Here is a 72089-nt window from a genome sequence, read left to right as displayed (position 1 = left end):
AAGCAGAAATAAGCTGGTCTACTTGCCCTGTTACTCCATTGCTGGAGCAGGTAGACATAAGTAATAAGTGGAATCTTAGCATCACCAATCCCCTGCCAGTTGCAAGTAAGTTAGCCAACATGTGGGGATTGAGGGTAATTTACAGCTGGCATGGACCTGCAACAAAGACTATAACCAGTGGTGAGCTGGAGCCGGTTCGCGTGAACCGGTTGTTAAATTTTGAAGCCAGTTTAGAACCGGTTGTTCAAGGGGTGGGCAAACTCTGGCTTGCGGGCCACATCCGGCCCAGAGGACTGTCATGTCCAGCCTGCCTGAGCTCCCGGCTGGGGATGCTCCTCTGGCTGAGAATCCCTTTTGAATTTTCACTCACGCGGTGGCACTCCGGGTCTTCGGCGGCAGTTCAGCGGCAGGTACTTCAGTACCAGAGCGAGTGAAGGAACCGGTTCTTCAGGTTTTGGCAGCTCATCACTGACTATAAGCCAGGAGCAAAGACAAAGTAAGAGAATCATTGTGTCTCAGAAACACACTTCTGAGTCGTCCTGCCTCTTGGGACAACTCCTAAATGCTGCAGCTACACATCATGTCTTATTCAGGTCTTGTTTCTAAAGTCACAATGTAGCCCAATATATTTTGTCTATTTCATTCTTCCTCCCCTGGCCCCATTCTTTGTTATTTGTATAATGGCAAAGGCTTTGTACCTTTGCATAATACATTCTGAAGAATGTTTCTCTCTTCCACATATAATTTATTAACTCTCTCTTTTAAAAAAAAATTGTGTTTTATTCTTTAGTGGGGATTTTTTTTATTGTGTTTTATTACTGCTTTACTTGTTGCATATAGGTACACGCTACTTTGTTGTGGCTAATGGGTAATTCTTATGTATTCTATCCCAAGTTTGACCTTAATAAATATTAAAAGGCCCACTCAGGGTCATAAATCTGAATGAAGCTGAAAAAGACCTGATTTCTGCAAGCACATTTGTAGGCGCTCTGTTTTCTTTGGCTTAGGGCCAAATTATACACCAAGTTTCACCTGGAGTGAGTTCATTGTCTTCAGGATGGAATTTGCAGTCCTCCTTTTCTTTTTGCGAATACAGACTAACACGGCTGTTACTCTGAAACCTTAATTGGATAGTTTTCCTGAAAGGGAGGATTAAATGAATTAAAGAAATGCCCAAAATAGCAACCCAAGGACTCCCTTAAACCTCACGTTTTTTGGCTGTATCTAGCTACGCTTAATATCACAGAAACCAGAGCAGCAGAGCCGTGACTGCTAAGCATTGTCTGTAGCTTCTCTGTGTAATAGGCGGAGAAGGATTTTTCATTTCATGCATCATTTGCAACTACCCTCTGTAATTCAGCAAAGTCAATACATACCCTTGATGCAAAGTTAAGAAGAAATAAACTGAAACAAACAGACAACAGTCGGTATTTCTTTTTAAATCTGTGCTTTGGGTCCAGGCACAATGAAGAGTGATTTTTTTTTCTTTTCACTAGAAATTTCATCTGACAATATTTTTGATGATATACTTTTTTGTACAGAATTTACCACATTGATGGAAGCTCCATGGAACCAAAATTAGGCAAATTTCAAGTGTTTTAAATTCTGTTGTGCATGTTCTCACACACCTCTAATTATAACAGCTTTCACTCAGGGATCAATCCGATTCCCACTTAACTCAGTGGGAATGTTGCAGCATAACCAATAATCTCCCCAAAAATCATGAGATTGCTCTAAAAATCACGAGACTTTGAAATAATACATTTACACCCTTGTTATTTGCGTTCTGGTTTCTGAGCATGTAGGGTGCACTTGGTTCACATTTTCAAACTGTTTTGTGCAATGAGTGCTAGAGACTTGCTTTTTTTAAAAAAAGTAAAAGCTGAGATTCTCTTGTACTCACAAGACACCAGCACCAAATATCACGAGACTCACAATGAACTTGTGAGAGTTGGCAACACTGGTGTCGATGTTAACTTTAAAGGCAACAAGATTCGGCCTCCCTTATGGAAGCTACAGTTAAGATTTTGTTGAGAGATACTTATAACCTCCTGTGTTTTCATGTAATTTTCTTGAAAATTCTTCTTTTAAATGAAAAAATTTCCTACTTGTTTCAACCTAAAATTGAATGTTTGTATCCCCTCTCCCCCGTGGAATTTGGAATAATTCCTTCAACTCCTTTTTCAGTGGGGCAAGTGTGAAAAAATAAAACCTTTTTTACAGCACAAAAAAGTGTAAGACTTTCTTTAAAGCATACATAACTCTAAAAGGGTTTAGCAGTAAACACTAGAATTTTCCAGGTATCTCCTCCTTGTTTAAAATTAATATACAGGCCAGTCTGAATAAAACACAAACGTCTTATGCAGGTTAATAAAAGCACAAACATATATTTATATATGCACATATATATACATATACATAAAATATTCCCAGACAAAAAATTGTGGTAAAATGAAGTTAAGATTGGAAGTACAAATTAGTAAACTGGGTAAAATGCATTACAGAGATATTGTAAATCCCCAAACTAAGCATTACAAACTCAAGAGTTAAAGTTAAACTCAAAAGAAAGCCAAACACATTTAGATGTGGAAATATACAGTTAGGGCACACAAACAAACTTAACTCTCTCCTGCAGGGATAGCATCCAATAACCATAAGTTTAAGACATTTTATTGTTTGTGGTCCCAAATTATATTAAATGGATTTTTAAAGCCACAGTAGATTTTCTCTCTCTTCCATTTCCTCTCTCCTCTCCCCTCCCCCTGCTTTCTGGTGTCACTGCAGGTTGGAGTTAAGATTGTTTGAGTGCCTTAGCTTCCATTCCTTACTACATATGTTGTGGAGCTTATGCCAGTGGCAGAAATTGGAGGAGGTTCTCTGCACTTGTAGGGGCTGAGGCTCGGTGGCGGGAGATCAGAGGGTGGCAACTGGATCTCTGTGGCTATCCCTCTCCAATACATATGAGCATTGTTTGGGAGATAGTGGAGAATTGGGGGCATAATGAATGACTAGGAAAGCAGCTCCTGTGTACTTTTGTGGACAAACAATGAGCATCCTAGTAATCTGGCCAAGTGCTTTAGGCCTCAGCTGAGCACTGACAAATTCATTGCTGTGTTAGTGTGGTTAAGAGGGGTATTGGATTGATAATTTATTTAGTGTTTAGATTTTATGAAATGCTTAGAAGTTTCTGCATACATAAATCTCACTTACAATTTCTTTCTCATATGCTAGAAGGTAATATTTAAGCTTTTGCTTTGTAACTGTACAAAATATATGTGTTTGCCAGCCTTAACCTTGCAATAATGCTCTCATTTCTTTTTTTTAGTTCATAAATCCTTAGATAGTTTGCCATAGGATTGGTGGAAAGCATTGTCTTTGGGGCAAGATCTAAGGTATACATTGATGTGGGGTAAGTGACGGTCCCTGGGGACTGGAAGCAACCAAATCTTTTGTCATCTTTGGTGTATAGCAACCAACTATCACTAGGTCCAGCTTGTCTAGGTGGTAAGATAGACTGGAATGCCCAAGAGGACTGTTTGTGACTTCACAGTAAGACTGTTATAATGCTTTAGGAGTTCACGCTTGTTACTGGGTTGGTGAAATCTAACTGTAGAACATACAGCCAGTTCGGGGTCTCTGCCCTGCTTTTTGACAGTCTGCCCTGAAGTTGGCACTCATGGTTGTGAGCCACTCCAGGGAGCGTGAGAATCCTCGCCAAAAATAATAGTTCTCAGTGATAATAGTTTTCATTTCCAATGAGCTTTCCAAACACTAATTATAACATATACTCACAATGCCCCTGTGAAATAGATAGCAAGTCCATTTTATACCTGGGGAAATGGAAGCAAAGAGCCTTAAATGGCTCTCCCAAAGCAGGTGGGAGTGTTGGTGATTAGATCTCTCTTTCTCAAGAAATTGGTCCCTGAAAGTAAACTTTACATAACGGTCAAGGAGTTAATTTTTTTTAAAAAATTGTTTTAAGAGAAGTTCTGCTAATGACTTAAAAATATCTCTGTTCATGCTCCAGCCTATTGCTTCATAAGAGCATAACACACATTTCATTTCCCGTTCTGCCCACTGGGATTCTGAGAAGATATGATCTCTGGATTGGTACACTTTTCAGCTGCTCCACATTCTCAGTAAAATTTATGACACATGCCAGTGCTTCTGCTTGCTGATTGGATGAGAGCAGGGAAATGTAGAAAGCCTCAACTCACTGAGCTTCAGAAAATGAACTAATGTATTGTTTTGCAGCAAAAAGGAACACCTGGCATGTGAAGAAAAAAAGAACAAAACGTAACATTCATAAAAAAAATGATTGAAAAGGGATTGGAGAAAATCGGTACTTTTGCCCTTATATGAGGGAAAAGTCCACCACAAAGTACACTTAGCAATTATAAGCTGGCATATCTGCTACTTTGTTCAGAGGGATTACGTTGCTATATCCACTAACTCAGCCTCCATCTTAATTAGCAATTTTGTGCTTTTTGGAATGGATTCAGCTTGCCTGATGCTTCCCATGTTACTTTGGAAACATTAGAAAATAATCATTATTGCTTTGCTCATGACACTAGATAATTACTTCTTAAGACATGAGATGGTAATTTCTATTATATGGGTGAGATCCTGCTTTTGCTTATACCACCGTGTGTCTTCAGTGGAGTTACCTTGGATTTATTCTGGTATACAACCGAGAGCAAAATTTGACTTCACAGCTAGATTTTTAGATGCAGCTCATTACATAAACAGTTTGCAAATATCTTAAGGCAGCTTAGACTCTGGAATGCTGGTGGATAGAACCAATTCAGATAAAATAAGAACTGACTGAAATACTAACCCTTTATTTAGGCCTCAATTAATTCTCACTCACAGTGGTGGGTGGCTGCTCATCGTATTAAGTCTTTTGCCATTTACAGAAGCCAGGACAAGTGAAATGGTGGTATTTTGAACATAATTTTATTTTGTGATATTAGTGGGAAAGTGGCTATTTGTAACTAGACCCCTTCTGTATACTGAAGCCAGAGGAGACCACACTTAGCTGCATTCCTCTTGACTGTAGTATCAAAACATATTTCGAAAAAGTTACAGGCTTCTTGGGAAAGCTTTGCTGAACTACAGTGATGCATGTGTGTGTCTGTATATTTGGTGTCATGATGTGGTAGGGAAGAGCAGAGAGGTACTTATAGCTACAGCACAAATGAGTGCCTCATTAGTGATTACCCAGAAACAACAACAATATTTTATATATATGTACAGTACAGGATATACATACACACACACAGGTGAATTTCAGTTCTGTAATGTATACCTAAAGATAACAATAATAACATAGATAATCCCTTTATATCAATTTCTCTAATATTACAGAAGAATAAATCTTGCAGTCACTATTCACGTTGGCACCATACTTGACTTACTAATACAAATCCACAGAAAGAGATACATTCAATGTAATTTGTTAAACCCGTATCAATCAAAACTCTCATTGACTTCAATTCGGCCAGAATTTCGCTGTTGTTGTTCCTCTCACCTATTGGATACAAGCAAGAGAGCTTATAAGTGATTCTCCCTCAATGTAAAATCCCCTTTGGGAGCAAATAAAATACTGCACTTAGAATCCACTTACAGAATAAGATAATGCACATTGATAAACATGTAAGATTGCATGTGGATAGTTAATAAGGCTAGTCGGAGGAGGAAAATATCTCAGATGAAACCATCCTTGGGTTCTTATTTATAAAAAGTGTATCAATCAGGCATCTATGGAAGCCATTTTCTTTGTTACCTTTAAGTAAACTGTGAATTTCTCTTATATCATTTATTGATGAATTAGATATATATTTGCTTTGGGAAACAGTAGAGGATGTCTGCTACGATCATTAAAACATGTTGAATTGTAGTTTAGCTTCCAAAGAAAGCCTCAGCTTTCAACAGCCTTTACTTTGATTCTGCTTATGTATATCCCTCTCCCATGCATGCTGGGCCAATTTCCTCTGTCAGCTCGTAACGGAGTTGTACAAAATTTTCTCTGTGTTCTGAAGAGAAACATTATTTGTGAAAAATATTAGTGAAGTAAGTGTAGAATGGTAATTTACAAACTCAACAGATCAAAATGACCAGAAAAGGGTCTCCACAATCTTTAAAATAATCTATGCTCTTTCTCCCCACATCCCCATTGCAAACCAATCAAGTGAACTGTTACTTTTAGTTTGCTTGAAAACATACACAAATCAGAAAGCCAAATAAAATATTGTTTGATGATGCAGTAACAAGTGACAGACCCAAACCATATCAGTTGGTGCTTGTCCTCTCTATTTGGATCCAGTAGGTAGCATGCCATCACTGGAGTTACAAACAGCAGCCTCCCAAGGAACAAGTTCAAGTCCTATCATGAAAATTTGGACACAGTTTACCAATTAAAAGCAGGATGTGATGTCAAAATATTAATACTGTCAGATTTAGGGCCAAATTGTTGTCTGCCATGTGTGCATGTGCACAGGAGTTCAGGGGTCTAAGATGTCCCCTTACTCACAATGTGCTGGCTGCCCGCATTGTAGGAAACACATGGAGGAGATGAAGTCTCTTCAGAGCCACTAGTCCTTCTCTAATACAGGTGGAAAGGGAGTGGGCAGGTGGGGGAGAGAAATGGTCAGAGACTTAGCTCCATGCCCCACAATGTGCTGGACAGCTCATCTGTGGTAGACCACCAAGGATGTACGCTGCACTAGGTATAAAGCTGGCCCAGAAGATATGTCCCTAGAGAAGGGGGCGGACCAGGAGACTGGTTCTGAATCACAATCTGCTTTCCAGGCTGTTCCTGAGGAAGCATACCATCTTGTTATTCTGCATATAGGGCTTATGACAAAGTCACAATTTAGCTCTTAAAAAGGTTGTGTAGGGTATTGACTGTTGGGGTGGTTGTATTTTGGCCATAAAAAAATCTTGACTCTCTCTTAGCAATGCCAAAGAAGTGATAGGTGAACTGTGGAATGAGAGAGCACTAAGCATCAAAGGATCCTGACCAGAAACAGAATATTGGTCAGCCTGCAGCTGACTCATGTCTGTATGCCACTCAATACAAAATTAATGACATAAGCAAACAGCAAGTGTCACATTAGAACAGTTATTCTCACTAGGCTTTTCCTAAGACTTTGCTAATGATTTGCTCTCAGCAAGAACAACACACTTTCAACTGAAAAGGAGTACTAGTGGCACCTTAGAGACTAACCAATTTATTTGAGCATAAGCTTTCGTGAGCTGCAGCTCACGAAAGCTTATGCTCAAATAAATTGGTTAGTCTCTAAGGTGCCACTAGTACTCCTTTACTTTTTGCGAATACAGACTAACATGGCTGCTACTCTGAAACACTTTCAACTGGTTGTTTAGATTCTCAGCAAAGTGATTCCAAAGGAAAGAATGTCAAAATTAATAGAATCATAGATCAGGATTGGAAAGGACCTCAGGAGGTCATCTAGTCCAACCCCTGCTCAAAGTAGGACCAATCCCCAATTTTTTTTTTGCCCCAGATCCCTAAATGGTCCCCATCCCTAAATGGTCCCCTCAAGGATTGAACTCACAACCCTAGGTTTAGCAGGCCAATGCTCAAAACACTGAGCTATCCCTTCCCCCTGCTGAGCTATCCCTCCCCTGTGGGAGGTTCGTCATGTAATTATAATTGGTTTTATTAAAAGTATGGTCGTGTTAATAATAATAAATGGGAAAAAACTTCACAAGAGAGAAAATACTCTTTATCCATTGGGGACTGGGCTGAGACTAGGAAACTTATTGCACATGGGCCATCAAACAACCTTTAGAGGGCAGCAATGTCCTATCCCCAGAGCAGACCTAGAGGTGAAAAATCCTGAAATTCTGTATCTTTCACCTTATGCTCCTTAAATTTAGTTCTGATCCTTGGGGGAGGGAGGGATAAGAGAAGGTAGGGGCTGTTGGCACTTCTCATGATTTGGGGAGGGCAGGGATTGGATATATGGGCCCCATTCCGTGTCCCCAGGGACCTTGCCAGGTGCTGTCTCTTCCCATAGATGGGTGAAGGAGAGCAGCCAGGAGCCTCCTGCAACCGGGAAAAAAATGGGGAGAAAGGAGGAATGAAATGCATTGTTTATGCAAACCCTTTGCCCCCTCCTGTGGCATTACTGTAATATAGATATTAAATAACAACAAATACGCACAACAATCTAGTCTTCAACTCAGGAAAATCTGCTCTAGACAGGTACAGTGTGTGCGGTTACAGTGAAACGGCCTGATTCTCAGTTACACTAAGTTACTTACCCTTTTATGCTTTTCTGGCAGTGAAAGAGGAGCATAAAGGTGGGAGAAATGGCTCATTTCGCATACCCCCTGTGTAAGGCCCTTCCTCAGCCCATAAGGATGGCATAAGGATTCTTTGCCAGACCTGGTCCCAATCTGTGGCATGGGGGAATGGCTGGAGTTCTTTACAGGACCCACAGGTCGAAAGTAGAGAGTCAGTTAGATCTGCTTTGGGTTGACAGATTATTCACAGACAGAAACAGCCGTTTTTTCTAATCTTTATTCATAATGACCTACCCTAAGAAGAGGATTGCTAGATGCAGCTCCTTTTGGAGCCCGTCCTTTAGCTAGCCATAGTGGGTCACATCATCACCTCCTTCCCCTGGGACCTAACTTTACAAACTTCACAGTGTTTGTTCACCAAACTCTTGGTTGTCTACTATAGCCCTGCTCCTGTAATGAACTTTGTGAGGGCAGACACCTTCACCCGCACTGCAGGAGTCCACCTATATAGAGCTCAGCACAGCGTCAGGAACCTAAGTCACATTAGCACTCTCTGGGTGCAGTGTCTAGTGACCCCAACTGAGATTGGGACCCCATTGTGCTAGGTTCTGTGCAACCCCCCCCCCCAAACAAAAAACAGTAAAAGAGAGATTCCTTGGGACGGCTAATGCTTTTCCAGAAAGGTCAATCTAGGTAACTTTTTCCACAAATAGGCTTTTTTCTATTTGGCATTCAGCCTCATAGTCTTATTAATTAACTTTTGTACAGCACTTTGAAGATATGAAATGCAATTGAAGTGCTAAGTATTATTTTTAATATGAGCAGCGGCCCCAGTACGCTCCAGGGAATGCATTTTCCCTCAGAGTTGGGTAATAGAAAGAGTCATGCCAACTGAAGTGACACGCTATAAACTTGAAACAATTTCAGAGCTTCTTCAGTATACTTGAGAGTAACCTAAATGGCTGACGAAGCTGTGCAGCTGGGCACATGTTTTAGTCTGTGCTGCATACGGTTCAATTTTCATTTTTTAAATTCATTTATTTTTAAACAATTTGTTCTGACTCTCTTTCTAAGGTAGACAGACAATGCTGCTGTCTCAGGACAGTTCTGAGGTGGTTTATGGAAGGCCTTTTAGCACCCTGTAGCACCAGAGGCCAGATCTCATTTGCATATAGCAACATATATAATAAAAAATCAAGGTGTATCATAGTTCTCATCATTGTATCTTCCTTGTTAGAGAAAGAGAATCATTCGTTGCTGGAAGTCACCAGCAGCATCCAATGTGCAGTTGATCAGCTTTGTGTATATTAGGATTTCACAGGCCATATATGGCTCTTGGCTGCACTTTTGGCAACCCTGCTTTATGGGACTGATAATGGGATGCTAGGTTTATACACTATTGATTCAGTCCAAGCTGACAGTGACTGAAAGATGTTAATGTTCCGGCTGTTTACTGGCATGTGAAATGAGTTGGTAGCTTCATTCAAGGTGCTCATCTTGCTTAGGAGTGAGGAACAGAATTTCTTCTAAACAAGCCTGAATATTTTTTGCAGGTTCTCTGTTACCTGCGGCTAGATTCCTTCTGAGGCCCTGAGTATTTCAGTGAAGGTCCTGTGCTTGCAGCAGTACAACTATCAGTCCAAGGTACCAGTATAGCCTCTATTACCATAGTATCTGAGCACTTCACACGCTACGATTTCTTATTTTTTCATATTTCTCCTCACAACACCCCTCTGCTAGTATCCCTATTTTAGTGATGGAGAACTGCGGTCTATGCCAGACACTTGCCCCCGGTCACAAAGGACGTTTGTGGCAGAGCAGGGAAATGAACCCAAGTTCCAGGCTAATCATTGGACTGTAGGTCGTAAGAGTAGGAGGGACCTCCTGGGTCATCGAGGCCAATCCCTTGCTATAGCAGGCAATCCTGTCGTACAACCCCATTCCTAAATTTTTCAAGCTCCATCTTAAAACTAATTAGGTTGTTTGCATCCACTGTTCCTATTGGAAGGCTTTTCCAGAACCTTACCCCTCAGATGGTTAGAAACTTGCTAATTTCCAGCATAAATTTATTTATGACCAGTTTACACCCATTTGTTCTTGTGCTGACATTGTCCTTTATCTTAATTAGCTCTTGCTCTCCCTGGTGTTTACCCCCCAACCCACTGATGTATTTATAGATCCCCAATCAGATCCCCTCTCAGTTCCCCTTTATTTTGCTAGGCTAAACAACCCACACGAGGCCTTCCAATCCTCTGATCATCCTAGCAGCCTGTCTCTGTACCTAATCCAGTTTGAATTAATCTCTTTTGAACATGTGTGACCAGAATTATACATGGCATTCCAGATGGGGTCTTACCTTGTACAATGGCATCAGTACTTCCCTGTGTCTACTTGAAATACCTTGCCTGATACATCCTAGCATCACATTTGCCTATTTCATGGCTGCATCACATTGGTGGTTCAGAGTCACTGTGCAATTGACTAATACACCTGGGCCTTTCTCCTCCTCTGTTGTTTCTAACTAACTGAGCCCCCTAGCTTATAGGATATTTCCTCCATAGCTATAGTTATGACTTCCCTAACAGGAGGGATGCTTCCTCCTTTGATGAAAAAAGTGAGAGGTGCACCTGAGTTAGGGTCTATCCCAGTAAAAGGTAAGGTTTTAAAAAGAGAACATTTGAGGGTGGAAGTCTGATATGGGTATATCCAATGTCACAGACCTGGTCGAGCTCCCCTTTGGTGGACATTCATCAGGCTCCTGTGTTGGCCTGTTGTGAGCTAAAAAGTGATTGAAAGTTCATAAAATGTCACAATAACCTATATAAACAAATGCTGATGGAAAAAGCAACGATGGAAAAAGCAAGACAGACAGACTGAATTAGTCCAAACAAAATGGCTTACTGATAGAATTCAAGGACTGTGTTACAATCATGCCTAATCAACAAGAAAACTATGGAGCTGGAAATTAATTAACCAAAATTGGTATGTAGGATATTAGGCCCAAAATAATAAGGGGATGGGCAATTTCACTCATCACGCCATTTTGGGGTCCTTAAAGAGAGAGACTTTAGGAGACAAATTGGCTGCTGGACCGAGCTTCACCATTATGATTGTCACCTCCACAATCTCCTGGTACCCCAGTCTTTCTTCATCCTAATTCTGAGAGATGTCCTGACCAGACAGGGCCAAAGAGAGGGACCCAGAAAACACCACCACCTACATCAGCTCCAGATAAATCCTGAACATCCCCTGGGATGTGAAACTTTGTCTTTCCTTCTCTCCATGTGTCCTTTTTCTTCACCCACCTATTTCTTATTGTTCCTATTCCTCTCCTATTTCCTTCTGTCTAATCAGAGTCTGGTTTAGCTGGCTAAGACTGCATATTTTGCAACATTGCTGTAAGCCTGGTACCAGTAAGAGGCAGCTAAATGTAATGCCCTCCTATATAGCCCAATATGGATACAAGTTTGCCAGGTCTTGGAGTGGCTGATAAGACCATGTGTGGTGAGAGTCAAAACCAGCTGCAATTTCTATCTTTCCTGTTCTTTTCTTTCCCATTTTGCATGTTTTAGTCTTGCTATGTCTTCTAGGAAATAGAACTGAACTTTAACAACAGCAGCCATAAAAACATCTCCAGCCCATCTCAACCAATTTCTTCTCCCTCCTCCCAGAAAGAACAATTAACATATTTGATACTGTGTACAAGACAGTCACATAAGGGTTTTTTCCCCCCCCGTTCTAGAGACTCTCTCCAGCTATAGAGAAAAGGAACAAGGGATGATGTTAAAAAGCAAACCATACTTAATACTTTACATTTCAAAGGCTTTAACTGCTTTTTCTTTCTTTTATGTATCTTTAATTTAAAGAACTTTTAATGACGTGTTAGCCATGGAACTAAGCAAGCTGAGGTCTCTGTGTACCAAACCCCGAACCTTATGTAAAACAATTTAATGTTGAAAAGTTAACAGGGTCATGGTAACATCTTTGATTTTGGAGCCCTTTCATTCCATCTAAATTAACAACAGGCCTGTTCTGAGTATGCTTCAGGAACTGTCTCTTTCTTTGGCTACTAGGTTAACTCCTTAGACATTAAATCTTTGTCTAGTACCTCTCCTGGGACCCCATTGTCCAACTTACAAAGGCCCATGAAATTCACCCTTATGGCATTCTCATTTATAGTTTATCCATTTTGGGACAGGGAATAGATGAAGCAAACAGACAGAGACTCTGCATTGGAATTTCTAAAACTAAGCTCACTCTATTCATACAGAGCACGAGAGAGACAGATCTAGGCAAAACAATAAAACACATGCACTCTATTCCCAGCCTCAGTTTCCTCACCATTCTTGAGCATTCTTTGGGATCTGGGTCAGTATCCCTTCAAGGTTTTAGGCCCCCTTTCCTGGATCTCATTCCTCTAGTTCAGGCTTCTCCAGATTACAGAGTCTCTTCTTTGACCCCCACAGCCAATTTCCTTCAGCTTCGGCTGGTCCAGCTGTCAAAAAGTTCTCCCTAGCTCAGAATCAGGACCCTTTGGTCAGTTACCTCTCAGATTTTCAGTTTTTAAATGTCACTTCTAACCTCTGGTTTCTTTGTTTTTCGGCTATTCTAACTTCCCTCCTTGCATATCACCAGGAATAATTTGATTCTTCCAGCTCAGGAATTCTCCTGAGCATACCTACTACCTTGCCAAAGAAGTCATTAAGTGTTAGTGACTTCTTTTGTTTGTCCTGTAGGTTCTTCTAGCTAGGCTGTGTGAGATACATAACAGGGTCTTTTTCAGCCCATGGACACTACTACACATTGATGGATGGAGTTATATACAAGTTCTTAATGCCCAATAGAATTAATAAATTGTATGTAGACAAGTCTCCCAAACCATCACATTCAATGTATATTCTCAGAAGAAAGCTTGTGAGAACAGAGAGCAGAGATCCTAAGTGGTGCCAATCTAGTCCACAAAGGAATGCCCATAAGAAAATATGTGTGTTTCTAGGTGTTTTTAGCATGTTTAGTGTTTTTAATTCCTGCCTGGCTGTTCATTTTTACCAGTAAATTAATCATACATCCCTTAAGAATTGTAATTCTCCATGTCATTTCTCTCCATAACTGGGAAACTGATCATTGCAATGGTTTGCAAAATAGGTGACTAATTCACACCTGTGGTTCTGAGGGAAATGTAAAGGGACCAAACTATACCTGAGATGAAGGGTGCTGTCAAGTCACATCATGCTGAGGAGAGCACTGCAGTGAAATCCTGACAATACTGAAGTCAATGGGGTCAAGATTTCATTTCTAGAGTGAGACTAGCAATTGCTCGAAGTACAACTGATATAACTGGATTGTCAGTCAGTCAGTCAGGGGAGACACGCCAGCAAAAGTTATGCCAGGAGGACTTTATTTTGTGATATTACCTTGCATATTAGTTACTATAAATGGTGCTAAAATATGCTAACGTGTTGGAGTCAATCCCTGTTGTTAGCCAGAAGATCAGGAAATGAAGAAACCATCAGCAGTTGCTTCTTCTAACACCTTGAAGAGCAAATGAGTCAGTTACAAAGGGAACTGAGTAGCAGCTGTGTTAGTCTGTATCCGCAAAAAGAAAAGGAGTATTTGTGGCACCTTAGAGACTAACAAATTTATTTGAGCATAAGCTTTCGTGAAGTGAGTGCCACAAGTACTCCTTTTCTTTTTACAAAGGGAAGTGACAGCAATGTTACTTATCTAATCCAGATTTAGTAGGGATGGGATTTGAGGGCCATGGGCAGCGGGATTTACTCTGGCACTTACATCTCAGCTTGTGTCCGCAAAGTAATTACTTCCAATGACTCTTCTTCTTCAGAAAGGGCCAGGTCACAGGCTGCAGACTGAGAGATATTGCTGGTACTAAACATTTGCAATATCTTTTGAAAGAGTGGCCAAGTCATGTGACTGGCAAAATCCAGAATGCCTAAATCCTCTTCCCACAGATCTCTCACACTCAAGTCGCACAGGAAATATTTTCTGTTTTGATTTCAGTTGCACAAGGGTAAAACTGGAGTAACTACCAAATTCAACTGGCCCAAAGTCAGTAGGAACCAGACTGTCAACAACAAATATTTATTTTCTTGGTTCAGGGCTGAGATGTTAACAGGATGATAATAGGATACAAAAGCAATAAAACACATGCAAAAAATATTTTGGCTACAAAATGATAATTTCCTATTGCTTTACAAATAGATAATCCCTCCCTGCCAACTTCACCAAAAAAAATCTCCCTCTGTCCGCAAAATACAAGTCAGAAACTGCAAAACAATAAATTTAAAAATGTTTTTAAAGCTAATTTTAAAAAAAATTATGTTATACATAGATTGAGAAAAGTGTGTCTGTACATATGGGTATGGTGCTTAGATTATCCAGAAATACAGAGTTTGTTTTTAAAAGTCATATGATACATAGAGTACAGAATCAGCAATAACCTAAATTTAGGTGAATACATTTAACAATACAGTTTAAATATTAGAATCTGAATACTTGGGTACATCACTCATGAAGAGTTGTACAGAGAGCTGGTTGTGGAAAGCAAAATATATCAATTAGTGGAGATCGTCCCTCAGTAACTGAGAATTAGGGTAGGTTGTCCATTCAGAAAATACAATCTATCAGGGAAGTATTTCAGTTACTTTCCTTACTGTGCTTCTCATGGGCACTCCAGCTCATCCCTCCTGGTATTGCTGATGTCCAGTGATGTGTTCTGTGTAGATGTCCCTCGACCGCCTGATGGCATCTGATACCATGAGTTGCCGCATCAGCTGAGCATAGCGTTGACTGATTCCACATTCTCTCAACACTCACTCATTAATGTGGTTCCATGTGCCCAGGGCTCCGACAATCAATGCATATGTCTGAACCTGGTAACCCCTAGCTCTCAAGGTGCCATCCAGAGGGGCGTATTTCTCCACCTTTCAAGGTCGGGCATGGCGGAAGGCCAGGGTATTACATGGCAGATGTGACCAAATGCACCCCTGTAGTCACACCCTACACACTATTGTAATAGTCTTTTGTACAAAATATGATTTGTGAGATACAATTTGAAAACTAAACTCACTGGTCAATATTGTCACAGTGAAATATATGTAGCAATATTACATGTAAAGTTATGAATTCCCCCGTATGATATTGTTAGTACATGATCAAACCCACGTAGCCCTGACTAGGCAGAAGTTGTTAAACAGGTCTGTCCTAAACAAAGAAATGTGTGCTTACCTCAATTCACATATAGACACTAAACAGGGTCCTTGGGACAGCAAGAGAGGTAGAGTGACCAGATGTCCCGATTTTATAGGGACAATACTGTTTTTTTGGGTCTTTTTCTTATATAGACGCCTATTACCTACCACCCCCGTCCCAATTTTTCACACTTGCTGTCTGGTCACCCTAAAGAGAGGGTAAAACCAATTCCTCAAAGACAAAGGACAAACTAAAACCTCTAGCCAGGTGTCATCAAAGTTGGTGGGCAATCACCTGTCAAATGGTCATTCTTTGGCAAGGAAAGAGGGACAGGAACAGATCCATCTGTATTTTAGCAAGCAACTACACTGAACCTCTTTCACCACAAGACTTCATGTCTCCGCCCTCACAGCAGAAAGGAGATTTATCTAGGAGTAACCCTCAGGAAAATTCATTTCAGAGAGTGACTAGACTGTAAAAGTGAGAGGCAAAAATTCCCCCAGGTTCCCTTTCTTTCTCTCTCTTTCATGTAAGACAACAAAGGAACCTGAGGTAAGGAATTTACCTTGAACCAATCTAGCTTGTTATGTTCAGCTACTAGATAGCATTTTATCTTTATTTCTCTTGTAAGCATTTCTGACTTTAATTCCTTACACTTGTACTCACTTAAAATCTATATCTTTTGATTCAAAAATAAAAAGTTTATTTAACTACAAACTAATCCAGTGTTGAGTTTAAACTGAACTGTTTAAGTAATTCCAGTTAAAGTAGCTAACTGTTTCATATCGACCTCTTACGGTGACAGTGGACCTCTAATATCTGAACTGCCCAGGAGAGGCCTGGAGAGTGCAGAACACATGTTTAGGGGGGAAATTCAGGACTGGGAGCGTGTTGGGGGATCACCATGCAAGTAGTAATCAAGGCTGGTGGAAGCCAGAGAGCGACTGGAGTGATGCTGCTGGTCAGAGTTTCTGGACCAGGACTGCAGCTATACACAGACACTCAAGGGTGTGTGACCTGTATGCGGCTGTTTGTGAGCGGTTTAGGGTGGGAACTACAACAACAAAGCATTGTGAGGCATCTAAGGTTGCAGGGCAGGTGGTGACCCAACACCTCCCCACCCCCACTGGTCTGGATTGCACCCCAGAATGTGACACTAGAGGCAACACTGGTTTTCATTAAAGGTACAACATTTAACTTTTAAAACCTCTTGCGGTACTGTTTCTATGAAGTGCTTTCCCTTCTTCCCCTCTTACCCCAAATTCCATCACAATGAGATATATCCCATTAAGATGCATAATAACAACATAAAAAGATCTTTAGAGTTTTAAAGCTTAGTGCTGTAATATGGAATTCAGAGCTAAGTTGTTGGTGAAAATACATCAGATAATTTTAAAAATTCTGAGAATATGTCCAGAGCCAGGAGACATATTAGGAAGGCTGTTTTCACACTTACGAATCATTCTTTTTATTCAACATGTTCAGGGATCAAGAGGAAAAAGTCCTATGAAAATGTAACAAACTGCTAATAATACTAACTTCATGAAAAATGAACCAAAAAGAAAAAAACTCCTAAAAATAAAGGGGGAGGGGGGGAGCCACACAACAAAACTGAAATCCTGAAAAGCAGCTTTTTCAATGCAAGATAGGCTTAGTTAATTTCAAACCTTCAATCATACAAAACGGTTTTGCATATGAAAGGTCTTTGTAATATTTGCTAGCATCACTATAAGCCTCAGATGCATTGGCTTTGATTTTATAAACAGTGAAAAGAAGAAATAATCCTAAGTGTTTTCTACAGATGTGTAGAGATGCTTAAATTAGAAGATCTCTATGTCAGCACCAGATGCTGAGCGATCTGCCACAAAAATAATAAATAAAATATAATAATAATAATACCTAGCTCTTATAGAGCACTTCTAATCAGTAGATCTCAAAGCAGCTGGTTAATTTCTTTTACCAAGATGTAGCTTTTGCATGCAGCTCCACTCTAGATTTTTATTGTTGTTGTTGGGGATAAGGGGAGCACAGAGAGAGAGAGAGAATAGAGGGCATAGACATTGTGGACCACATCAGAATAACTAGTCTAAGGGCTTGTCTACATGGGGACATCCAAGAAATTTAATCCAAATTAACTAAAGATATGAATTTAAAGTTGATGAGTTAAACCACATTAAACCCTTTTGTAAACACCCTCATTCAGAATTAAAGTGGCCTTAATTCAGCTTTTGTTTTAATTCACTCCCAAGAGAATTAAACTAAACCAAATTAAAGCTATTTCAATTCTGAAGAAAAGCACCTGCACAGCAATTTAACGTGGTTTAACAAATCCACTTCAAATTAACACCTTTAGTCAATCTGGATTAATTGTCCTGAATGTCCCCATGTAGACTAGGCTTAAGAAACAAGCTCTTTGGTGCTTTCCAAAGGTATCTGTGAGAAGGTATTAATCTTTACATGTATTTCTTAAACCACTTGTTTAAAAGAATAGTGGTTATTAAATACAACACTTGGCAGTTTAGGGTTGCATAGCCTTCATTTTGCGGGGGCTTTCATTCTTCCATTTGCATTTTATTGCATGCCTAACAGAAGTGTGAGGAGGTTCCACTGAAGCCAGCAAGGGATTTCAGTCTTATATTCATTTACAGAAAATCTCTATCAGCCTGGAGTGAGAACCTGGAGTACAAGCTCCAGAATAATGACAAAAATGCACATTCAGCTGCAACATCTAAAGGAACCAATCTTTTTTCTGAAGTTGTAGCATAACTAATCTCCCATGCTCATTAAATCGTATGATGTCCTTATTCACACTTCATGACTTACACAAACACTACATTTGCTGCCTAATAGAGAAAAATGAAAGAGAATTGGAGGATGACGTCCCATGTTTAGACATAGGCTGCCTCATTGCAGATGGGCCCTTGATATTATTTTGCATAATCATCTCAACCATGACATGATGAGCCTTACAGTAGATTTAGCGGAAGAACTAGTTTACTGGGTCTTTATAGTCAACCACACAGACTGCCATTATCACTTAATATGTTTTTTTCCCCCTTCTGGTATGGTATCTCAAAAATTAAGCTGAGTTCATGAAACCCATTTCATTTTAAAGGTATTTTATCCATCTAACTAGGATAATTTTTCCTTCAATTGCACTTAACAGGAATCTAATTTAGCAAACAAATGTAGCAACAAAATCTGCCATTCCAAATGATTTTACAATTTTGTTATTGCCCTGGTGTATTATTGTGTACGGTTTTCCTAATTTTGTTTGGTGTTTGCTTTTTTTTTTTTTAAACGTTTCCAACAGTTGCTAGCAATGCATACATGATTTTTGGATGTAAAGAGCTGGCATTTACAGTATAAAATACCTGCCTAGACATATATAGTAATGATCATTTTATAATTCCAAAGCTCTTTAGCAATAAGTAATATTCAGAATGCCCCTATTAGTTGGTAGCCACTCTTTAGAGATAGGGATATGGATTTAGACAAAGCCACACAGGTTATCATTGTGTGAGCTTGGCCACGTTCAGTCATTTAGGTTAAAAGGTGCCGGCTTTCAATTCCTGCCCACCACAGGAATGACTAAATACTGAACTGAACATCCAGAATGCAGGGAAGAAGGGCAAATCTGGTGTTTGTGCCTTTTGTACCAATTCCAGCTTTGTATTTTGCCTTTCACTTTCTGGTGTGAGGTGGGGGAATGGATTTCTTTAACATTATTATGAATACAAGTCAAACGAATGGCCAGGATAATCTGTTGTGAAATGGGGAGCTGTGCAGACTTTTCCTCCCCTGTCTATGGTTAAACACACAATCAAATACAATGCATCACCATCACTACAAAGCCAAGGACCATCAAAGGTGAATCGTCTCTCATTCTGGAATTCCTAGATAACTGAGTGAAAGTTTGCCATATATCATTTGATTGATTCCTTTTACTGTTTCATTTTTGAACATATTAAGAAAGAAGAATTTATTCGATTGTAGAGAGGAAACAAACAATACTGACAGCATTCATCTGAATACCAAATAATGGCTTGATGCGATCAAGAACATGGCTGGGGATGCTTTTTTGGAAGGACCCTGTAATACTTTGAACTAAAGATAGCATGAGCAGATTTGGAAATGCAGTATTGCTAGCCCCAGGGGTTCAAAAATCATGAATCAGGTCCCAAAAGGTCATGACATTGGCTTTAAGCTCATACATTTATTAAAAAAAACCACATTAAATTTTGGGTCATTTTGGGGTTTTTTAGCCTTTCGGGGTCATGATTTCCAGCTTTTCTCTGTAGCCACAAGGACTAAAAACCTACTGAAAGCTGAGATTTATGGCTCCAGGTGGTGAACCTTTAAGAAAAACATCAGATATCATGAGACTCTTAATAGAATAATTTAGTCTCCAGAGGGCTAGAATACTTTGGTCTAATTCTGGTTTTTGGCCAGATATGGGGGCAGCAGGATGTTTTGTGGTCTGTGATATTTAGGAGGTCAGCCTAAATGATCTAGTCATCCCTTCTGGTCTTAAACTCTATTACTGTGACTCTATAGTAACAATTCAACGTAGCTATAGAACTTTGACTGGTCTGACCTCAACATTCTTCCAGATTTATATACATATTTGAATTTAACATATAAAAACACCAAGAAATCATGGAAAATTATTAATGTGTTTTTCTTCTCCTAGATAAAGGAAAGACACCCTGGTGAACATGACCAGTGCCAGAATGGATAGGGTGGTTTTATCACAATTCAACACTACTAGAAACTTCAGAAACTTTATAGGAAACAATCACATTCCCAATTGACGTGGAGAATTTTTTTAGGAGTGGGGAAGGGAAAGTATATTGTGTTACTAGTGTCATTATACTATGCCATAATGTGGCCCAACATCAAAAATTACATTATCATGAAATGGAGAGTTATAAATTGTGCATTGGGTTTGACAGTTGCAATCAATCAGGTCTACTTTGCAAATATAGTATTAGCAAAGCAAACACTTCTGAAAAGCTGAATTTCCCCCTTATTTCAAATCTACTGAGAATTAGTTGCAATGCCTTGGCTGTTTCTAATTTTTTTTTTTGCTAGATTGGAGCCATACTGTACCTATGCCTTTTAATGGCATGATTTGAACTCATCAGCCAACTGCCTGAGCAAATGAAATGAGATTACCTTTTGGCAACTGCCCTCTCCATTTCTAAATGAAATGACCTTCAACCAGGGCAGTAGTGAGAATCAAAGCAATCTAATATTAAATGTGAACTCCATGGTGGGAGAGCAGTGGTTTACATTATAAATGGAATGCATAAGTGCTTTGAGACATCACCACAATAGAAGAAAAATGTCGTGGTAGTGAAAAAGAGCAGATTTCACACAGACACACAAATTTAAAAAGACTTAACAATGTCACAGAGACAGGCTAAATAGGCATGCCCTTTTCATTCAGATGCATGGAGATATGGCCTCCCTCGTTCACTTTCCTAATGCAGATCATTTTATACAATGTTACCTTTTCACTTATTCCAGTTAAAACATGCAGGTGTTGGGTTCTATGTGGAAGAAAGCCATCACCCTGCTTCACATTTTCTCTTCTGTACTATCACTAAATCCCTTCAGTTTCAGTTTAAACCAATTTTTACCAAAAAAATCCCAGGTTTTACAAAAAGTATTATTTGATTTTTTCTAATTTCCACCCTACTGTTGTATCATTCAAAATATATAAAAAAATAATTTGTTTTATTAGGAAACTACAATATATCGAATGAAATATATCTATTACAATAATACATTATTGTATTAGATACAATACAATTACACTGTATTAGATACAAGACAATACATTGTCTGTGTGTATATGCAAAGCTCCTGTTGAAGTAAGGCAACGTATTAATCTTGAAGATACACACAATAAACAAATAGGCATGCATGCAAGCTCTGAAGTTCATGTGCATCTGAATGTACTGATGAATCTCATGACCACCATGCACAAATTTCAATCTGTTAGGCGATAGCGGTTTAAAGATCTGACACACTAACATCGGAAGAAAACAAAAATCTCTATCAGAATACATTTCAGAACACAAAGAAGTATTTAAAAGTTTACAAAAAATAAAAACAGGAGAAAAGGATAAAGTTTAGTGTATGCCCTGCAAATTGTGTAGCCCAATTATTAAATGTAAATATTTATAGGTTAATAGTTCTAAGTCTACAAGTAAACTGTTTATTTGAATGAAAAGCTTTATTTGGGGATTAGAGATATATTATTTTCTTAAACTCAGAGGTGGCATTGTGTTTTGAGTTCTGTTTAATTCTACAGCAAACCACATTGAATTCCATTCATCAAAGCATTAATCTACTAAATACTTTTTTCTCCTGTCCTTCTGTCCACTAAAATAAACCTTCATATTTACCCAGAGAAATTAATTTTTTTCACCAATTTTCATGTTTTTGTTGTAGTAATAAACACTGATAATTTCCCAAGAAAAATTAAATAAAATAAAAACTGAAAATGAAGGGTCCTAACTATCACCTACACTGATGAGCGTTGTGAATTTTGAACCTGGTACGAAGATCCCTTATAGTTTTCCGTATGATATACCACATTATAAAAACAATAGATTTGGTTTTGAGGACATATTTCTTTCTACTTCTTCTGTGTTTTAATTTCCGGGGGAAGTACACAGTTATAAAGACTTCCATATTTGGAGAATGTTCCTTCCTTTGAATTTAGGATTTCTACCAATCCACCCTGCTTTCACTGTGTCAGTGAGATGGGGGCCAAGGTGCTGTTGCCCCAGGCTATCTGGGGAGGACTGCAAGAAACCCACACTCCTGACAGCCAATCAGGACATCCAATTGGTCCCTCGCTGGGACATAAGAAATTCCTGGATTAAGTGGGGGGAGGGGTGGACAGACCCTCCCATTCTTAAGAGAAATGCGGAATTTTGCTTCCCCTTTAATGTGGATTATCACACCCTCATGTGCTGCAGCCGAGGTATTGATTGTTCAAGTTGGTTGTGGGAGCTTTATGAAGTTCTTTCATTACTCACTACATGTTTAGCTAACACGTTACAGTTTTCCTTCTGAGACTGCCAGTTATTGGACTGTGACTGCTCTAGCCCTCTCTTTATGAGGATGGAGTGTTTGATGTGTTTAGCCGAAGCCAGTTGGCCAGACCTTGGAAGGTCAAATGGACAATTTGGTCTAAGAACGGGTTGAGGGGCTAGAGCTCTCCTGTCTATCATCTGGAACAATGACAAGCCTGTGCCTTTGCTGCAAGAACTATTCTTCCTTTTCCTGGGCTGAATGATTATTGTTGTATATTCAGGAAACCTTGTGTGTCATTCCTAAAAAACTCACCTCTGCCCTCTATAGGAAATTTAGTTGATATGTATAAAAGCATCCCTTCCATTGTTCCCCTTTCCTGATTTATATCTGTCTTGTTGCCCTCTGGCCATAAGCTCCTTGGGAACGAGACTGAACCTTTTCTGCTTGTCTGAATGCACCTAACATCATAGACATTACTACAAATAACTAATAATAATGCATTAAAGTTTGAGCATGATTCTTACGGCATTCTCAGCAACTGATGCTTGACTACCAGTTAGTGAAATAGTAGAAAGAGTAAGAAGGGCCCTGTTATATTTCTGGTTGTTACTAGTAATCAGCTATCAGTGCAAACAAAGTGTAGCTTACACAAGCAATGATCAAATTAGCACTGGAAAGTAAAATCATGCAAATCAGGCAAATTCTGAAGCTGTCATTGAACTTGTCATAATGGGAAAGGAAGTTTGGATGACATAGAAAAATGGTAAAAAGCCAGGGTGGTTGCTAAGAGATGGTTTTGTTTTTAAACAAGTTCAGATTCTCTTGTTTTTCTTATTTGTCGGATCATTCTCTTTCTCCTCTCTCTTTGTTGTTCCTATTCAATACAGTTATTTAAACTTATCCAATGCAGACAACACAAGATCTTGGTAAATAAAAGGAGGTATAGTCTGGGGGGCACTGTGAAGCCATGTCACTAGAGCTGGATGAATATTTGATTTTTTGGTTTGGTGGCAGTTGCAAAGAAAAAATAATTGGTACAGGTCAAACCAAATCTGAAATGAGGATTTGAACCAGGGTCTCCTACATGTAGGGCTAAAGGTAATGGGCGAGGAGGAAAGGGTTGGGAAGCAGCACCAGCTCCTCCTCTGGCTGTTTTGTGAAACACTGGGAAAGGATGTGTGAAATCTGCACATAAGTTTGGGTTGTCTGAAAAGGCCATTTCTGTCAAAAAAAAAAAAAGAAACAAAACCCAACAACTCAACGATTTGTTCAAATTTTTTTTGTCCAGCTCTGTGTGCCACCTCAGAGCCTTAGGTGGAGTGCTGCATTTGCTGCACCCCTTGGACTGGAGCCTGTTCTGCTCCATTGACCAGTGTTAACCATAGACCATCCCCTTTGGGGAAATCAAGGGAGGAATCTGGACTGCAATTTTGCCTGGCCCTTAAATACGCTGTAGGAAAAAGTGGTGAGGGAGGCAGGAAACTCCCTGACCTCCCCCCTATGCTGCCACCCCCCTGCAACTGTGTGTCTATCTCAGTGCCAGCTAAGTGATCCCCAGGAATATCAGAAACTCAATGGAATGCAGTTTTGCTGGGATTCCTGGGCAACCCTGACCATCATATAAAAACATTACTTTAAAAATAATCAGAGCATGCAACATTAAACTATGTTTAGGCAGCACTGACTTCTTTAAAAGCTACAGCATATCAAGAAGCTACAGCATGAGATGAATGTAGAAACTAGGAAACCTGTGGTAGCAAACACCAAATCACACCTATAAATAGCTGCAAGAAGACTTACAGGCACAAATTCATTGAGGTTATGAAGCCAATGCCATCAGTCCAATTTTACACCACTAAAACTGAGAGAAGAATACAGCTACTTGTCTCTGCATCATAAAAGTCTTGGCAATGACTAATCTAATGCCATGCTGATTACAAACTGAAAATGAGCCTGTTTTTCAAAGATGTCCTGGCTTTCTCAATGACTGTCTTGTGGTCAATAAATAAATTGTTGGCTAACACACTAGGTCCATGAGCTCAGTGGTATTTGTAACAGTGTTTACCAAGGTGACTCTGGAATCTGAGAAGCAATCAAACATGAATACACAGTCAGAAGGCATCATAATGTCACAGAATGTGATAATTTCTTCCTCTATAGCTCTGGAGTGACTGCACCTGGAATACAGTGTTCAGTTCTGAGCACCTCATTATCAAATATATAGTGACATGTGGGAGGAAGTTCAGAGTGAACAACAAAAATGAGCCAGGAGCTGGAGGAAATTACTTGTATAGAAAAATTAAAAGAGTTAAATCCATATAGCTTGGTTAAGACATGACTAAAAAGTTATGGGGTCATGATAACTGTCTATACATATCTGAAGAGTGCCAAAGAGGTCCAAGAGTTATTTAGGAGATGGAACATAATTTGGAGAATGGGATGAAGTTCAGCAGGGGCAAATTTTGGATGAATATTTTAAAAACATTCCTTGACAGTGAGAACCAATACAGGAGGTTGTGGAAAAATCTCTCAATGGAAATGGTGGAAGTCACATCTTCTAAGTGCGCAGACTCCCCATGCAGGCATAAGAGATGGGGGTACAATGCCTCCTGGAGCTCCCCCTGGGATGTGGCCGCCCTGTATCTGTCTCACTATAAGCCATTTTGTCAACTACATGGTATGAATCAACATTTGTAGATAAAAATAATGCCATGCATTTTGAGGGGCATCAAGGATGAATTTTTCATTAGTTTTCATATAGTTACAGATACATATAATTACAGATACAGATAGTTACAATACATCTAATTAGAGATCACAAATCAACAACACGGAGTTTTGGACAGGGACTCTGTCAGAATTAATTGAAAGATGATTGTATTTCTCACTGTCCCTGATAAACATAATCAAGTCATCCACTTAGTCATCCTAAAGAAACTCATTATTGACATTAGAAGGTGCAGTCAAGAGTATATTGCATGTGACATCTACACAGAATCTGTGCCGTGCTGCGTAGGCAACCAGGGTGTTAGTTCCCATCCTTTTCAGGGAAACTGTACAGTGGTTACCTTTATAACTTTAACAAATTATAAATCACTACAGCATTTCAGATACATTACTGTGATATTCCACATTCTCAGCAGGGGATTGCTCCACACACCACCAGAGATTCAAATTTAGCTGCAAATTGTAGCTATCACAATTTAATGGTAAGCATTGTAGCAGCATTAGAATTTGTTGCAACATATTAGTAAAATTCCTCTGGGCCAGCAAGGATTTTCTTTTAACAGCTATTTCACACTGCCAGTCCTGCATTAGTCCAGGACTTGGCCATAGTTTTCTTTGTGTTGCACTTTGAACTGTTGAATCAGTGCACTGAACACATCAAAACTGTAGCTCACTAGCTAACAAGAATTAGACTTTAATTATATAGAATCTATATAAATATAGCAGCTTTTGGAAGCAGTTAAGAATAAAGTCTAAAGATGGATCCCCCAAAAAGATCTACAAGTATCTTCAGAGTGTGATAGTTTCAATTCTCCTGTGCCATTTTTCTAAAACCAAGTGTTCACTGACCAAGACTATGCTGACGACACTGTCTTTCTTGTGGAGAAGTCAGAGAATTACAGCGCTGCCAACTGAGGTCTCCAAGACACTGACCACATTATGGGGCTGAATGTCTCATGACAGAAAAACAAGGTCTAAAACCTCAGATCTGGGCCTCCAAAACCTCTGATAGAGGGGAGGTTGAGTATTGTGGAGAGCATTGAAAAAAATCATCTACCTGCAAGCAGAGTTTGAATAGTTGCAGCTAACTGGACATTCTTTGATGAATAAGCCATGCCACCTTCTGCATGAAGTCCACATCTTGTTTATGGATGCAAACGTGGCAAAATTCAGGATCTATCTAACCTGTGTACTACCTGTATTGCTATATGGGTCAGAAACCTGGACCCTCTTACAGGCAGACTTTAAGCAGCTGGAAGCATTCTATATGCTCTCTCAGTGCCAAATCCTGAGCATAAATCCTGATTTGACTTTCTGCAAAATGCCATATTCTCTCAGAGATCTGGCTTATCTTCAGTTGTTCATGATGTAAAAAAGCAGCATCGCATGCTCTTTGGCCACGTAGCCCGGATGGATGAAAACACCCCAGCAGACTGTGCTGTATAATTCTCATCGACTCGTGAAGGGGTGTACATCCTGACCCTACCTGGGTCTACCTGTGCGGGCTACCCCAGAGATTTCTGGACTTGGAGGACTGAACTAGGTCTGGGAATTTCATTACTTGGTCCCTGGTGCAACACCATCGGCTGTGCAATGGTGCTCTGTAGACTAAGCGTGTTTGATGATGTTGATAATGCTTTTCTAAAACTATTAGAGAAGCCCCTGAACAGGAAAAGGCTTTTGTAAAACTTAAAGGTAGAGCTGCTTTACAACAAACAAATGACAACAAGAAAAGTAACTGTTTGATATTATGGGGAGGAAACATCGTGATATGGGCCATTGTCCTAAAATTTTCAGTTGAACAAGAATAGTACGAAGAATGAGAGAGGTGTGAAGAAAGGTTTTTTTTTTAAACAAGAAAAGAACCAAAGAGTCTTTTTCATCCTTTGGGGCTTATGCGAAGGACTGAGTTGGCCACACCAAATAGACTGGCCCAGAATTAGTAAGGACATTGCAAGCGTTCCCCTTAACTGCTCATGGCCCCACCACCTATATCACTCAATGCTTTTCAGGGACATGCACTCCAGGGGTAAGGAGTCAGGTTGGGCTCTGTATACAGTCACAATGTTTGCATCTCTTGAGTGAGATAGTCAGCTGTGGCGCCATTTTGTGCTGGTCGTGGCAGCGGTTCTGACACCATTCACTAGAAGCTGAATGGAGGTGATCATGGAAACTCATTTGACACAGGCACCTGAAGAGCTTTCAGATGATAAGTATTTTTGTTCACTAGAAGCTGGGCTTAATTAAACCCAGTGACTTGGACCCCAGCCTTGCAAACATTTACACACATACTTAACTTTGAGCTTTCTAATCAATGGGGCTCGTCACGTGTGCACATTTAAGTTTGTTGTTTGCAGGACCAAGACCTTGAAGGTAAAAAGCTTCATATTCTATCACTAAATTCCCTTAGAAAACTACCTCCCAGTAGCTTTTATTTTCTTTTAATGTAATTACACACATTTTTCTTCAGCATGAAGGGACATCTCTCTGTTTATTCCCAGCTCCAGCTAAAATCCCCAATGTAATGGTAGATAAAGGAAGTTTGCAAATTAAAATGTGACTTGTATAAGCACATAATAAAACAGTTGGAAAAATATAACAAATATATATCTACTGATGGAAGGCAGAATTTGAAGTCTCTTTCATAAAACTATCATTTAATTTCTCTATGGGGGGGAAGTCCCTAAGAGACTAAACTGCATTCAGAGAAGAGAATAAACTATTATTAACAGCCTTTACTTAAATAAAGAGAAGCCTACAATCGCTATGTCTATTTTTTTTGACACATCAGTGCTGCCATGATTCACTTTCAGACCCCATTCCATCCCACTATAAATGTGTTTTGATGTGACTGTAAGATTGTTGATCTATCAGTCTTTAAATTGTATGTGTTCTTCATTTTTACAGTTCAGTCACTTAAAATCTTTCTGCTGATGAACCTTGCTGAGAACAAGTCTCAGTTATCATTCCTTTTTGTGAAACCAAAACATAACTGTTCTGAAAGATGCTCACATGGGAGTTTTCTTTTGTGTTACTTTAAATTTTCAGTACTTGTAAAAATGTTTGCTGATTAATTCATTCCTTTGATAATGTCCTTCTCTGAAGACGTCCATGCAGTGAGCAGCAGCAGCCAAAAAAGCAAATGGGATGTTAGGAATCATTAAAAAAGGGATAAGAGAATATCTTATTGCCCTTACATAAATCCATGGTACGCCCACATCTTGAAAACTGCATACAGATGTGGTACCCTCATCTCAAAAGATATACTGGCATTAGAAAAGGTTCAGAAAAGGGCAACTAAAATGATTAGGGGTTTGGAATGAGTCCCATATGAGGAGAGATTAAAGAGGCTCGGACTTTTCAGCTTGGAAAAGAGGAGACTAAGGGGGGATATGATCGAGGTATATAAAATCATGAGTGGTGTGGAGAAAGTGAATAAGGAAACGTCATTTACTTGTTCCCATAATATAAGAACGAGGGGCCACCAAATGAAATTAATGGGTACCAGGTTTAAAACAAAGAAAAAGAAATTCTTCACTCAGTGCACAGTCAACCTGTGGAACTCCTTGCCTGAGGAGGTTGTGAAGGCTAGGATTATAACAGGGTTTAAAAGAGAACTAGATAAATTCATGGAGGTTAAGTCTATTAATGGCTCTTGGCCAGGATGGGTAAGGATTGGTGTCCCTAGCCTCTGCTTGTCAGAGGGTGGAGATGGATGGCAGGAGAGAGATCACTTGGTCTTTACCTGTTACGTTCACTCCCTCTGGGGCACCTGGCATTGCCCACTGTTGGTAGACAGGATACTGGGTTGGATGGACCTTTGGTCTGACCCAGAATGGGCATTCTTATGTTGTTAATCTAGCACTAAGAAAACAACAACTTTTTTGAGGCTGCTTCAGCTAAACTTTGACCTGGTCCTGATTTGTTGATTCAGAAAGTTCAACACTCCCCACGCAAATTCCATCATTCTTTGGTTTTCACTCTAAAAATTACAACTAGTGGTGATGCACTTTGCCACATTTCACAGTATGAAATATCATTACATGACAACAGACTTGAAAGAGATAAAAATATATTTTTGTATTGTTAGATTCACTCTTGACACTTTATATTCAGCTGAAAAATAAGGAACTGTCACTTAAATTAAAACAAACAGCTCTTAATTTTCCCACAATGCACTTTGAAATCCCAAATTATGTGGCTTTCTGGGTTGTCTGGATCCTTCAAAGTTGTTTCTTGGCATCAGAAATAATTATTTATTTCTTATATTAAAGCACAGATTTCCCTACCTATCACGATAAATCAGCAAACATTTCAATATTTTTGAAGGGGAGACTGAAATATAATTATTGGAATATTTTTCAGATATTGTAAATTAAATTAAAAAAAATTACCAACAGAACCTATCTAGGAGTTGATAGTTTTTGTGCTGTGTTATATCTGAGTGCTGACCTGGCCCCATAGCCTGGTGATGGTGCAATGCGCTGTCAGCTAGGGCTCCGAGTTGAATTGGCACAGCTTAAACCAGCAAGAACTGGGAGCTCTGCAGAGACAGCAGGCTCAACCCCACTGGAAGGCAGGGAGAGCTCCTTGAATAAATGTCAAATGCTGCACTCTACTCCACCGAAAGATTACGTGAGCTGGGCTAACTCAGGAAAGGTTAGCTCAAGCGTAGATAACTCTGTGGTGAAGAAAGAGCCTAACGAGCTGCTGGACACAGCATATGACACATCCTGTAGTAGTCAAAATACTCACAAGGCATTCATGAACAATTCTCATCAGTGCTAGCCTTCTGTAAGCCTGGAGGATGCCAATGTTGTGGATCCTCTACTCATCACTACCTACTGGGGACAGGTTCAGAAGGGGACATGCACCGCAGTATTGCATAATGGAGGCCCATATTGGCAGACTTATATAAGCTATGTGTGGTAAGCATAGAGCCTGTCTCACAGAAAGGAAATATATAGACAGTATAGCATATGTTCCAGGAAGAAAATGTCTCCTCCAGTTCATAACCATTAACTTAGTAGGGAGGAGATATGACTCTCATACGCTAGTTAAGATTCAGTAGAAACCCCCATTGAAACTGTGCTAGGTGCATTCCTTGATTTATGAGCCATAGGACACCACTGAAGAAAAAGTAATAATTAATTAGCACTTACATAGCACTTTACTGATCAGTCGTTAAAGTGACAGGTTGCAGAGAAAGGCATCAGCCCCCACAACCATTCTTGGAACATGAGGTGTTGAAGCCAAGAATCAATTTCCTCCTCACAGAGGAACAAGTGTTTCAAAGGTATTGTTTTGACCAAAAACTATTCTGTAACTCCCTGGGAATTGTAAATGGACTCGGAGAGACATAGTCACACGTTGCCTAGTAACAACAGCTTTTGGGTTCTTGGCAACAATGTCCATCTACTCTCCCATCAGAGATCACAGGTGTTATCCTTTGTCACCTCCCACTGGTTTTTGATGATTTTCTCAGTACTAATCACTATAATTTTCCCAGAAAAAAGAGTACATCCCACAACAGATCAGAGATTTCTATGTCATGGTTCACTTTCCATGAGGTCTTCATTGTTACAGACTGTACAAACATCCCTCGCAGATACTCCTCCACCATGGAGACCACATAGGGAGACATTCCCATTACCGAGGCCCCCAAATGAAAATGGAAGAGTTTTTAACCTTATGAATATATGAGTTTGAAGATTTCAGATATCTTAACACTCAATTTGGGATGTTTATTACCTTAAAGCATGTTGTTACTTTTACATTCTCGGATAACTGTCTCTAGGGAACTTTTTAGGAAACTTGTCAGATTAGAAGAGGTGGGATGTTATGCAAGTATAATTTTCATGGTCACATATAGCAGAATTGAAGCATACAGCCAAAAGCGTGGCCATGACCATAGTTAAGTATTATTTTCTCATCTTTCACATGAGAGCATTTAACCTTTGAAGAACTGGCTAAAGACTTCTATTCAAGGGCCTCAAAATCCCTCTGGGGAAAATTATAATATCCTGAGGTGTCCAGCAATGTGTTTTCAGCCTCTTTTCCCCCTTCAGCACTTGCATACCTGGAGGCTGAGAAGCAAATAGTGCGTTAGTGTTGGGGATCCTTTCCTAGCCAATATAAAGATATCACATGCCAAAGTAGTCACTAGTTAGGGTGCCTAAACTACATATTTCCCAATATTGTAATTGTTTGCTTAAATGCCGAAATGTATTCTGGATCCAACCGTATTGCCTGTAATACTACACTGCACGCACTCTAGCATAGTATCATCTCCATTTGCAATTTCAAAATGTGGTGTGTGTTTGTGTACTGGTAGCTTTGTAATCTTGATTTGAGGTACAAAGGTAGCATTACTCCAAGCAACTGGTTGGCAGCACTTTGGCGATCTAGTCCCAACAATTTAGCACGTATGCTTTTCCAGCTACGTTAAATCGTTTGCTCCATTTCAATCACAGCAAATTGTAGATTTGTTTCTTATGCACTTTTACTACAGGAAGTCAGAGAATAACAGCAGTGCACCAAATAAATAAGCAGACTTTTCATTTAAACTCTATTATTACATGTGAGCTCAACTGATGAAGTCTCATTTGCAATGGTAAGCATTTACTCAGACGAATTTCCCCGTTGGTTTCAATAGGGATTCTTATCAATATAAGAGCTCACCAGTGCTCTCAGCATTTTCAGAATCAGGCTTTAATAAACTGTCCTGTTTCTGTATTTCCTTCAGTAAACAGTATTTAACAATGGATCTATAGCTTAGCTTCTAACTTTATTTCTGTCTTGTATTTTCAGCTCAGATAAATTGTACTTAGAACTAGATGAAAATATGCGACCATAAATTACTTATGGTTCACATTTTTAGCATCCTCACCAGAGCCAATATATCCAATCTTAAGAGAGGTAGCTTAGTGCTGTGGTACTGTCACCATGATGCCACATACCTCGGCTTTTCTTTTCTTTATTTCCTGTTTTTCCTGTGACAATAGAAGTAGTGGAAAGGTAAGAAAAGGAAAAGAATATTAATGAATAAATGCAAACAAATAAAACCATATGAAAGCAACATTAAAATATAAAGGAATATATTTTAGCAACAAATGAATGGAGGACCTGACTTTGTAAAATGAACCCATAATCTACCAAAGAGATTATATTACTTTTGCTGTTTGGAAAAACATCATGGTTTCTAATTACTGACTATTTATCTTGTCATATATTTGCAGGTAATAATTTATTAGACTGTTTTTCCTAGAAACTAGCTGGGCTGATTTAAGAAATTAGCCTGAATGTTTTGCCACACCCTACAACTTTCTTTTCCTAATTATTTTTTTCTGCCCATTTAGAATGATAGAATTCTTCCAATTTTGACTGAAACTTGAAAGTGAGCATGAAAGAGAAAGTGTAGTCTTTTCTTTTGGTCTGTTCATATCCCACTGTTGAAGCTAATCCGGTGGATAGATCAAAATTCAGCATCCCTAGATTGTGTTGCTGACTCTGTCACAGACACATTTTGTAAACATGGGCAATTAATGTAATCATGATGGGTCTCTCTTGCCGTTTCAGTTAGTGAAAGACATAAGTGGATTTTATTTTGTGTTTTGGGTTCCAATGAACATGAAATAGTCAAAGCGAAACTTAGCTGGAACAGCCAAGTTTTAGATTAATCCTACGTGAGGCCAAGATGGAACCGCTTTCAGCAAAAGACCAGTCTGAAGTAGTAGGCATAGACTTCAATCCCACCTTGCACCTCTAATGCTGCTGTGGGGAAATCTCTTCACCCATCTTTGGTCTTTGGGAAAAAGAACACAACCAGTTTTTCATGTCTGTATGCAATCTACAGAAAGAATCTTCACAGGCGTTCCAGACAGAGCTGGTAACATTTTTCCAAATTTTGAACTTTCAATGACAACTGAAAACTTAAGTTCCAGGTTTCTCCTGGCTTCAAGCACTGGTCTGAAAGTTTCATGCATCTCCATGCATGAATTACAATAATGAATTAATGGTTGTAATACATTCTGATCTCCTCTGATCAATGTCACTAAAGCAGTGTAAAGTTCTTATTACATGTCATGCAATAAAGCTCAAAGTCTATGGGGACTTGATTAATTGATAGAGATATTTAAAAAGTGGGCATTCTTCTCCTCCTTAGACAATTATCAGGAGATTAGGACAAAGGTTGGAAGGCTATGAGGAAAAAAAATATGAATGGTTATGAATGGGCATCCTGGTGGCATTGTTCTGCAGGTAGAATGGCCATTGATTAAGGTAACTGGAAAACACTATGACAGGTTTCAGAGCAGCAGCCGTGTTAGTTTGTATTCACAAAAAGAAAAGGAGCACTCGCTAACACGGCTGCTACTCTGAAACCTGTCATTATGCAAGGCACTGAATTTATCCTTATGGAGTGGAAATCTATCAACTGCATGAAAAAACTCATACAGATACAGACAGACATCATCTTCCTTTCCAAATGCAAACAGATGGACATCATACCAAAAGGACTGAAGGTAAAAAATCCATTACAATCTACATACCACACAGACTATGCTGACAGCTTGTGCCACACGCTCTCAAAGAAACTGCAGAACCACCTGATCAACATCCTCTACAGCAAAGAGGGAAAGATTAAGAATGAGCTCTCAAAACTGGATACTCATAAGGTGCTACAAGTATACCTTTTCTTTTTGGAAAACATTAGTGAGTCTTCCCTTTCAAACACACAATTTTTTACCACACATTTTAAAATTGGAAATTTTATTAAGTTCTCATTATAAACGCCCAGCTTCTACTTTTGAGATTACCAGATAGTTTGATTTACCCAATAAGTAGTAAGTGAGAGATAGGAAGCCAAGCAGTGATCTGATTTTCAGAGTTGCTCGGTCTGCATTGATTTCAGTGGGCACCCAGCAGCACCTCTGAAACTCAGACCATTTGTTTTAAGCCCTGATCAATTTCTTTTTTTGCCTCATATTGATCTAGACTCATTTTTTCTCCAGGGAAGAGTCTGAAGTGATCAGTAACCAGCTCTGAAGGATTTGAACACTCCGTTTACTCATGCTTACTATTTCATATGACCAGTTCAATCACTTGTGAAGTCAGAACATTAATTCTTCCTAGATAAGATAAAATCTGCCCTCTTAAATGGCCTTTAAAATTGTAATATTTCTGCAGCTTGATCTTTAGTCTTTGTATCCCACTGGCTTCCTACTGATACCTTACTCCGTAAAAATATGCTACAAGGCTGCTTCTTTTTTGTATTTTTTATTTAAATGAGACATCTATCAAAATCAATGTGTGCATTACCTGTGTGCATTTTCAAGATATATTATTAATTATTATTATTACTATTATGAACACATACATCATTTGGGCTATTACATATTAAACATCAGGGATCAGAGTCCGAGTCTTTAATCTTGTCACTGTGGAAAAGGAAGAGTTTTTAAATTATGGTTCCATGTGTTTCCACTTCGAATAACACATGCTTTTGTATGTTAAATAATGGCAGCCTTGTCTAACCAGTACTGAGATGTTTCAGATGTTTATGTCCTGAAAATTGTGTGTGTTTGCTTCAACTTTTAAATTTCACCGCATTAACATTGTCTAAGACTTAGGAATGACAAGTCCTAGCTCAGGCAAAACTCAGTTGACTTCTATGAAAGTTTTGCCTGAGTAAGGACTTCACAATTTAGGTATATGAAAGAAACTTATCAAACATCTGTTGAATGGTGTCAAGGTTCCTCCCCCACTCTGAACTCTAGGGTACAGATGTGGGGACCTGCATGAAAAACCTCCTAAGCTTATCTTTACCAGCTTAGGTTAAAACTTCCCCAAGGTACAAAATATTCCACCCGTTGTCCTTGGACTGGCCGCTACCACCACCAAACTAATACTGGTTACTGGGGAAGAGCTGTTTGGACACATCTTTCCCCCCACAATACTTCCCAAAACCTTGCACCCCACTTCCTGCACAAGGTTTGGTAAAAAGCCTCACCAATTTTCCTAGGTGACTACAGACCCAGACCCTTGGATCTTAAGAACAATGAACAATCCTCCCAACACTTGCACCCCCCCTTTCCTGGGAAATGTTGGATAAAAAGCCTCACTAATTTGCATAGGTGACCACAGACCCAAACCCTTGGATCTGAGAACAATGAAAAAGCATTCAGTTTTCTTACAAGAAGACTTTTAATAAAAATAGAAGTAAATAGAAATAAAGAAATCCCCCCTGTAAAATCAGGATGGTAGATATCTTACAGGGTAATTAGATTCAAAAACATAGAGAACCCCTCTAGGCAAAACCTTAAGTTACAAAAAAGATACACCGACAGAAATAGTTATTCTATTCAGCACAATTCTTTTCTCAGCCATTTAAAGAAATCATAATCTAACACATACCTAGCTAGATTACTTACTAAAAGTTCTAAGACTCCATTCCTTGTCTATCCCTGGCAAAGAAAACTACAGACAGACACAGACCCTTTGTTTCTCTCCCTCCTCCCAGCTTTTGAAAGTATCTTGTCTCCTCAGTGGTCATTTTGGTCAGTTGCCAGCAAGGTTACCTTTAGCTTCTTAAGCCTTTACAGGTGAGAGGAGCTTTCCCCTGGCCAGGAGGGATTTCAAAGGGGTTTACCCTTCCCTTTATATTTATGACAAAGGGAATAAAAGACATGAGAAAAAATGCATTTGAAAAAAAGAAAGAAAAAGACATTTAGGTTAACTTTGAACCTAGGAATACTGCACAATGAAGCTAGGTGCATAACCAGTTTGACCTACATCATTCTTTCATTTTTCTTTATCCTCCAGCACCCTCAGGTGTATAGGGGTCCACCAGTTTTTTCCCCTTTATTGCAGTTTTGTGCTGGTCTGTTCAGGCTTTTGAGTGTTCTGATGATGGATTTGGCTTCTTTCTCTATTGTTTTGTGTAAAGTTTCTCTAGGTCTCCCTACAGCTAAAATCTCATATGACTGCAAAGAGTGTGAAGAATTCAGTAGAAATCTGAGGTCTATCGGGCCTACAAAATGTAGCCCTTCTGAAAACTCAAAAGTATGTGAAAAGTTCATAGGATGTTACAATAACCATGAAAAATAGGTCAAGTTGTTTACAATGGTGAATGTTGTAACAAATGTAAGAGAAAAGACTGAGAAGCTGGATTAGTTAAACCAAGAAGTCCATCTTGATATAATCCAAGGACTGCTGAAATTATGCTAGGTAAAAACAGAAGCTGTGGAACCAGAAGTTAACAGACCAAAATGAATGTGATGGATATTAGGTCTAAATTGGCGGACAAAATAATGAGAGGGATGAACTATGCTGCCCATTTTCCCACTTTTGGGGTTTATCAAAAAAAAAAAGACTTTGAAAACACTTTATCTGTTCAGCATTCCCTCTCATCTCCTGGCCCACCTTACATCCTACCTTGCCTCATCTCAACTCATCTTCCCCCAGCTCATCCCTTCAACTGCCAGAACTGCAACTCATCTCAACTTATCTAAAGGACTTTCTTTCTGAGAGGAAGGCCAGCTGACCTTGCTCTTGTATAAGGAACCTCATTTTCACCTGTGAGTGCTGAAAGTCATCACATTATCATGACATCCAGTCCTCAGCCCATCACTGGGATATCTAATTAGCAGCACTGCAAAAGCACATAGGATCCTGTATTGTATTCCCTTCCCTCATGTTATTTTCTGCCCCTCTGTTTCTTTCCTTCTATCCTTTCTCACTCTCTTGTCTTTTCATTGAATCCTGAAGTCAAGTATACTGCAACCATTCACACCTGCCTTGTCTAAGGAGAAAGGCTCGAAACAGGTGATGGCCCTGACCAGATTGTAACTAAACAGGATCCAAGCAACAGGTGGTGTGGTTGATTTGGCATGAAGTATCCACTCATAATTAACCAGTGGGCCAGTGCTCCAAGACATCAATGAAAGCCATATTTCAACCCAGCTTTTCTATCCTGTCTCTCCTCCACCTTGTGTAAAACCAAGGGCTCTGTTTCAAAATAACTCTGAACCTATCTATCACTGTTTTATGTTGGGCAGTGAGAAAATTAATAAACCTCTTTAACTCTTTGGGCCTTTGAGATCAATGCCTATACAATTGTCCCTGATCCCTGCAGATCCTCTGTGGAGTTAGGGACCAGCAGAATCCGGAAGCTATACAGGTAGGAAAAGCCCCACCTAAACATCCTAGAGATGAGGCTACCTGGAAGGAGAATCAGGGAGACCGGATGATATCTTGTTACTTGAAGGAGGAAATGGGCAGGGGAATGCTTGGGCTTTGTAGAATTTAAAATTCCAAGTAAAGCTGCAGAGTTTGGTTCATTGTTATCCTGTAAACAGACACTGCAAACTCTGGCCCAGGTAACTTGGTAACCTATCTGAACTGAAACAGGAAACATGGAGGGGGAAATGAGCTCTGGTCAGAAAGGGGGAAATACATTGCACGTGCTTTTTTTCTCTCCATCTTGGAAAAGGGAACCCCAGAAGATGACCCCCCCAACCCAGTTTATCACTGATATCCATATAAAGTCTTTACTTCATTAGCCAATACTCCCAAACTAATCTCCTTCCTATCAGAGTTTGCCCTGTTGTTTATAGTTTCCTGTGCCTCAGCCTTCCAGATGTTAACCTGTTGCACTTAAGTCAGTTAGTATCCATCAACAGTAGCTTGTTCACAGACGCAAGTCAGATGCAACTAGTTGCCTCTTTGTGCTTTGCTTATTTTCTAAGGAAACTAAAGAGAGCTAGAGAATGCAGTGGTGGTTAATAAAAAAGGAGAGAGACCAAAAAAACCTCCAGCCTTTCACACTTCAATCATACCCCATTCACACACACAAAACAGGAAACCCCAGAACAGTAGAGAGACCTGAAACCTTAAGGGGAAAACAAACCAATAGAAATCCCAAACAGAATCTTAAAGAGCCAAACTACCCTGCCACACTATCTATCCATCCTTGAGATAATGATTCTATACTGAAAGATGCCTTTGAAGTACAATAGAGAGATATGAGATACCCAGGAAGGATATAGAAATAAAAACTCATAAAAATAGAGACCATAATTCTTTTAATTTGATTTTAAAATATATTCACAAAACTTCCATTTTGAAATGACTGGGTTTTCTTATAGTTTGAAAAGCAGTTTGAGTTCATTAGTTCATCATGAAAGCAGAGAATTGATAAAACCAAGCACTGTGTTGGCAGGTGTCTTGAACATTTTCAAAACACATCTCTACTAGTGCATGACCCTCAATCCATCCTTGATGTTTCAACCCTGTGAAACTCTTGAGATGTGGATCCCAATAGTGCTGTATTGTGTGGTAGTTTTCCAGTCGTATAAATGGCCAATAGGGACCAAAACCAGACCTGCACACTGATTTCTGTTGTGATCTAAGTTCAATTCATATGCCTGGTGTCATGAATATAAAGGGAAGGGTAAACCCCTTTGAAATCCCTCCTGGCCAGGGGAAAGCTCCTCTCACCTGTAAAGGCTTAAGAAACTAAAGGAAACCTCGCTGGCACCTGACCAAAATGACCACTGAGGAGACAAGATACTTTCAAAAGCTGGGAGGAGGGAGAGAAACAAAGGGTCTGTGTGTCTGTCTGTATTCTGTCTTTGCCGGGGATAGACCAGGAATGGAGTCTTAGAACTTTTAGTAAGTAATCTAGCTAGGTATGTGTTAGATTATGATTTCTTTAAATGGCTGAGAAAAGAACTGTGCTGAATAGAATAACTATTTCTGTCGGTGTATCTTTTTTGTAACTTAAGGTTTTGCCTAGAGGGGTTCTCTATGTTTTTGAATCTAATTACCCTGTAAGGTATCTACCATCCTGATTTTACAGGGGGGATTTCTTTATTTCTATTTACTTCTATTTTTATTAAAAGTCTTCTTGAAAGAAAACTGAATGCTTTTTCATTGTTCTCAGATCCAAGGGTTTGGGTCTGTGGTCACCTATGCAAATTGGTGAGGCTTTTTATCCAACATTTCCCAGGAAAGGGGGGTGCAAGTGTTGGGAGGATTGTTCATTGTTCTTAAGATCCAAGGGTCTGGGTCTGTAGTCACCTAGGCAAATTGGTGAGGCTTTTTACCAAACCTTGTCCAGGAAGTGGGGTGTAAGGTTTTGGGAAGTATTTTGGGGGGAAAGATGTGTCCAAACAGCTCTTCCCCAGTAACCAGTATTAGTTTGGTGGTGGTAGCGGCCAGTCCAAGGACAACGGGTGGAATATTTTGTACCTTGGGGAAGTTTTGACCTAAGCTGGTAAAGATAAGCTTAGGAGGTTTTTCATGCAGGTCCTCACATCTGTACCCTAGAGCTCAGAGTGGGGGAGGAACCTTGACACCTGGGATGTATAGAGGAAAGGCAACCACTGGTTAATCCCACTCACTGAGAGCTGAGATAGACTTCACTTGAACTATGATGATGTAAACTAGCTAAGGCTCTGACCCTCTAATTTTTGCTAAGCAGAGCAGAAAAGTGTCCACTCTGTATTAGAGTCTCAGATCCAAAATATCCCCTTTGAGCACTTCTGGTGGTGTAAAAGGGCCTATATATTTGCTCTAATTGGGCAGCTAAAAATTCATCCATTGTTGGGTGAATCCCAAAGTGGCGTAAAGCTGGTGTATGTCTCTGTTGCCTGGAGCTTCTGGCATAGCTTAGTGTAAGGGATATATTTGGAGTGAAGGTACATTTCCAGTCCCTGGATAACCTAATGAGTTAATATCTTTTCTAATGCTATAAATTACAGCAGCCCTGAGGCTGCTCTAAATTAATCTGGGGGATAAAACAGCCCTGGGGAGTGCTGGGAATGTTGGAGCACAAAGAAAGTGAGTGTACAGCCATTTTTGTTCCTCCCTGAACTCCAGCACAATTTAGTGAGACCTAAGGATTAACCTACATGTATATGTAACTCATGGGCTTTAGGCAGATATCCAGATTTTATTTTATTTTATCTATGATGCAATGTCTAATTTTTGCTTGACTTTTTCCCAACCTTTAAAAAAACACAACTTGTTAGCATTTCCCTGGAGAGAGAATCTTTTCATCCTACTTGCGTTAGAAGCACATTTTCTGTTTCAAACACAGAGAAGTTCCCTTCTGTTCCAGTTTTCTTGGCACACACACAGACACTCTTAAATGAAAAATAAATTAATATGATATGCAGTGAAACAATGTTTCCTTCTCTTTTCAGCAGTTAGTCCCAAAGCCCTAGAGTATAGCCTCCACACTGGGGCCATATGCTGCGCCAGATTAGAGGAATACTACTGCTGATGTCTAAAAATGGAGCTATTTTTATACTGTGAAGGTTTCTTTGTAAAAAATATGCCTTTTCCCAACATCAGTCCCTAGAGCAGATTTGTTTTATCAGACCAGGATCAGCAAATTGATAAAAGAAAGCAGTGCTATTCCAGAATGCGGCACGCACAGGGGCTTGCTTAGCAGTGCAGTGAAGTGCTTCAGTGGCTGATGATTGAAAACGGAAGCTTAATGGGGTGAAAGTGAACAAAGAATTAGAATAAATGCAGGTGGCTAAATAGGCTGTGTGGGGTGGAGAACCAGATCCCAGCCAAGGAAACACAGTTTTGTGCAATAAGTCTGCAAAGAAGATTATAGCCAAGTCATCTTCATCAGTGGGGTGAATAGAGGCTCAACCTCTATTGAGGTACCAATGTGTGTAACAGGGAAAAAAACCTACTACGAGATCTAACTCGCTTCAAATGGTGTTTTAGTTTTCCGATCTGTTAAGCAAGAGGACTCTTTTTAATTCAACCGTTTACATGAAAAGATATAATTCAAGATAGCCATGTACTAAGTTTCTGTTATGTCTAACACATCTTCATTTGAACCAATATTTTAGCAGCATGAGAAAAAGAGACTTTGCAATACAATGACTTCATGCATGTATTGAGCTCTATTCCAACTAGTGCAACAGCTGGAGAAAAAGCTGTCCTGGGCTTTTGCTCTCTACCTTTCCAACCCAAGTAGACATATTCTTTACTTGTTGCCAGGGCAGCTCATTTCTGAATTGCACTCTGAGGGCATAACATGGACCCATGAAGCTGTATGATATGGTGATGTTATTATTTAGTACTCTTCAAGCACCATAAATTGTTGAAAGCAACTCACAAACACAGATTAAGTCAGGGTGAGTTATTTGCCCTGTGTTGTGTCCAGTGTGTGCCAATAGAACTGGCACAAAGTGACCACAAAGCAACCAAGGAAATTACCCCAGTACTGGGTGTAGAGCAGGCATAGCTGGTTCTCCTAACCCCTACCCCTGCAGAAGCCTCCCTAGCTGGGGTGTTCCTATGCCACCTTGGCTATCCCCCACTACTGGAACAGTCTATAAGGGCCTTTGGAGCAGGGGTGCAAGTCTGGGCAGTCACTGAGGCTGATCGAGTTTAAGCAGAGGGCTGAACCAGTCCCCAGCAGCGCCGGCGATCAGGAAGATGCTGTGCCTCGCCACATCACACACAGCTGCACAAGGCTCAGCAGCAGCCGAAGGATGAATTATTCTCGTTGTATGCAGTATCGGTACCAGAATATTAGAGAAACAAGGTGGGTGAGGAAATATCTTTTATTGGCCCAACTTCTGTTGGTGAGAGAGACAAGCTTTTGAGCTATACAGAGCTCTTCTTCAGGTCTGACACAGTTGAGATACTCCGAGAACCTGTCCCAGACCCGTAGAAGAGCTCTGTGTAGCTCAAAAGCTTCTCTCTCTCTCACCAACAGAAGTTGGGACAATAAAATATACTATCTTATCCACCTATTCTTCTCATTGTGCCTGCCCTGAAGAGGGTACAGTCTAAATCTGACAACAAGTGAGGGTCAGAAACAATAACAAATATGTGAGTGGAGAGGAAAAGGAGAGAAAGGGAAATGGTGACATCAGTAAGGTGGTTACTTTCTAGGCACCTAAATAAATTGCCTGATTTTGAAATCAATGGATGATGCTAGCTCCTCAGCACTTCCGAAAATCTGTCCATATATTTAGGAGCATAAATAAGGATGAGAAGTCTAACTTTGGATCCCATTTTTGAAAATCTTGGCCTGATTCAATTTTGAAATCCTGTTCATTCAAACCAACCTGAAAATGAAATTTCAGCAAAATTACTTAAGTACTAGTTTTTGTTTTCACATACATACATTACAACTTTCATTATCTGTAGATTCATAGCTTATAAAGACCGAAAGGACCAGGATATAGAAATTTCCTGAATTAATTCCTGTTTAATTCAGGAAAATCCAATCTTGATTTTAAAATTGTCAGTGATGGAGTGTAGGTTCCAAGGGTTAATTACCCACCGTGTGAATAGTTTGCACCTTATTTCTAGTCTGAATTTGTCTCTATTCCTCTTCCAGTCATTGGACTGGTTGTACCTTTGACATTTGTTATACCTTTGTATGGGCATTCTTTTTCATAACTGAGCTAATGCAATCTATTCCTCAGATTCAGAACCCACTGTATACCTATCCTTTTGACAAATGGGTAGAGAGCCAGGGTGCTGTTGAGCATAAAATGCATTATTGCCTTGCAAAGATCCAGCACATGTACATGAATGAGAAGTAATAGTTACAATTAGAAATTTAAAAGTAGGCTATAGACTGTGAAATTAATTAGCAGATTATCTGAAGAGAATTTTCTCCTCTGCAAGGATATTTTTACTGGGGAACACATTTCAAATGGAAATATTTAAAAAAATCTTAGTCACGCTCCCATAGAAATGATGCATTTTTAATTTGTAGGGTCGTGTGCTTGAAAGCTTGCTGGCTCCTGAATAAAAGTGTCTGAACACCCACGTTCAGACACAACTGCCTATGCTGGGTGTGGGCCACAGCTGCAATGACCACTGGGGCAGCTCTAGGAGGGATCACTCCAATACCTCTGCCCTTTTTAGTCCTGTTACTCCAAGACTTCTCAGGCATTCTTCCTAAACTTCCTGCTCACAGAGGGAGGTGCAGCCTGCTTCCTGCTGTGTGTCCAGCTGTTCCCAAGGTTGGTGTGAAAAGGATGGGGCTTCTTGCTTGTGTCTTTCAGGGTGGATTAGGCCCACACGATTGCCTGGTGGGAGCAGACCCTGCACTCAAGGACTGAGGTTGTTCCTGGTCATTGTGGCTGGGTAGGGATGATAGTTTGTGCCCGCCTTCATCTCTTTGTGCCAGGGGCTAGGCACCGTCTGCCCACCTGTTTAATCACAGTTAACATAACTTGCAGCATTCCAAGCATTCAAAAATCATGAATCAGGTCAAAAATCATGACATAGGTTTAAAAACTGAGATAAAAAAGTAAATTTGGGATTCTTTTCATGTGCCTTCTGGCTTTTGAGACTTCAGGGTGCACTTGGGTTCAACTTTTCTTTGCACCGATGAGAGCTATTTTTAACAGGAAAATTTGAGCCATTCCTCTCATAATTAGCTGCAGGAGCTGGGCTTTAAGAAAAATAACAAATATTGGGAGACTTGCAATAAAATCACAGGAGCTGGCAACACTGAACTTGTGTCAATAAATCCAAGAGTAGCAGGAGAAACAAACAAACCCAATGAGCAATATAGAAGCAGTCCAGCAACAAACAACACTAACTGGGAGTCGTGAGCTGAAGGATGCCAGAGACACTCTCTGATGAAGGCTAAAGGGAAGTGTATTCTGGTGTGGCAGGCTCTTGACAAAGAGAGCTGCTCCCCTTTTTCCTTTCCAGAGCACTCCTGGGGACTATCAGTAGTTCCAAACCCACTGATCGCAGTTGCTGCAGATGTTCACAGGGTGACAAGTGGTCCCTCAGTTCTAAATCCTTAAAATGCTTCTACTAAGATTATGAATCATACTCACAGGAAAAGAGTCTAATTTGCCTTTCTTTTGGCTCTTTGCAGGTAACACTGACTACTTCCTATAATCCTTCAAGTAACTATGCTCCACAACTAATCCTTTCAGAAAATTGTTCTCTTTCCTATATCTATCTTCTCACAATTCTCCAGGAGACTGAAAAATTAAGGACACTTTGAAAAACCCAGTTAGGAAAGTCCAAAGTGGGTTTTATGTGACAGAACTTAATGGTAAAACAATGACTCCATGCCAATAATTTCATTCAAGAAAATTTTGCTGCTGGCTGGAAGAAGAATACATTTCTTTCTGGTAAAGAAAAAAAAACCCAGGCTTTGTAAACTTCTTATGCCTATAGATACAGTGCATGATGAATAAAATAGCTTCTAGCAGAGGATCATAGATAACCAGAGAGTGGTTCAGAATAGGCTTGTTTAAATAATAATCTTAGAATCCCAAACAATCACTAAAAGCACATCCTTCAACATTTATTGTTTAAGTGGCATATGCTTTTTTAAAAAGCTTTTAGTATGGGTTAAAAGTGAGACTAATTGATGCTGTCAAATTACCTGGATTATTTGATCACAAAGATAAAAAGCCTTTTTTGTAAGTATGACTGTAAGGATCATATTACTGCAGTATAACTCCCATTGTTGCTGTTGGGGTAGATATCCAAATGCCTAATATATCTAGCACAGATGTGCCAAAGGACTACAATTAAATCACTCTGCACTCATTTTCTGTACCAATCAACTTTTTCTTCTCTTAATGAACGGACACATGCTGTTTTATATAGAGTCTGATTGATATGAAAACAATGTGGTGGAAGCTGGTGAAAAGTATCCTTTATTCACTCTGGGCAGAGCTGCAGTAGAGGTGAGCAATTGTTTCTAATCAAGCCAGCCATTCTTGTGCTAAAAGATGATAGCTACAGCACTTATAAAGAGGTTATGTTAGATAGTAGGATCAGATTTACAAATGTTGGAGTGCACTGAACACTGTTTTGTTTCAAAGGTTGAACAGTGATTTACATTAGTATTACCACTACTTGGCCCTTAGATCTCATCTTGGCATCCACAGATTTCAGAGCATCATTAACTCCTTTTTACAGCTGGGGAAACTGAGTCACAGATTGACAAAACAAATTGCCCAATAACAAACAGCAGGTCAGTGGCAGAGGCAGGAATAAACCCCAAGCCTTATGACTCCCACGTCAGTTCCTGATCTACCAGACTAATTAATTCACTACAAGTTTACTTTGGGACACCTGGGCAATGAAATACATATTTTGGGCGCATCCCTAGCATACATTACATTTATCCATAGCACAAGGATTCCACAAGGTTGGAAGTCCCTAGTCAGAAACTAAGTGCACTGACAAAGCTACGCGAGGAAGCGTTGACTTCCATCTGTTCCCAACCATCTCCCCAATTTGCCCACACACTCTCTGCCCACACCTGTTCCTCTCACCTTGTGCTCCTTACACCCAAGAATTGCCTTTAAGACAAGTCCCTGATGGGAACTCAGGTACATATGCCTTCTTCTCCTCTGTGTACCTGGGCAGGGGCTATGTATACTCTTTTCCTAGATTCTCAAAATGGTTCTTAAATAACATAAAATGTATACCTTTGTGGGGCTACAGTTTGATTGGAAAATAATTTGTTTAATCATGTGATATAGTGCAAATCATTCAATTATTACACAAGGCCCGTGAAACATTATACTATGGACTGGTAAGTAGACATACCTCTGTTGTAGCAAAGATTTGTTGCTCTGAGTTCGGTATTTACTATGGATGTGGGCAGTACCACTCTATGTCCACCAAATCAGGAAATCAATATATGTATCGTTACATACAGTCTGAATATCTTCTCCAGAAATATCTAGAAATGGAACTTTTTCAAATGGATATTTTAAAGAGCAGATGAATAACGGAAAATGAATGGGTTCTAATTAGGTCTGATCATGGTGCTGTCATTTCATACATAATCTGAAGGAGCAATACTGTTCCTAACCACAGTATGCTTCTGAGAAGGGAAACAGCAAAAGCCTGCTGTGATTATTTTCTGCCACTCATGAGCCAAGATTTCTCTTCCTATATGTCCCAATAAAAACATTGCTGTAAGCAAACACTGGATGCTATTTCCCCAAATTTCAAAAACAAGGCAAAACTCCCCAATCCGCTATATTTTCATCATGAAAAATGCAAGGGACAAAAATTGGGAATTTCATCTCAGCTTTCCTGGACTGTATATTTGAGTTACAACTGCTCAACTTCTGCCTCTTTCAAAACAATAACATGAAACTTTTCTCTGCGCATAACACTCACACCATCCCTGGAATCAAATTATAACCCTATACCTTTCATAAAAGGATTAAAAGCCCACTTTTGATTTTCAATTGTTATTTGGCAAGCGGTGGTTCCCATACAGGCTTTTTATTCAATACTATGTTGCAATGACAGGATTACATTCAATCGCACTGCAGATAATGACAGTTTAAAACTGGTTAAAAATATTACAATGCTGTTTAGAAGGCTTTAAAATTTTACTGAGGTTTTTGTGGATTTTTAAATCTAATTTTGTTGTCAGGGAGTGCCAAAGTTTGTGTAGATTTTTAAGCCTGAGACAGCATTATTATTTTAGCCATCTGTGAAAACAAAAACCTAGTACAAATGTAACTTTGAATACATGAAGCACAGGGCTGGAGGGGGGAGTTTTTGTACTTGGTGTAAATAAATGCTTCTGTAGCTTGTTGCTATGCATTTAACAAAAGCAGTTCTCTTAACCAGAATGAAGACACATTTCTTTACAAGCTTTAATTTACAAACATGAAGACAATGAAACATTAATATTTTCCTATCTTCTCATTTTAAGTGTTCATAGGAAATCAATGCCTAGCTAGCTGTTTCAATCGAAAAACAAATGTAAAGGCTTCTAGAGAGAGAAATAAGGCTCCTGATGGCAGAATCTCAACAGCATCTACATTTCATACTTACAGAATCTAATCCAAAGGCCAGTGAGGTCAGTAGATGTCTTTCCATTGGCTTTTATGGGCTTTGGATGAGGGCCATGTATAGTATAACATTCGCAAGCTGGGTTGAATCTAAGAAACCAGGGTTCTCTCCTTATCTTTAGGAGTGAGACAAAATGCTGCTAATGTGTATTATCTTTAAAATGATGGATTCACCTTCCAGGTAAGTGGCAGATTTCAGGTTTGAAGCGGAGTAGAAAAATGTCACACACACAGCAAACAAGAAAACAGAAGGTGGTTAAGGGAAGGCAGAACTATGGGACCAAGTGACTACATATGACAATGAATGAGAGGCAGAGGCAGGTGCTACTGCTGCCAAATCTTTCTGTCACTGAGCATCCACTTCAGTTCTTGGAAAGCAGCATTATTTATTACAAATGAGCTGATGCTTTGAGTATTGATCCAAGGCATTGATTTAGGAATTTCACTTGCTTCCTTCCATAGACAGGTCAGCTTAGCTGTTTGTAATGAAGGGCACAACACATAAAGTTCAAATTCAAATCGAAGTGTCCCCAGAGTCTATGCTATTCAAATGCGGTATTTTTCTTTGCACAAGCATTTTGAAGTTATGGGCTGGATTCGTTCGTGTAACTAAGGCTGCTTTATGATGCCCTGACAGCAGCTCTGGGGGCATTAAACCAGGAAAAAATGGCCCTTGAAGAATATCACTGGCGTAATCAGGCTCAATAGCAGTTTAGAGCTGCTGGAAAAGCTCCATGCTGGCACCTCATTAGGGTCCCTGCCAGAGCAGACGTTGTGCCAAGGACCAGGCGAGAGGAGGGACATGGCTAGGGAGCCCTGGGAAGCCTGAGTTAAGTGGGTGTTCTGAGAGTTCTACAGCTGCTCCAAGAGTATGGGAAATGCAAAGGCGACTTAGAGCATCCTTTGTCCCTCTGCTTCATTCTTGTGTCAAACACAGGAACCAAGACACTAGTAATCACATCTAGATGTAAGACATATTATAAACTTAGGAGTAGTTATATTTCTATCCATTAACCGTTTTTCCTCCTTGCTCACAAGAATTTTCAGTACCTCAATTAACAGGTTTGAAGCCCAGAACGGACCATCATCGTAATCTTATCTGAACTGTGATGTACGAAAAACTGTGTTAAAATTACAAGTTATCACTTTAAGTTGTAAATGTTTTTCTGGTCCTGCTTGCAGTCTAAGGGACCTGTAGGAAAGCATGTTATCTGAGTCAGTCTTCAAATAGCTAGTTTACAGAAGGGTGGGTGTGAATTGTGCCTCTCAGTCTCAGAGAGCAGCCTGCTTTCTCTCTTTGTGTGTTTTTGGTTCATGTGTGTTAGGGGTCTGTATTTTAAGAAATGAAATAGTGTTAGGTTGAAACTTTCTTGCAAGAGAATTTTATGTTTGTGTCTAACGTCTATGTTTGTATAACATAACAACCTCCTACATAACACAGGCCATAGAATTTCACCAAGTGGTTCCCGGCATGCAGCCTATAACTTCTGATGATGAACTCTGTGGAAAAAAAAAATCATCCTCCAATGCACTTGGCAAAACCACTATCACATTTTTTTCAGCTGCAAGGAAAACAAAACACTTGTTTGGTTCCTGTCAGTCCCACTCTTCTCTCCCTACCTTCCCCACACCCGAAAAGGCACTGGACTTCCCTAGCAGAAAGTTGTCATTTTCTATGAATAGCTGATTATATGGTGAAAATGAAAGAAAGCAAAACATTGTATGGACTGAATGCATGAAAAGTTAATCTTTGCTCAATAATTTCAGCAAGAGAAGCTATGCTTGCTGGAGGAAATAGTGACAATTTGCTTTGGACCAAATTAGTGAAGATGTAATGTATCTTAATCACTGAATATGTCAGTTTTGCATGCAAATAAGAGAGAAATGAGAACTGGTGGTGTCACACAGCTTTAATGAGGGTGTGTGGTAAAAATAACATGAGAACAAGCATCTGCCTTAGAGCTTTTGTAGGCTACTAGGGTATTATTATTAGTTCTGACCTTCTAATTGCTTCTTTATTTTCTGTTCCCTGCTGCACAGAGAACAATATGAATGCATTCTGAACTCCTACATATCCCCCCCACGCATTCCCCTCCCCCCTTCTCTCACAAGGAAAATAAACAAACTACTGGTTTAATGACTAATTAGCTTGTACTTTCAAAAGAGTTTCATGAGCTTTTGTAAAAATGTTTGGCTTTGAACATTTTTCAAACAGAAATTGGTATTTTTGCCTCTCTCTTCCTCTTAACTTTCTGTACAAGCCAGCGAGGAACATTTTAATTAGAACACTGTCTGCATAACACTATACCCTACCTGCTTCTGTCATATTGGTACTAGGGAAACACTATAGTAAATTCCTCTATGTAACCAGGTCTTCCAATTGATCATAAAATGTGCTGAATATCAAAGGTTGAGCATCTGATTCTAATCTTTTTCTATGGTGTAAATCCAGAGTCACTCCATTGGAGTGGAGTGACTGGATTTAACTGGGATAAGAACATGGACCTAAGTCTTGGAGGATTTTCCAGTTACGGACATCTTAAAAGATTTGTCTCCAAGGTGAGTGGTGCTTGTTGGTTCTGCATGAGGTATTTGTTGCAGTACCAAGATGAAAGGAAAAGAAAAGTGTATGAAACATTCATAGTGGGGAGGGCTGGGGAAACTCTGTGAGAAGCCAATCAAGTAAAGCAGCACATAATGCACTGCTCTTCAGTGCGTCCTGAGGCTGAGGTAAACTCTTTTTGAAAGCGGTCTCATCCAGCTCCCAAACTGAAAGAAAGATGCTGTGAAGCTGTCCTTGAGTTGCAGGACAGAGCAGGCATTCTCTAGAAGTATGGTTGTAATTATGGTGTAAAGAGCTTCATCTATGCCTGGAAAAAAAGTAGTAATGGACTGAATTCATTCTGTAATCTCTGTATTAGAGAATGATTTAAAGGAACAGTATTTTTGGCGTTTATCCCAGGACAGTGTTGCGATGATCATCAGTGGCCAGTAGACATCACTATAATTCCATACAAAAGAGGATAAAAGCTAATTTATCAGACAGACCAGAAATATTGGATTTGCACCAAGCATAAGGTGAGTAACTGCCTGACAATCTTCTCTATATACACCTCTTAATCCTGGCCTTCAGGAATCCTTGCTCTCCCAGCCTCAGTACCTCTGTTGAACTACCAATCCTGTCAATTTTCTGATATACACAACAAAGAATGGCATAATCAACCCCATTTACAAGCGAGGCCTGAACAGAGATTAGAACCCAGGCCTCTCAGAATTTGAAGCAAAGGCATTAAAATACACTACACCACATCTCCCCTACAGTAATATTTAGTTTTTTCTTGGTGAAGGCTAAAATCTACAAATATAGAAACTAGTCCTGTGTAGCAAGGTAAGCATCTAATCATATTAGGCTAATCATATTATGGCTAGGCTTATATTCTTTCCATTTTTTTTCCACTGACTGGAACATATTTAAATCCAACACAATACTCATTAATAGGAAGGATGCTTAATTTTCTGTTGGGACAGTAACTTAGCTTTTCTATTATATTTCATGTGTTGCACTGTACTGAAAGTTCCAGCCCAAGTAATTCAGGAGATAGTTCTTTAGTACTTATTTAGCAATTTTCTTTCTTGTCAAAAGTACAAGTCATTTATACATTTCTCTGACCCCGGAATAGGTACAAAGGAAAATGAGGTGTATCTCTATGGGAAAGCCTGTAGTAAAAGCATGCCCTCTTCATTCATTAAGCAAGAATTGCAGAGAGTTGGGTGGAAAATAAAAAGGTTCAGACAGAAATGGATTGTTTTACTGAGATGACCAAATAAACCTTAAATTAATAGCTGTTGATTAAATTGGTCTATAAAATATGTTTTCAAAGTTCAGATGAATGACCAGCCAGTTATTAACATCTCTTGAATATACTTACTTAGATCAAAGTTTTATGTCCTCTATTTATTATGTCAGACATTGCTACCTGAAAATATTCACTCTTAAAATCTTATTACTGTCAAATTCTTTATTTAGACCAGTGATCTGACATTCTTGCAAGAGTGAACAATAAAGCTTTTTGCCTTTTTAACCTCCTGATCCTGAAGAATAAATCATTTATAACAGATTCTATTCTGTGCCTTTTCAGTGTTGTTGGATTCTTATCGGTCTCGGCGTCTGATTTAATGCATTCGTTCAGCTTTGCTTTCCTTATGAAGATGCTAAGGATATGTAAGAGTATAAAGAATTAAAAGAAAAGCCCAAAAATATACTTTATATTTAATAAATTAACCCAGTTTGGTTTAACAGGAAAGGAAGATGGTGGAATCATCCGATGCGGCACCATGATTGTGGTGAAAAGGCAGCAACTGATTTGCATAAGCACCTCTACCTACTCCCCATAACCTCTCTCATTTAGACCAGCAATGTCAAGATCCAGGCTCCATTTTTTCTCTCAGACCCACATGGCAGATCCTTGTGCTTGTGCAAAGCCCTGCTGACTTCCACTCAAATGTAAATATCTCTCACTACGCATCTGAAGGCAGCATCAGGGCCTAAAAGAACGTGGATGTTCGAAAATAAAAATACCCTTTTCTCTGCCTGTTTAGTCTGGTTGTTCCAGCATCTACACTATAATTTGATGTGTGAATGAAATATCAGCCTCCGTTCTTAGAGGGCAGCGATGTTGGGGGAAAAAAGGATTCCGACAATAACATGACAGATCATTTTAAGAACTGACTGCAAATGAAAGGCCTGATCCTGCCCTTCTTGTACACCCAACATTTCTCCTGACATCTCTGGATGTGCAAAGACAGCAAGATCCAACTCAAAGGGCAAAATCCATCTCCTGCAGGATTACACGCCAAATGCCGCTTATTGCAAGGATAAGAGGGACAATTAAAATACTTACCTTTGTAACTGTCTTCTTTCAAAAATATTCAGTAAAAGGCTTTGATCCACATGTAAGAGGAATGGCTCTACTTTTGAAAATCATTAGCTTTTTGGGGACTGAAATATACCTGAAATCATAGGAATCTGAAAACAAAGTTAAAATGGACTGATTGACACATTATTTTACATATAAATTAATTAATTAATTAATTAATATCAGCTTGTTGTATTTGAGATGACATTGGTGTCCCCATGCTGTACGCTAGTAATAGCTAAATGGAGAGAGATGGGATCACACCCTACGCCCACCTTTCCCCCTTCTGCATTGCTACAGAGGCACAAAGAGGTCATACATCAGATTTAACTAGTCTCCAGAGGAATACTCCATATAGGAATGTTATACTGGGAGGTGTTAATGGTCATTAATCACAGACCTAGTTAAAGATGAATGATGGGTGTACTAAGACTTTTCAGTCCACCAAAATGGAAGAAGCAGTTAAAATGCCCCTTTAGGTAGCTGTATGTGAAATAATATAAACTACTGCCCAAGGCACTGGCCAATATGACAAGGCTAAGCATAGCAAGGCAGAAGCTAAGCCATGTGGGTGAAGGGATTCCCTGGGGACTGATTGCAGGTGCATGGGCTGGGGAATTGATTGGTTGCTGCTTTGTCTGTCTAGGTATGCCCAAGGCAGAAAACCAGCAGAAAACCAGAAAAGCAGTGGGGAGAGTTGTCCTGGGACAAAGCCAACATCAAGTTTCTTTTGGACACAGCATTCACTGAAAAGGCAGACTTGAATTTCTTGAGCAAAGAAGCTGAGTCTTGTTTGTTTCTACTGTGTTTAGGGAAATAGGACTTTGTGTATATTCTTTGTAGATAATCAGGATTGCACCAAAGAAATATCTATCATCGCTTTCTCCTCCTAGTGGAAACAACCCAGAAAGGCCTGAAACATTAGCTAACAACTTATGTCAAATTCCCAAGTGATGCAGAACTGGTGCAAAGGAATGGCCAAGGAAAAGGAATATGGTTGGAATGCCACTATGCTCCAGTGATCCCTGATTGGGCATGACCCCTTTGAGCCATGGACTGTCAAGCTCATACTCCCTCTGGTCCTGCATTGAATGCAGATCAGTTGGACTGGAAATTGCAGTCCATGTACCATCACCTAGTATTGTGAAGCCTGACTCCTACTACCACTTTATAGGCTGATACCACATGGGTTTTACCACGTGCATAAGTGGAATGGTTTGCATGAAGTTCCAGGATTTGGCAACTATCTACCTGAAGTTTATAAGTTGTCTTCCTAAGTTTTAATATTAGTTTTGCATTTGGGTGAGCCCAAAATCTTAAACCCAGCTAAGCAACTCGCAGGAGGTTTTATTACTCCAATGTGAATCTTCTCTCTGTAGCAATCACATGGGCACAGGTTTGGGATGGGGTGGAGGAGATGCCCTCCTAGGTTACTGACACAGGCCTGAAGCTAATGGACAGATTCTCTTTGACTTTGAGGTGAACTTTGGGCCAGGCTACAGAGAAAATGCTGATAGATCTTCAAATCATTCAACAATGTGCTGCTGTTGTTAAGGATGTCTGTGAATTCGAGCTCCATGCCAATTATTTCAGATGCCCTTTTACAGACAAATGGGGATTTCCGCCCCCACCCCCAGTTTCATTTTTCTGCAGGTCCATTGACCTGTAAACCTGACATTTGCTGGTTCACACTGATGGACATTTTTTTCCAGCTCTTCTCCTTCTAATCATGCTTAGCATTTGCACTGACAGTGAGAAAGAACAGACAACACAGCACAGGAAGTTAATACCATCAAGATGGTTGATACTTTTGCTTTTAAAATATAATTATATCATTATAATTATATATTATTTGTAAGGAATGTGCTAATTGCTCCTGTGTAAAATAAGAAACAACCAGAAACAAATCTTTGAATTGGCAAACTCTAGGGTCCTAATATAAAGCTCACTGAAATCAATGACAGGTTTCAGACTAGCTGTTAGTCTGTATCAGCAAAAACAAGGAGGAGTCCTTGTGGCACCTTAGAGACTAACACATTTATTTGGGCATAATCTTTCTACCAGCTTTGGATCAGGCCTAGTAACACACATGGGTATACAGGGCTTCTGTGTCAAATCATCCTGTTGTCAGAGGCTTGAACCCTTTATGAAGATGCAATACGAATTACTACTGAATCATACTCGCACGTAGATTCTGTTAACTCTATTCTCGCTCAAGAATAGAAGGAATTGGGATGCAGAGGTGTCGCAGAGACAAAATTAGGGGCAGGCACTCTTGGGGACAAAGTTTAGGCTGACTATTCTTTGTTGTTTAAATTAGAAATAAATCCAAGCCCTAAGGGTGACATTCTACCCCCACTGACGCCAACGGGTGTTTTGCCATTCACTTGAACGGGGCAGAGTTTCACCCTAAATAGGGGCTAGACTTTGCACACTCGGTGTGTATACTGTGTCCAGAGAAGGGTGGGAACTCAGTCTGCTTATACTCTCCCTTCATTGATTGTGGGAATGGCCAGAAGTTGTACCAAAACACAAGAGGGCTTGTTCTCTCAATATTTTTGTGCCAATCTGAAGGAGGAAGTATCAAAAAGTCCATAACAGAATCAATTCTAATAAGCTTTCCAGCCTAGTTTTGTAAATTCCAAGAGATTTGGGTAGTCCAGTTAAGGTTCGGGCAAGCAGATATGAATATTTGATTCTACGTGGAAGCTGATCCTCAGATCTACCTTCTTTTTGGGCTATATCTTAACTCAACTATCTCCCCGTATTCCATAATTTTGGAATGGCAGGGTGGCTGCATGGTACTGAACCCAAAGGATATAAAAACTGTGGTACTTTGGCACCCCGAGGACAAGATGTGGTTATCTGAATGTAGATTTTAAGTACTGGATGTATATAGGAATGATATTCCCCTTCTCCACCATATAACCTATTTCTCAGTTCATCCGTTAAAAGCTATTTCACCTTAAAGAGGGTGCTCCAGATAACACTTGGGGAGATGGGTAATGGTTGACAGATCTGCCTTTAGATGCAACCTACTCATATTCATATGCCTGATGTTGTCTTTATTACTTATTTCCCTTGTACTCCACTGTCTCCACCTTTTCCACTCCTGGTGCTGCTTAACACTTATGTCCATCTAAGATACTTATACAGCTCCGATTACCATATTACTGGAATAATGTATTTAATGTACAACAAACTTGTCAGGTAGGGAAGTAAGTATTATCCCCATTTTATATATGGGGAACTGAGGCACAGAGAGATTCAATTACTTGACCAGCCATTGGACCATCCTTCCTCTCTTGAGGGATATTGGTGTACACTAGACAAGTGCTCATTGGGCATCTTCCAAACTAATATCAAAATAGTCGGTCTTCTTTGCACCCCTGCCCCAAACCTGTTCCCTCAAATTTCTGGTGTACGATGTAAGAACTACAACTACTCTGATTTCTTTGTAGTTTTGTTTTTTCCTACACCTCCAACAGATCCCCTTAATACAGCAGGTATTGAAGGTTCTGTGATCACTCACTATTCTGAGATAACATAAGAGACTGCAGATCTAGCCAGTTACACTTTATGTGCTTCCCGAAAGTCAAATGGGAAAAAAAAACAGAAGGCATGTGCTTCTGACCCTGAGGAGAGAAACCTGTTTGTGCCCATTCATTGAGGAAAACTCTCAAAAACATTTAATCTGTGTGAAAATAACAACCCTGGTAATGCTGCCAAGGTTAACAAGACCTGTGTGTTTATCTGATGAGTAAGCTCTAGTTTTGCAACTGAAAACCATCTTTAAAGACAACTTTAACTCAGGCTCCCAATTTTTCTCTTGGAAATGTTAGAATAAATAAAATATTGAATTTGTTTCTGCTTTGGGTGATTCCCATCTCCTTTTCTATTTTCTTCATCTCCTCCTGCACAAGATACTGTACTCATTATCCAAGGCATCCAACCCATGTTCACTGAGGTCTAAATGATTGCACAACAGTTACTTCCATGGCTGGACACTTAATCAATGAACAGTTCCATTGACACCAATAGGACTGCTCATGCAAGTAAGCTCTCATCACTGTGACTTAGGGTTGCACAGTCTAGCCCTGAAATTCCATCAGGCCTGTGCTTTTCTTATGACATTAGATGGAAGAAATGTCAGTAACTACAATTAATCAAGATAGTAAAAGTAACAATTATGTTAAACTGGACAACATCATGCATTGAAAGGTTGAAATATGTAACTCATTTGTTTCAAAGACATTATATATATTAAAGTAATTAATGACTATGAATATATTAAATCTATAATAGTAATTTAAAACTACTTACAAACCATGCATTTCATCTGCCCAAAGTTTTGCTTCAGTTTTCATTCTAATAACCAAGCTAGTGAAAAAGTGGTTAAAAGAAACTTTAGAAGAGGAATATAGGAATCTGAAAATTTCTTGTATTATCTGAGAGCTGTTCAGTCATGAATTGTCTGTAATAATTAGCATGAGAATATCTCCTTGATGACATTCAAACTACATAAAAGGGCCTGCATTTCTTCCATCAAAGTGCATATGTATTAACTGAATCTCCAAAAGACGCATACTTTGATTGCATTATTTTAATAATTTTTGCATATGATTTTAGAATTTATATGTTTAACTTCAAGAAACTATAATATAAAAACCCAACCAACTAACCAAAAAATAAGTACCCCCCCCCAAAACAAAACATCCCCTCCCCCCAAAAAATCCTAAAAAGAAAACCCTCGGTCAGATTTCCTCAATATCTGGTAAACACAAATACAAAAAGGGAAAAAAATTGTTTAAATATGAAAGCTCATACATGTCCAAGATAAATCAACATAAATAAATATACCTTTTGGTCTCTCTAGTGATCCTATGAATGGTGACTAGGGGGAAAAAAAGCAGTCCTGGAAGCCATTGTATCTATTGCATACGGATTTCTCATTTCCTGTTTATTTTAAAGGCTTTCTGGAAATATGATTTTAATATATTTTTTTTGTTTTCTTCATTGTTCCAGTGTCATCAGGTCAGATTGGTTTATTACAGAAAGTAATGTGATTCCTTACAAATCATTTTGAGCCAGATCTTGAAGCTCAAGGTGAGGACATCTTTCAGAAACCGAATTCTTAGATAGACAAAACAGTGTAGTTTGAAGAATCAGTATTTGGACAGATAAAGTTGGACATATAATGTGAGAATTTTTTAGAAAATTTTGCAAAAGACAACATTCCCAACATTAACAGCTGTTCAAAATGGTTCAAATGGTCTCTTGCTAAAGTATAACTGTTGAGGATCCAGGTATTTGCCTTCTATATAGCAAAATATTGTAAGTTTAATAAAAAATGAGTTTATCCTGGACTTTACAGAATTAAGGAGCCAAAGAACTGTACAGAAGCTTAGCGTGAATATAGTTTCTGTATAAATAAAAATCAGTATTAAGCTGTTATTATGAACATTAAAAATGCTGTAATATATAATTCATGACTGGAAGAAATTGTTTCCTTTATCTTTTGGATAATGGCTTAATCCAAATCCCATTAACTTGAATGGTCTTTGGATGAGGGCCTAATTGAATGAATCTAGGATCTTGATGGTCAGTTTCATCCAGGGCAGTCCTGAAGATGAAATAGAAGGGGGAAGCTTACTCCTAAAATTGGGCTTATCAGCTCTACAATAAATTCAAAACCCCACCATTCTACTTCCTCAGGTTAAATTCTAGACTCATAATTGATGGTCTCTCCATTTGTACTTTATGTTGCCAATACATCCCTAGTCCATTTTGTGTTTCCACATTTATGCTGATATTTACATTATTATAGCAAATAGGAATTCTGGGGGTGAAAATGTCGGAATGTTATATATCAATTTTTGGCTACATTTTGTTGTTGACATTTTCTTACCAGAACTGTACAGTACCACAAAATAACCAACAAAAGACCCAGTGTGTGACCTTTCCTGAGCAATAATCATTTTGTCCTTTCTCCATGCCAGTCACTCCCTTTTTCTCCACACTCATCAATCTGCTTCCTGCAACTTTTTATAAAAAGACAAGCTGATCTTTCTCAGGTAATCAGCATTGGTGGGCCCAGGCCTCTGGCCCATAAAGGGACAAAGCCACCCTGTTATACCTCTGTCAAGGTTCCTCCCGCACTCTGAACTCTAGGGTACAGATGTGGGGACCTGCATGGAAAACCTCCTAAGCTTATCTTTACCAGCTTAGGTCAAAACTTCCCCAAGGTACAAAATATTCCACCCTTTGTCCTTGGATTGGCCGCTACCACCACCAAACTAATACTGGTTACTGGGGAAGAGCTGTTTGGACACATCTTTCCCCCCAAAATACTTCCCAAAACCTTGCACCCCATTTCCTGGACAAGGTTTGGTAAAAAGCCTCACCAATTTTCCTAGGTGACTACAGACCCAGACCCTTGGATCTTAAGAACAATGAACAATCCTCCCAACACTTGCATCCCCCCTTTCCTGGGAAATGTTGGATAAAAAGCCTCACCAATTTGCATAGGTGACCACAGACCCAAACCCTTGGATCTGAGAACAATGAAAAAGCATTCAGTTTTCTTTCAAGAAGACTTTTAATAAAAATAGTAGTAAATAGAAATAAAGAAATCCCCCCTGTAAAATCAGGATGGTAGATACCTTACAGGGTAATTAGATTCAAAAACATAGAGAACCCCTCTAGGCAAAACCTTAAGTTACAAAAAAGATACACAGACAGAAATAGTTATTCAGCACAGTTCTTTTCTCAGCCATTTAAAGAAATCATAATCTAACACGTACCTAGCTAGATTACTTACTAAAAGTTCTAAGACTCCATTCCTGGTCTATCCCCGACAAAGACAGACTATAGACAGACACACAGACCCTTTGTTTCTCTCCCTCCTCCCAGCTTTTGAATGTATCTTGTCTCCTCATTGGTCATTTTGGTCAGGTGCCAGTGAGGTTACCTTTAGCTTCTTAACCCTTTACAGGTGAGAGGAGCTTTCCCCTGGCCAGGAGGGATTTCAAAGGGGTTTACCCTTCCCTTTATATTTATGACAACCTCAATTGCATTTCTTGATTGGGCATATCATCTTCATGGCTGAATGCTGCTCCTTCCCGAAAGCCCGATGCCATATTGACCTTGGAGTTTACTAGTACTGAATCCACTGTTCAGGATGGAGTCCATGACATACCTTCATATATAATATGGCCCTTTATTGCTTTGTATTCTGGCCATCTGATAATGAAACCTAGTACCTTGTACATGCCTGGAAACAAGATTCTATTTCTCCAATTACTGAGATTTGAGAAACTGACTAGATTTAAATGGAGTTTCAGTTCCATGGTATTGTTCATTCTTACTAATGACAGAAAAGTCTGACCTTTAATGGCTGTAACTAATGGTCACAATGCCTAGTATCACTGAGGAAGAAAGATTAGCAGAGTGTGGTGCATATGGGGACGGAGGGTACTGTAAGTTAGAGCAGCGAAGCTAGGAATGGTTTAGAACCTTTTCCTAGGGGCAGGGTTTTCTTGGTCCCTATTTACTCCTCCTAAGAGTGTAACATGCAGAACCCAGCTCTTATGCCTGGGAGTTGCTTTCAGAACCTTCAAGCAAACCAATATTCCAAGATTGTACCAGTTTATCAGGTACTGTACCAGGGGCTGATTACATATGCTAATTTATTGTAGCTAGCCAACTTCCATCTCCAGCATGAATGACTGGAATGTCAAAGAAGTGACTGCACCATCCTCTGACTCCCCCAGTCTCTGGTAACTGGATATCTCAGGAAAGGGACATGGGATGGAGAGCAGCAGCTGGGATGGAAACATTTGCAAAATGCTCTGTATCTGTTTGCCTGCCCCACTCTGCCCCCAACCCAGGCAAGACATCTAACAGGAGCTGGGAAATCTAGTGGTCTCTCCAGGGCATTGGTATTTGAGCTGTGCTTAGAACTCTTCAGGGAAATCATTGCTGCCATGCTGTTTGGTTCTGCTGTACTTGTTTACTCTACTGTGAATATTTGCTGCTGATGTTCAGTTTATTTCTGTTGGCTTCTGCTATTCCTTGTCGTCCCAGGAACATTTGCTGCCACTGTTAGGCTTGTTTCTGTTTGATGCTCTTGCACTGCATTTATCTCTTTGTGACCTCTCCAGTCACCTGGAGCATCTTTTTTTGCAACCACTTTGTCTCATGATGTACCTTGGTGGCTATCAGTTGAGTCAAACCAAATCTGAGTAGATCTCACTGCCAGGGTTTCAGCCATTGGTTTTCCTTTTCTTATTTTCATCTCATTACTCCTAGTTAGTAACCTTCATTCTGCCCTAAATAATTCCTTTCCCTTCTTGAAGTTTGTAACCTTCAAATACATGGTGTGTTCCCTCACCGAAGAGCAAAGCCTGTACCTTCAGTCTGGATGGATTTCATTTCAGATAAAGGGAAACTGCAAACAAGGAAAGAACAATATGAGTCTTGGGGGGGAGGGGGAGAAGAGAGAGAGGGGGGGAGAGAGAGAATATAGCATGTTATTCAATTTGAACTGGCCTCTTGAATTGATTCACAGCGGTACCCTACAGTAGACATGAAGGGAGACTCCTGGGACCGATGCTTCTCTCACTTACACTGATTTCACACTGGTGTAATTTACTTTAGTGGCATTAGTCTGGATTTAGATTGGGCTAGCTGAGATCAGAGTCAGATCCCTTACATTTAAAGGTGGCATCCCAGAAAAGACAATCCTAACATATCCCCTGCATTTACATTTATGCACACCACACTCTTCCCTTGGCATTTTTTTTCTATACCTTTACATTTAGTGGGAGGCCAGTGTTCAAGATGCGGGCAAAGGCCATTGGCACGATGGATGGTCAGCACTGGCTCATCTTTCAATTCCTCCTCTGTGTTTAGAGATCAACCTTCTTCTGTGTAATTTTTCAATTGCTTTCTCAGGCCAATAGAACACACAACTATTTCCCTCCGTAGTGATCACTTTGGGGCTGATCCACTGTCCATTTAAGTCCATAGCAAAGCTCGGATTACTTCAGTGAGTCAGGCTCAGGCCCACGGTCATGATTTTCACTTTCAGCAGCTGTTTTTCTTTCTTTCTTTACCTTTATCTTACAACTGGGCAATAGGCTTCTTGCATTGTCACCTCACCTTTTATTTCAGCCAGGTATGGCACTATCCTTGGCAATTCCATTTGCCCCCTTCCTCCTTCCCTCCTCTGTAATTTCAGATTAGTGCCTCTCCACTCTAGGTGTAAAACCATGGGAGGCACATTTTATAGGTCCTTTACTTGGTGCTGTTTTCCAACCATTTCTTTTATTAAATCAGGTCAAAGGAAATCAAATACAGAGCCAGATTCAGCTATCCTTACTCATGTTGGAAAATGGCTCACTCTATGAGCACCTACCCAATGAAAGTAAAGGTGACAGAATCTGTCCCTTAATTAATAAATGATATTTTAGAACTTACTGTATTGGAGTATTCTGTGTTGCACTGACTGAGGTGCAGGCCAATATGACAACAGCAAACCATTGAAATGTACTATTTCAGGTTTCACTTTTTTTTAACTAAGGTCCTATTAGGTGTCAGCACAAAGCAGTCTGCTAATTCATTTTGCTGCTGGATGATATGCACCAGGATAAATACTCTACTGAATGTCCCCTGATGAGTAACTGGCTTTCCTGAGGAAGTAACCCAGAAGTGCTATCTGAGACCTCCATCTTCAAGTAATCTATAAGCAACAATCAGATATTGTAATGCCTTTACAGTCTTAACAGCAGACTGTTCCTATGTCCTGTCACTGGAGAGGATGGATGATCTTGTGTTGACTAAAAGAAAAGGAGTACTTGTGGCACCTTAGAGACTAACCAATTTATTTGAGCATAAGCTTTCATGAGCTACAGCTCACTTAGTCTCGAAGGTGCCACAAGTACTCCTTTTCTTTTTGCGAATACAGACTAACATGGCTGTTACTCTGAAACTTGTGTTGACTGACACTCAGATGTGAGGCTCAACCCAATTCAGGTTGTTACTCAGGTTATAGCCAGAATAGCACTTATTAAGCCACCCTTCCCTGCAGCTGGTCACAAAGGACATGGTTCAAGGGAATGGGGCATTATGGGTCTTTCTGACACTCTGGTGATCTTTAGCTGCCCTATCAACCATTTAAGGCCATTGGCAGGGGGCAAAATGCCAGAGAGCAGGGGAACCAGGAACAGATGGCCCAAAAGAAGGAGAATACAAAGTCCACCTTTGCACACCCCATTTCTGAGATGAGCTGTGCACTCCTCAGCTTATTTGAGCATGAGCTTTCGTGAGCTACAGCTCACTTCATCAGATGTTTACCGTGGAAACTGCAGCAGACTTTATATACACACAGAAATCATGAAACAATACCTCCTCCCACCCCACTGTCCTGCTGGTAATAGCTTATCTAAAGTGATCAACAGGTGGGCCATTTCCAGCACAAATCCAGGTTTTCTCACCCTCCACCCCCCCACACAAATTCACGCTCCTGCTGATGCTAGCCCATCCAAAGTGACAACTCTTTACATAATCAAGTCGGGCTATTTCCTGCATAGATCAAGGTTTTCTCACATCCCCCCCACCCCCATACACACACAAACTCACTCTCCTGCTGGTAATAGCTCATCTAAACTGACCATTCTCCAGGTTTAAATCCAAGTTAAACCAGAACATCTGGGGGGGGGGGTAGGAAAAAGCAAGAGGAAACAGGCTACCTTGCATAATGACTTAGCCACTCCCAGTCTCTATTTAAGCCTAAATTAATAGTATCCAATTTGCAAATGAATTCCAATTCAGCAGTTTCTCGCTGGAGTCTGGATTTGAAGTTTTTTTGTTTTAAGATAGCGACCTTCATGTCTGTGATTGCGTGACCAGAGAGATTAGTGGAAATCTATCAACTGCATGAAGAAACTTGTACAGATACAGACAGACATCATCTTCCTTTCCAAATGCAAACAGATGGACATCGTACCAAAAGGACTGAAGGTCAAAAATCCATTACAATCTACATACCACACAGACTATGCTGACAGCTTGTGCCTCACGCTCTCAAAGAAACTGCGGAATCACCTGATCAAGATCCTCTACAGCAAACAGGGAAAGATTAAGAATGAGCTCTCAAAAATGGATACTCTCATAAAGAACCAACCTTCCACACAAACTTCCTCGTGGCTGGATTTTACTAAAACTAGACAAGCCATTTACAACGCACACTTTGCTTCTCTACAAAAGAAAAAAGACACTAAACTTTCTAAACTACTACATGCTACAAGGGGCCACAGCAATGGTTCCCTCACCCCACCTAGCAATATTGTTAACCTATCCAACTATACTCTCAGCCCAGCAGAAGCAGCTGTTCTATCTCGGGGCCTCTCCTTCTGCCCCTCCACCCCCACGAACATGATACAGTTCTGTGGTGACCTAGAATCCTATTTTCGACATCTCCGTCTCAAGGAATATTTCCAAAATACCTCTGAACAACATACTAATCCACAGAGGTCTCCCTGCCAACACTACAGAAAGAGGGATTCTAGATGGACTCCTCCTGAAGGTCGAAACAGCAGACTGGACTTCTACATAGAGTGCTTCCGCCGACGTGCACGGGCTGAAATTGTGGAAAAGCAGCATCACTTGCCCCATAACCTCAGCCATGCGGAACGCAATGCCATCCACAGCCTCAGAAACAACTCTGACATCATAATCAAAAAGGCTGACAAAGGAGGTGCTGTTGTCATCATGAATAGGTCGGAATATGAACAAGAGGCTGCTCGGCAGCTCTCCAACACGAGTTTCTACAAGCCATTACCCTATGATCCCACTGAGAGTTACCAAAAGCAACTACAGCATTTGCTCAAGAAACTTCCTGAAAAAGCACAAGATCAAATCCGCACAGACACACCCCTGGAACCCCGACCTGGGATATTCTATCTACTACCCAAGATCCATAAACCTGGAAATCCTGGGCGCCCCATCATCTCAGGCATTGGCACCCTGACAGCAGGATTGTCTGGCTATGTAGACTCCCTCCTCAGGCCCTACGCTACCAGCACTCCCAGCTACCTTCGAGACACCACTGACTTCCTGAGGAAACTTCAATCCATCGGTGATCTTCCTGATAACACCATCCTGGCTACTATGGATGTAGAAGCCCTCTACACCAACATTCCACACAAAGATGGACTACAAGCCGTCAAGAACACTATCCCCGATAATGTCACGGCTAACCTGGTGGCTGAACTTTGTGACTTTGTCCTTACCCATAACTATTTCACATTTGGGGACAATGTATACCTTCAGATCAGCGGCACTGCTATGGGTACCCGCATGGCCCCACAGTATGCCAACATTTTTATGGCTGATTTAGAACAACGCTTCCTCAGCTCTCGTCCCCTAAAGCCCCTACTCTACTTGCGCTATATTGATGACATCTTCATCATCTGGACCCATGGAAAAGAAGCCCTTAAGGAATTCCACCATGATTTCAACAATTTCCATCCCACCACCAACCTCAGCCTGGTCCAGTCCACACAAGAGATCCACTTCCTGGACACTACAGTGCTAATAAACAATGGCCACATAAACACCACCCTATACCGTAAACCTACTGACCGCTATTCCTACCTGCATGCCTCCAGCTTTCACCCTGACCACACCACACGATCCATCGTCTACAGCCAAGCTCTGCGATACAACCGCATTTGCTCCAACCCCTCAGACAGAGACAAACACCTACAAGATCTCTGTCAAGCTTTCTTACAACTACAATACCCACCTGCAGAAGTAAAGAAACAGATTGATAGAGCCAGAAGAGTTCCCAGAAGTTACCTACTACAGGACAGGCCTAACAAAGAAAATAACAGAACGCCACTAGCCGTCACCTTCAGCCCCCAACTAAAACCCCTCCAACGCATTATTAAGGATCTACAACCTATCCTAAAGGATGACCCAACACTCTCACAAGTCTTGGGAGACAGGCCAGTCCTTGCCTACAGACAGCCCCGCAACCTGAAGCAAATACTCACCAACAACCACATACCACACAACAGAACCACTAACCCAGGAACTTATCCTTGCAACAAAGCCCGTTGCCAATTGTGCCCACATATCTATTCAGGGGACACCATCACAGGGCCTAATAACATCAGCCACACTATCAGAGGCTCGTTCACCTGCACATCCACCAATGTGATCTATGCCATCATGTGCCAGCAATGCCCCTCTGCCATGTACATTGGTCAAACTGGACAGTCTCTACGTAAAAGAATAAATGGACACAAATCAGATGTCAAGAATTATAACATTCATAAACCAGTCGGAGAACACTTCAATCTCTCTGGTCACGCAATCACAGACATGAAGGTCGCTATCTTAAAACAAAAAAACTTCAAATCCAGACTCCAGCGAGAAACTGCTGAATTGGAATTCATTTGCAAATTGGATACTATTAATTTAGGCTTAAATAGAGACTGGGAGTGGCTAAGTCATTATGCAAGGTAGCCTGTTTCCTCTTGCTTTTTCCTACCCCCCCCCCCAGATGTTCTGGTTTAACTTGGATTTAAACCTGGAGAATGGTCAGTTTAGATGAGCTATTACCAGCAGGAGAGTGAGTTTGTGTGTGTATGGGGGTGGGGGGGATGTGAGAAAACCTTGATCTATGCAGGAAATAGCCCGACTTGATTATGTAAAGAGTTGTCACTTTGGATGGGCTAGCATCAGCAGGAGAGTGAATTTGTGTGGGGGGGTGGAGGGTGAGAAAACCTGGATTTGTGCTGGAAATGGCCCACCTGTTGATCACTTTAGATAAGCTATTACCAGCAGGACAGTGGGGTGGGAGGAGGTATTGTTTCATGATTTCTGTGTGTATATAAAGTCTGCTGCAGTTTCCACGGTAAACATCTGATGAAGTGAGCTGTAGCTCACGAAAGCTCATGCTCAAATAAATTGGTTAGTCTCTAAGGTGCCACAAGTACTCCTTTTCTTTTTGCGAATACAGACTAACACGGCTGTTCCTCTGAAACTCCTCAGCTTGTGATCCATGTGACATTGTTACCAAGAAGCAGCCGTGACATGTAAGTTATTCCAAACATAATGCCTAATGCTGCTTTCTCTATTTGAGATCTACTTTCTCGGAGCCTTCCATTATAGTCTAGAAACAAATCCCATCTTTACATATATGCAAGCTGACAACTCCCTTCCCTCCTGCAGAGAGAGACTGCATGCTAGCAGCAGAGGAAGCCTGGCATTAAAATGCTCTGAGCTATGGGGACTACTTTGGTTTGTTTTTTCCGCCTCAGAAAACATACGATCTCTCTCATTCCAAATTTATATCACATTTTTCCTTAACCTTCAGCTTGTTAGTGATGATGAATTTGGAATCTCTTATAATAGCTTAGCCTTGTCAAAAATGATCTGGGGATTCAGCCCCGTTCTGAATGGTGCATGTGTTCTCTACCTTCATATTAAAGTATGCCAGTCTACACCACTATATACCCCAAACTAGTTAGTTAATTCTGGAATACAACATATATTGGTTTGTATCTCTCTCAGTTATCAATATAGCATCGAAATAACAGATGACACCATGTAACTACTAGAGCACTTGATCCATCATTTTCTGCAAGGCTGCAGGTGCACTCATGATACCCTATGTCAACCTTTTATGCCTGAACAGGCCCTTTGCATGTGTTCACAGTAAGGATTATTTGTGGAACCCAGCTGATGATGTGCTTGAGATGGGTCAAGTTTTGTAAACTTCACCCCACCTGCCAATTTTGAAAGTAAGTCTTGAGGTTTTGGAACTGGGTACTGATCAACCTTCAGGGGTTTATGGCCTGAATATGCACAGAGCCTAGCACAATGATGCAGTGGTCTCAGTTAGGGCCTCTTAATAAAGGCCTACCTTTATTAAGAGGTAGGCCTACCATTCTACCTTAATGAAAAAAGTAAAAAATAATTAGCTCCATTAGTAAGAGTTTTTCCATTGACTCCAGTAGGCTTTGGATTGGGACCTTAAAGCATAAAGGTCTGATGTCATCATTTTCTGAAATACTATGGGAACTAGGTTGATCCAGAATAGCTATGCTTGTTGTCAGCTGATGCATGCTCCAAAGCAGAGGTGCATGGTGACTTCTATGTTGTGGAGGGAGTTGTAATTGGGGATGGAATCTGGTTCCTACAATGTACAAATCCTGACTAAAAAACTTAAATGAAACCTTGTAGAAAGTTTGAAACAGTTCTGATGACCCTTTAAATAGCATTTCAGGAGGGTGCAATACTGTATTTCTGGATTTTCTTCGGGTCTGGAAACAGGAGTGCTTTACTGCCACAAGAAAGGTTTTGAGCATATTTCTGCGGACTAAGATGATTTGGATAAGCTGGGTGAAGCACTGAAACATATTAGCGTTCACCTGAACTTCACTGAGCCTCTGAACATTAGAACTTCACCCATTGTTGTTTTTAGTCAGAAATGAAACCTGTTGACCTAACTTAAAAAATAGTGTCAAGAATTCCAGGATAGCAAAATTCAGTGCTAAGGCTTGCAACATACAATATTTGTTTTTAATCTGTTTTGTGTTCATTAAGAATGCACAACAGACACACAACTCCCCTCTGTTCTTTGCCTCTTCTATCTTGGGACATTAATTATCATATATTGCTCCAACATAGACAGTACCTCAAATCTCTACAGCATTTGCCCTTCTGCATAATCTAGACAGTGATTATGTTTCTAAAAAGAATTAAACAGGAATGAGCTTTTTTTAAAACCAGAGATTCAAAAGGAAATGAAAGTTTCTTGCATAGTCATAGTAAGGATATTAAATGCCTTCTTTGTCTTTTCTTGATTGCTTATCGTATGTAGAAAGGTTCATTTTTAGATATAAGTGGATACCTACTTCAATATCTTTAAAGCCATATAAAAATCCTGGTATCAAACATGAACAAGCACTTTCTGGTTTGAATGCCTGTCTCATAATGCCATTCAGACCTGCTCATGTCACACAGTTTTGGAACTCTTTGAAAACACACTTTGTTGTGGGCTAGAAGACAACCAGATTTAGAGCTGCTCCAGTATCTCTGAATCTTAATTTGCCTTACTTTCCCTCATGTTGATTTACATGAGACACACACGGGGTGGGAGAGACTGGGGGGAGGCGGGGAAGGAGAGATGAAATCTGAGTGACTTTCAGTCCCTTATCAACTTGAAGCATCACACAAAGTTTAAAAAAAAAATTAGAATGCAGATATCTGAGTATCTTATTGGAAAGTCCTTTGGCAGAGGCAATGAGAAGACAAAAGACTGCCAATCTCCACTTCTCAGGAGCCTCTGTAGCAGTCTCTGAAGCTCACTGAATCACTTTATTCTGTATTATTTTCTGAAAGAATTGACAATGTGTGCAACAGCCTCACTACAGCCCAAGAACTGTTTGCTGCCGATAATCACAAATCAATCTGAGTAATACATACCTTTGAGAATTTCATGATCTGTTCATGGACAATCCATGAAACAGCGGGAAAAAAGAGCGGAAATGAGCTGAATAAATGATTGGTGATGTATTATTCACTCCCCTTTGTGCACATTTTAAGAGCTGTGAGATAATAATGAAAGTAAATGGTAGATACTCTTCCAAAGTAAAAGCACATTTTTAATGAAATATAAATATTAAATGGAATTTTATATGGAAATTCTCTGATGTTTTATACATCATTTCTAAGGGGATAAAAGTATATTTTTGAATCTCTTGAACTGACATACCATTAATTAATATGGATAGGGTAGATATTATGCTTAGCTGCGTCAATTAAGTCATGACTGATGTACTATAATTTGACATAATGTACCACAGTGATGACAAGTTAGCTCTGTGCTCATTTATTTTTACTTTATTGATTATTGTGTTATTTAATAGGATACAAATAATAAGTAGAGAGAAAAAAAATTGTTTTTCATCAGAGTTCAAGTTCATTCCCCACACTTGTGCAAGTGGAAGGGGGCTCTTGTGCTGATTCTGAAGCAGGGGACACAGCGGCATCTGCACAGCATAGATTCATAGATTATGTGGCCAGAAGGGACTACGCTAATCACCTAGTCTCACCTTTTGTATAGCACAGGCCACAGGACTTCCCTAAATTAATTCCTGTTTGAACTAGAGCATATGTTTTAGAAAAATCTTCCTTTCCCTGCACATCCCCAGGAAGTGTGGCTTTAGAAGGCTATGCTCCCATACTTTCCTTAGGCCTGATCTAGCTCCCATTAAAGTAATAGGAAAGAATGACATGGACTTTACTGGAAGTTGGATCAAGCCCTTGTCCCCAAACATCCCTCCTGCCCATTGATTATATAGAAAATGTGTGCAGTTAACCTCAAAGAATTTCTATTCCCTCTTTGTACACAGGGTTCAACCAGGAACAGGCTTCCAAGAGAGGCGGATCACTAGAGGTTTTAAACAACAGATTGGACAAACACTTGTCAGGGATGGCCTACCTTTACGTGGTCTTTCTTCAGTGCCAGAAGCTGGGAATGGGCGAGAGGGGATGGATCACTTGATGATTACCTGTTCTGTTCATTCCCTCTGGGGCACCTGACATTGGGCACTGTCAGAAGACAGGATACTGGGCTAGATGGACCTTTGGCTGTTCTTATGTTCTCAGTGCAGGGGGCTAGATTTGACCTCTCAAAGACCCTTCCAGCCTTACATTTCTATGATTCTATGACCCTGAGGGGCTGATTTAGCCCAAAACAGAAATTTCTTAGGAGAGTCATTGCTAAAGAGAATACTATAGTTAGAATAATTCATTGCTTTCTTAAATTATGCAGATGCCTCATAAATTTAATTTTCAGTCTTCCACTAGCTTGTGTCATGGATACTTGGAAATCACAAATAGCAAGGTCAGGGTAGCTAAATCACACTCATCATACTCGTGAATATTTCCACTGTTGTCAATGGAACTACTCATGAGTACGCCGAGTTGGACATGGCCCCATCTCCATCCAACCCTCAATTTCTTTCATGCAAACTCAGATGATGGGATTTTAATATAGTTTGTTAAACAAATTAATTAGTTCTTCCAAAAGACTAGCAAATCAGAAGACCTGAAACACAGGAGGCTGCATGGAAAAAGGAAGCATGTTCTAAATGTACAGCTATAAAAGACTTAAACAAACAAACAACAAACATTAGCTGTGAGAATACGCAGTTAACAAAGTTTGATATTTGTAACTGGAGCCCTACAGAGGGAGATTTCTGAAGCACATTTGGAGTTCATCAGGTTTTTTTTGTTTGTTTGTTTTTAAACTTCTTCTGGATTTCAGAGCACTAGTGAAATGGACAAGTGTAAAACCATTCATATTTGGATGGCACCTACAGAAGCTGAAGAGATTGACTTTGGAAAACAAACGTTATGTACTGGGGAATACATATCTACTGGTCCCTAAAGCCAACACCCTGTCTTCCATCTCATCACTTCTGGAGACTCATTCCTCCCGAAAGGAAAGATGGTGCTGTGGGTAAACACTGGGCTGGGACGTAGGAAATATTGAGTCAGTTCCAGCTCTGCCACAGACTCCCTGTGTTGGCCAAGTCATTTAATCTCTCAGTGCCTCAGTTTCCTCTTTATTACGTGAAGGTAACATTACCCCCTCCCACCATTAGCCTGTGTTGTTATTTGGATTGAAAACTTGCTGAGGAATTGTTTCACACTTTGTGCTTGTACAGTGCCTGGCACAATGGAACCGTGGTTGGCAATCCTGTAGTAAATAAGATACATAGACAAATAATCCATAAAAATCCAATCTAGTCAATCAGCAACAGGGCAGGAAGATGGAGATAGACACTTTATTTTTGTTTATTTATAAGGAACAACTATACACACACACACAAATCCTAACAATTAACACAATGCCTTTTCACTTCTTAGACTAAGATCTAAGTACATACAATAGGAAGACCTAGCTCTTGCCTCAGAGTCCAGCAGAATGGGACCCTGCTCCTGATCAGGGGCTCTGCATACTAGACAATAAATAATTAATGCAATTATGCAATCATTGTTATTTGGAGATTTCTAGTGTCCCTGATAAACAGTGGATTCTAATCAAGCTTGCTCCATCCCATGGGGAAACCTGCCTGTCCCCAACTCCCTATGGGATGGAAACTTTGCAAGGGTTCATCTCAGAGGGTTCCTTCAAATTCTGTTGTTTGCCCTCCAGGCAAGAAGCATAGTGTTCAGACCCCCAACTGCACAGATCCTGGGTAGAGGCCCTGTGCCATCTACTGTCTCTGGGGTCTCTTGTCCCCTCTGATTCTCTGGCAGGGTGACTATGGAGTTACACTCTTAGAGGGATACCTTCCTGCTGCTCCCACACAGGAATCATGTCCCTGTTCAGTTGGATTATCACTTGCTGGTAGAAGGAGGTTAAGAAAATGGTACTACCATCCCCCACTTCCACTTTTCCACATAGTCCTCTGTAAGATCCAGGAGTAAGACGTGGTACCATACTTTTCTGCCTCGGGAGAGGGAGATCCATGAACAGAGGGTCCCTTCCACACAGACATCCAGCACATGGTAATTATTAACTAAATGCATTGTAGGCTGCATACTAACACATAGTTATTTTTTCCTTTCATTTAATTAGTGTGGTAAGCTTTAAGAACTGGTTTATATAACAATTAACTTTTCAACTAAGTAACAAAGTACAATTGTTCAATGAACCATAGGAATGCATGTTCCATATATCAATGTTTATAAGTGTATTTTATTCTTGTCACTTCCAATGTTTGATCTGAAGCAGAGAAAGATTTCAAAACCTCAAAGGTGTGCCCTGAATTCAAAAGCTTTGGGGAGGGAAGTCTTTTCGCAAGGCTCTGCCGTAAGAATGCAAATCACTTGTTTCGCTTACTTGTTGTTTCACTTGTTCTATTTTCCCATATTTTCACTGCAGACTGAGTCTCTGATCTCACTTCTCCTTTGATACTGACAAATGAGGGTCAACAAGAAAGGCTTCAATGCGAAGTAGAGTCTACCTAAGGATAAG

The sequence above is a fragment of the Lepidochelys kempii genome, chromosome 11 (assembly GCF_965140285.1).
Source record: "Lepidochelys kempii isolate rLepKem1 chromosome 11, rLepKem1.hap1, whole genome shotgun sequence".
Classification (NCBI taxonomy): Eukaryota; Metazoa; Chordata; order Testudines; family Cheloniidae; genus Lepidochelys; species Lepidochelys kempii.
This window is presented reverse-complemented; position numbering follows the sequence as displayed.